We start from the raw sequence: 72,089 nt of genomic DNA, 5'->3' as shown, positions 1-72,089 counted from the left end.
TGATCAGAGTCTCAGGGACAGAAAGGGCTCCAAATTTTTAGAACCCTTACCTGTACTCTGTCTGCTGTGAGTTCTAATGCTTAAGTGGCCTACCTCTGGTCCTGGAACATTGGAAGTGAGGATAAAGGTGCCTTGCTAGCCCATCTGTGGTCTTCACCATATCATGAAGTGACACAAAGCAGTGCAAAGCCTCCCCACACAGCTGTAAGCATCATCGGAACTGGTGCAACTTGACACAAAGCCTCGCTGTACAGCTTCAGCTGAACTGATGCAGTGCATCACAACCTGACCCAGGACATTGCATCTCAGGACCTTGCACTTCATCAGGACCAATGGAGGATGATACAAAGATTCACAAAGCAACTCTCGCACACCGTGCATCAGTATTCAAGCTACTTTGTCCAAGAGCCTAAATTGGTCCCTGGTACTTTTTTTCAGGGACCTAAATCAGTCCCTGTATCTGACCTGCACTCCATCGTGGCCTGCCTGAACTTGTGACTTTGTCCTAGTTCTGCGTGACCAGATAACCACAGCTGTCACATTAAGCTTTTTAGCACTATTGTCACTAAAATCTTTAAAAGTGCATATTTCCAGTTCTACTGAGTAGGTTTTTGTCACTTCGGTCTTAAACAATTTATTAAATTGTACTCTATTTTTATAAGGTGGTGTGGGATTTTTCTTGTGGTATGTTTTCACTACATCACTGTGTGAAGTACTACATAAATAGTTCACACATTGCCTCTAAGTTAATCCTGACTGCTTTTGTGCCAAGCTACCAGGGAGTATGGTTACCCCACCCTCAAACAGTAACCTGATTTCCTACACCATCCAACTTTGTCCTTTCTCAAACTTGTAGAAAGGCATTCTTGAGGCTCAGTCTGAGCACATCTGTCTGAGTTAGGCATGTGTTGCATTCCTCAACAGAGAAAGAAATGTCTCCTCAGTTCTTCATTAGCCAGCTACAGATATTGTGTCTGAGCATAGCTAACGTATTAGAAGAACATTCAATGAGCTGCTGATTTCAACGATAGTAAGAATGAGTAGTATAGCATCAGGGAGTCAGAGCACCCAGAAATTCATCATCCTCATGGAGTTATTTTAGACAATAATTCTGAATGAAGCTGAGCTCAGACAGTGAATCCTGGCTGTGGATGAGCAACATTTGATTTGTCATGTCTCTGTCATGGTTCTAAGGAGAATTCCCGCTAATGTCATATTCTGGCTAACGTTTCCATGAGAAGGACAATATAGAAAGGAATAAATCCTAAAACAGCAAACAACTGGAGATTGAGCTGGCAGCTCTGGAAATCCAAGATGGCTTCCAGCTCAACTTCTCCTTTTAGCACACTAGTGTTTATTCTCTACTCGAGTCCGTTTGGAATATGAAGCGCATGCCGCTTAACGAAGGTGCACTTTACCTGTGAAACTTGAGGAAGAAGCTATAAATTCAGAAACCTCAGTTGAGATAGTTAGTTATGGTAGGATTTATCTGGGGCGTCGTTTAGCTCCTTCGGTATCTGTTAAAGAATATGTTTTGTTTCCGCTCAAGTCATTTTGCAAAGAGAGATTAGTGTCTCTCTCACAAGTCACTGTATGAGCCTTCTCATAACCGTCAGAGGATGGTACTCTTCTGACAGCTGAGATGGAGAATTTCTTGAGAGAGCAGTGTCTCAGTTTCCTTTCCCTTCAGGAATGCAAGCTACAATGTTAAGGTCGGAATAGGAGTTCTAAGAAAATTCAATTGACAAAGAGCATATGAATTCTCAGTCAAAAGTCATGAGTCCTAAAATTCTATTGTAAGTGAAAATGCTTAAGACATTGTGATATAGCTTGAGACAAAGGTATTGCATGAATGCTTAAACCTACTCATTTGTTCTTTCATGTGAAGAACATTCAATGAGCTGCTGATTTCAACGATAGTAAGAATGAGTAGTATAGCATCAGGGAGTCAGAGCACCCAGAAATTCATCATCCTCATAGAGTTATTCTAGACAATAATTCTGAATGAAGCTGAGCTCAGACAGTGAATCCTGGCTGTGGATGAGCAACATTTGATTTGTCATGTCTCTGTCATGGTTCTAAGGAGAATTCCCGCTAATGTCATATTCTGGCTAACGTTTCCATGAGAAGGACAATATAGAAAGTAATAAATCCTAAAACAGCAAACAACTGGAGATTGAGCTGGCAGCTCTGGAAATCCAAGATGGCTTCCAGCTCAACTTCTCCTTTTAGCACACTAGTGTTTATTCTCTACTCGAGTCCGTTTGGAATATGAAGCGCATGCCGCTTAACGAAGGCGCACTTTACCTGTGAAACTTGAGGAAGAAGCTATAAATTCAGAAACCTCAGTTGAGATAGTTAGTTATGGTAGGATTTATCTGGGGCGTCGTTTAGCTCCTTCGGTATCTGTTAAAGAATATGTTTTGTTTCCGCTCAAGTCATTTTGCAAAGAGAGATTAGTGTCTCTCTCACAAGTCACTGTATGAGCCTTCTCATAACCGTCAGAGGTTGGTACTCTTCTGACAGCTGAGATGGAGAATTTCTTGAGAGAGCAGTGTCTCAGTTTCCTTTCCCTTCAGGAATGCAAGCTACAATGTTAAGGTCGGAATAGGAGTTCTAAGAAAATTCAATTGACAAAGAGCATATGAATTCTCAGTCAAAAGTCATGAGTCCTAAAATTCTTTTGTAAGTGAAAATGTTTAAGACATTGTGATATAGCTTGAGACAAAGGTATTGCATGAATGCTTAAACCTACTCATTTGTTCTTTCATGTGAGTTTGTCTCCTACAAGGAAACTCTTCACTTACCTGTTGATGCTCTTGACTCAACAGCGAAGTCCTCCAGACACACAAGTACAAACCTAAAAGAAGGAAATAATTTACAGAATTCAGAAAATATTAATGTTAAGAAAATGATTGCTTAAAGAAAATAAGAATTAAGAAACAAGTCAAAACTACATTAACAGAAGAAGAGCAATAGCCTAAGGCAGTGGGGTATGTACAGTGATAGAAGAGGATAATAAGTGATAGAATGAGACATAGAGAAAGAATAGGATAACCATGTCTAACATTCTTTTGCAGTCGAAATACTAAGGAAGGAAGTTACCGAGCAAGAAGAAAAGAAACACTTCCTTTCAGACGAACCACTGAGTGGCAGTCTCTTCTCCTCCCCATCCCCTTTACCCCCTTTGAACATAGCTGCACCTTGATCACCAAACAAGTTCCTGGATGGGAATTGGGAACATATGTCCTTCTGCTCCTGTGCAATTGAGTAGAGACCTAACAGTCTCAGACGTTTGAGTTTGTCACATCTGAATCAGTCTTATTTTTACCTTCAGTCTCACTAACTAGCCGATTTCTGGGGTCTAGAACATTTTCTAGATCATTAAACACAATTTTTTCGAGCTACAAAATCTGGCTAGAAAATTGCAGGAGAATTGAGCAGAATTAAACAGTCCAGGCACACATGCCAACCCTCTTATGGCTCAGGGAAGCATCAATGAGATCTCGTCCTATCATGCTCCAGCCTACTCTTCCATAGAAATCGTCCTCTGCCCCCAAATATCACCCACTAACACACAGCTAGTCCCGCTCTCCCATTTACCACCTGCTGCAAAAGCAGGCAGTAAATGGAGGTGGTCAATGTGAATTAGAAATACACTATTATTCCTGCTGTAGTGGCCTCTGCATGTGGCGCTTTACCTGGTAATATTTGGTTTGCATGTTATTGCCTATTTAAGGGTGTAATAACATGTAATCATCAGAATTAGTTTCAGGATTGCTCAACAAAAATGTTATTTCTGGTCCAACAGTATCCCTATATTCAAACTAATTGGGGCCAATCTGTATTACTACCTCATTGTACAAGGTGCAAAGACTACTTCCTCGGCACTACCTTCACAATAAATAGAACATGAACACTGAATCCTGTAATGGCAGAAAATCTTTCTGGTGCTCACACTGAAGGAATGTTCTTTTACAGCCCCCACAGGAGGCTACTGGGGAAAAGTCTCCTCAAAATCTGAGGCCTTTTTTGTTAGTGACGATCAATGTGCTTAGTGCACTAACATCTTCACTCTTGAAAGTGAAAGCAGAAAGAGCCATTTTACTCCTCCCTTCCTTTTGCTTGGTGATCGGGGGTACAGCTCAGTCCCCAAACCACCAATCACAATTGGAGCAGTACCAATAAAAATGGGAGAATCTCTGCTTTCCAAAGGTGCATTCACCTACTGGATCTCTGTTGAAGGACTCAAGCGATAAGGCAAACACCAATTAGGGATCTACCCTGTGGACCACAAGGGAATTCATAAGGGGAAAGAGTACCCCCAGGCATGGTCAATTGTGCCTTCATCAAAAAATCCAACAGTTGTTCTGCTCTCATGGGGACATAATGGGTTTACCATCAATCTGCCTATTCCAGGTCATAGGAACCCCACAAGAAAACAGGGTTTGATGTTTAAAAAAACGATGAGGCCATGGCTTGTTCTGGCATTTGACCATATCTTGGGCTTACTTTCTGCCTCCCTGTGTGGCATATTTGGGGATTGCACACTATCTGTTTCCAGGGGGCAGAAAGTCCATTGAATACCACAGAAGGAACAAGTATTAAATGGAATGGGATGAGGGCTGGCCCATCCTGGCACCAGGCTTCTTTCTGATCACTGGACTCAAGCTCGACCTTCTTTCCCTTTGGGTTAGAAGATTGGAGATTTACCCTCAATGTGCCCTGCAAGTTGGAAAAATTATATCAGACACCAGTGAAAGGATTTAGAATAGGAATGTGGAGGTGCTGGCACTTCCTGGATTTGGGATGTCCACCTATCCCATGGCTTTCGATAGTCTTTCTGCTCCTTCGAGCTCAAATTCCAAATACTGCAGCAATTCCATTTGCAAATGAGAGGAAATATGGATTCCTTAGGGAGTAGTTTTGAACCCAACCTTTTTGCCTTCCCAGGGGTGGAACTAAAACTGCCACCTGCTTGGAAATATGACCCTAACCAAAAAAAGACAAAATAACATCATACTATTTTTTACACCAATCTACAGTGTCTAGTGGATTTTTTCCTCCCTAGTAATTGATAATCAGAAGTGATCTCTCCAGTCTGCTCCTAAGAGGGCAGTAAGACTGTATGGTGGGAAACGAGCTGCAGCAACGTACCAGAACTGCAAGTCCACACCCCATTCTGTTCCTCACATTTACCTCTGTGGTCTGATTTGCAATCTGCCCGGTCTGGATGAGTCAAATAGGGGGTTAACACTCCAATCTGACCACCCAGGTGATCAAGGATAAATACATTATGAAAAGGTATTGGGTGGGTTTGTCCGATTATAGCACTGTGTGCCCGAATCCCGTGTGCCTCAACCAGTTTTTTGGACCTGCTCAGAGGGAAGATATGGGTATTAACCACCAGACAATGAGACTTGCAAGGATAAATATTCACCAATGGATTGGTGCGCTGACAACACCAAAAGAATCCCAATTTCCTCTCTCTTGCCAAGTGGTAAGACTCCAGATGAGTTCTATGTTAGCCGGTATCCATGTACATCTAGCAAGCCTGGGCATTTGAGAAACTTAGAAACCCAAGATAATCTATGGTGGTTTACTAATATGGATCTCAATACATTTTCTTACCCTGAACCATGTGTGAATATCAAAAGTATGTTTAAAACACACAAATATCTCTTTGTTTCAATGGCACATGGATGCAGTATTCAGATTCTGGGGTTGGCCAGCACCCCGAGAAAGCTCCAAATACTGTGCATTTATGACATTTTTGAGGCCATGGGAATTTAAGGGTGGTGTCGCTTGCATGAATATTTGAAAAAGAAACCCTTGATGGATAGAATGCTGGACAATGCAAACATTCACCCCCAGTCACAAGGATGGGGGATAAATCCATAATTCTTTTGCTCATCATACCACCCAAGTTTGTACTCAGCCATATGCAAACCAGTCTTGACCCTTTTCCTTGTGGGAACAGTCCATCCCAAACTGCTAAGCCAGGTCCTCCTTGGACCTGAAACAAGCATCCTGGAATGAGTTTCAGGGCATCGCGCTTCATCAGCCAGGCTAGTTTGAAAGGATATTAGCACTTTTTTTTTCTTCCTGGAATGACATTTCAAAACTACACCTAAAATTACAATAACCTCTGCCTTTCATTGGTGATGGCTGTAGTAGTCAAATTCTGGGCTGGGGACAGCTACCACCCATGAAACCCTATCAATCCTGGCTTTTTCTGAAATCTAGAGGCAATAGATAATTCAAAATTCTGTTGCTTGTATGGATCCCTGCACATTTTGATAGCCAGAATGTCCTGCAAACATCAAAGTATTGGTAAGAATTGCAAGTTTACCCATACAGATCTAACAGAAATCTTGGTCATTTCTAGCCAATCACAAACATCTTGCTATGCTGCATTCCTACATGTTTCTGAGAAAAGAAATAGCTTATCTGTGGGTGTACCTAACATATGTGATAGAAATGAACCTAAGTTATAGCCATGTGACAACAACATTGGCACTACCTTGACTTAATTTGGTCCTCCTTTTGACCCTGTTGACAGGCCCATTTATTTTTAAATGGAGCAGTGTGGAGATGTGGGGTGGTAAGACTTTTGTGGTTAACCATCCGGTTCTTGAACTATCCTCAGAGAAATATGAACTAAATCTATTATTCAAATGGAGATGTCTGGATTGAATTAGAATCAGATCATATAAGCACAGGCTTATATAAAAAACCAACGGACAAAAATAATTCACTGTTGTTGAGTAGCTTTCATCTGCCATCTCTCATCAAGAACTTACCAGTCTCTCAGTTTTTGAGAACACAACGGATATCATTGGAAGTAAAGGTATGTCAGGAAACCTTACAAATTCAAAAAAGTAATTATATGGCTAGAGGATATCCAGAAGAATTGCTTGACAAACATTTAATAAAAGCATTGGAAACACCAAGAGAGAAATTATTACAAAAGACCCCTAAGAAAACAACCAATAGGGTAGTCTTTGTTTCCAAATTCTCAACCACATTCATGGAAATCAAAAACATCATACACAAACGTTGGGTACTTCTTGAGTCACAAATTGATTTCAAAGGTCTATTCTTAGATAAACCACTGTTCGTCTATTCGAGAGCACGGAATCTTAAAGAATTGCTATTGAGAAAAAAGACACAATCCATTATTGGGAAAAGTAGCACAAAAAAATCCTGGAACTGCACTCACCGCAACAACGTAATTCCTGGCAAAACATTGTTACACCCCAGGGCTGGTGAAAAAATCAGACTGACAGGGATCACAGATTGTTATTCCCAAAACGTAATATACTCAATCAAATGTCCGTGTGGACTCCTGCACATAGGAAAAACAGAGAGAAAAATTAAAGTACGCCTAACAGAACACAAAAGTAAAATTAGGACCAAAAACATCAATTCAAATTTGGTTGTACATTGGGAGGAGTACCGGCACAGTATCGCCCACTTAAAATTTCAAATAATCGAACAAGGTCCCGTTGTACAAGGCACTGACAATTCCAAAACATTACTACAAAGAGAGGCATTTTGGATAAAAAACTACATACGCTGACGCCCCATGAACTGAACGACAAATTCGAAATGGCTTGCTTTTTATAAAGACTGAATTATTTGCTTGCACACGTCATCCGTACCCCCACACATGCACATAAACATTTACACATTCGCAGATAACACCCAGTAGGTCACTCATATGTTTTATTATAAATTGTATTTTTCTTTGTATATATTGTGAATTTGTTTTGTCGATATGTTCACCAAATGGTGCTCACATAGTTTACTCATAGAGAGAATTATTGAATTTAACAATTTTTAAACTGTGTCTATATGGTGTGACAATCTCCCCACATCTACATTCTGATAGTCCACTTGATGATTGCATGATGGGCACTAATATCGAACGGTCACCTCGGTCACTTGGTCATTTTTCTTGTTCACAAATTTGGTTACACGATGGCAACATTCATTGTATTTATTTATTAATATTTATTTCGAATGAAGTGAGGATACATTGCATAATGTATGATATTTCGGATTCACAAGTATCCCGCCAAACAGTTTCTTTTATTTTCATCAATGACGCGCGCTTCCGATCACGTGATCTCCCGCGGTATCTGGAAGTATATACAAATAGCATACACTCTGAGTGTCAGGTCCCACCAGTTGTTTGGAGCGGCCTGACACGGATGATAGTAAAACGGTAAGCGCAGCTTGAAACTTGGCAGGCTCATTATTAAGAGGTTTGGAATACCATGGAATCAGCAAACACAGCTTTTTTTCCTTTGTTGCAGTGATTTTTTTTGTTTCTCTTCTTATAATAGCGGTTTAGAACATCGGCAGTTCATTTAAACAGATCACGCCGAAGGTGAGCATCCCTTTTAGAAATTTGATTTTAGCAATTCTTTTACTATACGGAGGTGACATTGGAACTGTTTTACTCATTTAGGACAATTTGTGAAACCATTGGAAGACGTGATTAGGAACATCGTTAATTCAGCTATGTGTTTAGGTTCAATGTAGATCTTTGAAATTAGATAAAGGGAATGATACCTACATTCCTCACTTTGTTTCTATAGTGAGAGTATCCTATTCGTCGCTGCAAGCAAAGGTGGCCTTGGAAGGTTTTTGGCTACTGACAGGTACGCAGAAAGCACAAACATCTGAGGCGACTGTTAGTTGCTTTGATGGAATGAATATTGAACACGTAATTTGCATCTCGTTCCTTTGCATTAGGTTTCTTGCAAGAGTGATTCGGTCCTGCTACTGCGAAAGCAGTAAGTGTGTTGGTTCACGGCATGACACTCATTCCTTGGGTATATCACGAAATGGTGCAGGGTGCATGATGACATCAAACAGGACAATTTATACCACTTCTTTTCTTGAAGTCATTCTTATATTGATTTGCACATCCATTGATGCGTTTCCCTTTCATCATTACAGGTTGGTCCCTGACGAAGGGACCTTGCGTCCCGAAATGCATTGGGCATTTTTTGTTTTTTGTTTTTTCATTAATTCCAATGTGTAATGTTTAATTGTTAATTATACACCAAATGTGAATTTACTGTACATGTCTAAACATTTGAATCATGTCATTTTGAAATGTGAAAATAATTTCAGTAAATATATAGCTGGCATAAAATTGTTATACAGGGTTGTATTTTGTGTATTTCACATCCAGTTGTGCACGTTAGAGTCCGAGTCACCCTAGGGGGCATGGCCACTTCATAGTAGTTACTTCATATGCTAGGCAGGCATATTTCTAACGTAGCACACTAATCGGTTCACTTGCAGTAGAACGTGTTACAATCGTAGTGTGCGCAATCCACCAACATTGAATACTGACTAGTAGACATTTGTTATTGTCTCTTAAATTTCTTCTATTTTTTTGGTTTTCAAATTTGAAGGAAGCCAGCGTGCAAGGTAGAACATAATTTGAAAAACTCCCTCTGAATCACATAATATGAATAGTAACTATCCCTAAACTCATATTATTGGACACATTTAAAAAATGTGCAGTTGTTTATCTTGCCCGTTTTTATTCATTAGATTTTACCTTATGAATTGGTGCGTGGCTGGTACACAATGAAAAATCCCTAACACCTGCAGCTCAGTTGATGGCTCTGGGAACTGTGTGTTTTAGGACAATCAACAAACACTGAAAGAGTCTGGCAAGCGTTTTAGTATGTTAGTTTGTAGATTAGCCGTTATGGTGAGAAATTGCAGATGAAAATATGATCACCTATTTCTATGTTTCCTACTTACTTTCATTATTATTTTATTTAAATTATGAGCTTCTTGGGAAAATCATAAGCGACCTACAAAAATCACTCATTCCTGAAGTCATCATGCTGTGAAAATTTCAGCAAGCATATCTTTACAGATTCATCCTTGAGTTTCACAGCTCTTTGCCCCACAAACTAAAAGTATGTTGAAACTGTAAAAATAGGAAAGATTGACAAAAACAGGGCTTAATTTGTAAAATAGTAAATGCCAGGGCCCTTGTCAGGAGGCCTCTGCAGCTTGCACCACCCATTGTCCCTGCCAGCTCTGCCAATGAGAGAACCAACACAACTATTGACCTTCACACTCCCACAAGTGTTACAATTCAGACTATTCCATGCCCACAGAGCTATAGGAATGACTTGGGAAGAAATTATTAGTGATTTGTATTTATATTTTTGTTAATATACAACTGTGACTCACTCCTATAAATGCCGGTGTTGACCAATAAGTGTCGGTGCCAAGTACTGGAAAGCACCAGCTCAAATTAAGCGCTGGACTACCATTCATAAAATTGAATAAACTGCTGAAAAGAAATTAATTTTTTACAACTCTGCCTGTCTCTTAGAACTGGGATCAGTGCAATCTTAACACAGCAAACCTTTTGTTGATGGCTTTATTCAAGAAAAAACACAAACCCTTCCTTGCAAAGCTCTTTTTCATTCCACAAAATATTTTAATACATTTTGGCCATCTTCTCCGTGCCATCCAGTTCAATCCACAATCTTTGTGTGCCTTTAGAGTCCCCAACTTGTGGGTAAAAGGCACACATTTAATAAATAGCTGCACTTTAGGGGCGGATGGCAGCACGAAAGGGGTTAAACAACAGCTAATATTGGAAAATGAAAGATTACTAAATTACAAAAGTCATTTGCAACGAAGTTATTCAACTGTAAGTTTAACAATGTCACTGAGCATACGAATCCCCTCTTTTTCTTCATAATATATTTTCACGGTTTTTTGCTGAGCAGACTATCTCATAGAAATCCATGTGTTGTGTGTAAAGCATTTCTTAACACGGGGAAGTACATTTTTCTCACCTTGAAAATACTGCCGGATCTCATCTCTGAAACATGTCCTTCCTCTTCGTAACCCCTGCAGGGAACATCGCATCATTTTGTCACCTTTGCTCTTGATCTCAATGAATACAGATATTTCTTTTGAACTATGCCAAGCATGACACCTCCTGCTGTTAGTTTCTCTCCTTCATCGCTCGACAACTGAAGAAATCCCCAGTGTATCATAAGATAAAAAAATTCCAACTGCTCGGCCAAAAAATCTACTCTTTCTGGGAAAATATTTGCCTAGTGTTCTGACACATTAAAAAGCATGAAAACAGTGGTAAAGCTGCGATGATGTTTCCATCAACATAAAAAAAAAATCAAAAGATGCTTTATCAATTAGAGGAATATCATTATGCGTGCAATGTTCCAGCCATACTGTTCAAGGACTAGCGAAACTATTTACTTTCCAGGGAATTAATTGATGGTTGGCTGGAATTTAGAAAGTAAGATTGCATGGAGTTGCAAGTAGTTACTCGTGTATTTATTTTAGAGCTGCAGTGTGTTCTATCAGTGAGAAAAACAAAAACAGCACCATAGCTACAAAAATATAATGCAGTTTTTCTCTCCCTCAGTGCTGGGGCACATTAGGGTACCATGGTCTAAAGCACACACCTTTGCACGACCATGCAGTGGTGTGTGAGTTCTGCCAAGCATCCGTTTTGTACTGGAAAAAAACCTTCCAGTACAAAACTATGGGTTAATACTGTTCCCAATTTATATGAGGGCTGCACAATGCAGCACACATGCACAATTTGGGAAAAAATGGAGAAGTTAAAACATTTCTCCTCTGCTAAGTCTGCTTCGGAGAGGAGTAGGTTTTGGCACACTCCCCTATCTCCAAGTGTTAGTATATAAAGATCTCAATCAAAACCAATGGCTGGTTGAATGGGAATGTGTGTACCACCCGTGGAATGCCCCTTGATGCAAGGTAGCGCATAGATCTACTTTGTCTTACTTTGCCAATTTTCCAAAGCAAATCCTTATTTGCAGTGGAAAGTAAATACCACCACAACTCTACAAAAGTTACCCAAGCCCCTCTCAAACATTAGTGAATCTGAGTCTAAGTGAACACAACTCAGGATCTAGTGCAGAAGCATAAGTATTCAGAAGAGGCAGGTAGGGAGAAGTGGGAGAGAGTATTATTGCCATAGCTATCTCAATGTACTTTGAAACTCTAGGCTTTTTACAGTCAATGCACCACTGTCCAGGCAGGGGACATAAGAAGTAAATAACTCCATGGCCAGTGTTTAATACTCTGTGATAGAACAAACCAATTGCCTATCTTGCATACCTAAACTTTATCACTGAACACCAAAGACGAGCTTTGAATTAAATATCTAAACATACACATATTGAGGCTCATTAGAATGGCAGTAACACAGAGATGGTACCGAATTCCACAACAATAGCTTAGGGAAGGAGAACTAGAATTTCACGCTGCATTCAGACTATGAAAAATTAGGACATTTCCGAATGCTGCTGTAATATCATACAGGCCAGTAATGTGGGAAAACTGCAGGTCCGGAGTATAAAAACAGAATCTTCGCCTCCTAAAATGAGCTGAAATGACCAGGTGAAATTCTAGGTAAAAATGGTAAGCAAACATGAATTTCCTACATGTCTATCTACACGTACATATAATCAATAGAATCGGGAGCATTTCAGGAGATGAACTGCTATCCAGCCCAATCATAAGAGGGCCTTTAACATAAACACTTTATGTGACATAAAGTGTGCACTGGAGTTGTTAATTTAAGGCATGTCTCTACCACAGTTTCGGGGTGCTTGGTGTCTTAGACAGTTAAAGACCTTGTTCAGTGCTACTTTATCGTCTTAAACAATGGTAAATAGTTGCTTGTCACTGGTATTTTAAAAGGCATTTGGCCGAAAATATAGCAGCATTTGTTGACACATTTAAATATAAGCAACAAAGCATGGCATAATGCCCTAGACAAAGCAACATAATGTCACAATTAAAACACACCATGGCATATAGTAATCAAAACAGGACACAGCACAACAATCGCTGCACAACACGACAAAACGGCATTTCAATAATGCAGCGAAAAAACATCAGCATAAAAAACAGCAGGATTCCTCAACACCACAAGAAAATTCTACACAGTAAATTTGTACAAACTTTTGTTTCACATATTACCATCTCCCTGTTCCTCTAATGGGAAGGCGTTTGGAACAAGCATTGCTTTAACTTGCCACCAAGAACATAAAACAGTGCCAATAAAAAGTTTATTGTGTTCAAGCCCACATATCTTGTGTGATGATCTTTGTGGTCTCCCATACATAAAGTGTTCTGTGCCCCAGTTAGGCCCATGTAGCGAAGCAGCTAATTTCTTACATTGTCTTATTTTTCACAATAACATTTCTGCCATGACCTTTTGCACTTATTTGCATGCACAACAATGTTGAATTATTTTCTCTTAAACTACTTTGTTTACACATATAGCTTCACACAACATTATCACGATGCCTCAAATAATAATGTACAAGGCCCTTCTACGCACCAGGTACATATGTCGTTCTATCTTCATCCACGGGGCAACTGGTCTATCTGCATATCCATAACTTTGCAAATCTATACGCACATCACAAGGCTTCTGTCTATTATAAATAAAAGAGCATCCCATAAGATATGCAGAGCAGGCACTTCAGCTGACACTGAGGGTCCCTGTATACTTCACTACACAGCAGTCTGACATCTACATGAAGGGGTGTCCAGTTCATGACCAAGATGGGCTCCTACATTCTCTCCCACCAGGTAGTGGGTTTGGATCATCCCTTTGGGGGATTCTTGGATTCACACCTACACACACTCTAGGTACACTCAGAGTAGAGTTTTACATAGTAGGAGTAAGCCCGATTACTGCCTTGTTTATATGCCTGCATACATACATTGTTTTAGCACCATGCTAGAATTGTATCGACTATTTATGCTTTTGGTGCTTGTGATAACTTTCATCTGCTTCTTTTCAACTAATTATTGCAGCACATGTAATCTATACAAGAATAACATTGGTTCAAAAAATATATTCATAACGCCCCTCTGTGTATTCTCTGTATATTTCTCTGAACACAAGAAAGCACAAGTGACTGAGTGAAAGGTTCTGATCTGTTTCCACGGTCCCTGAGGGGTCAGGGTTTCAGGTTCAGTGGTTGCCAGAAACCTTTTGCTACCTGGTAAGGTTAGGGGGGCTTATGGTGGCACTGTGAGCTAGCTGGTCTCTAGGCCAACATATCCTGCGAGGGTGCCCGGAATCAGTTTAGACACCTCACCCAAAGTTTATGCTGTCCAATAAACACACAGGTTCTATGGCTTAGTGGGAACTGCACGGCATGGCACCGCTAACATTGGTTGGGTTCTCATTTATCCGTCTATCTGAGTAGTTCAGTCATGATTTCCTCAGAGACACCTGCTTACGTCCAAACCGGAGACATCTGTTGTGCGAAGGGAAGTCTGCCTCAGCTGAGTAGGTATACCCTATGTATTGACTGAAGGTTATTCAAGCTTGTAGGATACAAATGTTCCTATATTGTGCTAACCCTATCTCCATAAAATGAATGTAATTAATTCATTTTTCTTTTTAACAAATGACCTAACAAGGTGAGGACATTGAAGAGCAATCAGTTTCTCTAAATATTACAGAAAATTGCAGACATGCAGTTACTATAGCATTTTTACATTACAGCCTCCCGGCAATGGTTGGGGATGTAAACTTTGTGGTCGAGGCACAATAGGCATTCGGAATAGAGATATTCTAATCTTGGGTAAATTCCTGGCTGCAGATGCATGTACACAATTGTTTTACACTTACATTGCAAATAAAACTCCAGAGGAATACTTTCCAGATCTGGACATAGAAATTCTGTTAACTTACCAAGAACACATTAATTGGTTAAAGGCACCATGCCCCATACCGCTGAAATTGTTAGACTTGTCCGCTCAGTAAAGAAGGAGCAACTTGGCCAGTCCTAGCTGCATATACACCACGTCCTAATCGTTCTAATTTTGATGCAGCAGAAATAACAACACTATACGAAGACTTAATAAAGATTTACAGAAATCTCACTCAGTACATAATGCAAACACTTACAGCTAACCCTGAGTGGACTGTTGAAGCTGCACAATCACAATTAGCAACCATGGGTATAAGCCCCCAAACGCTAAACGCCATAATCGGAAAGATTCCTACCAGTTGGGTGCAAATTCTGTTCTGGATAGCACAAAAAACAAGTTAGCTGGAGGCAGAATATCTCCATACAGGCCTGCAGGAAAAAAAATGAATTTTAACAATTTTCTTGCCAGTGTGGATGGCTCCCCTGGTGGAAGATTGTGCCTCTTGGGGTAAAGTCATTGATTCAGTTTACACCAGAACTCATGGTCCCCTTCAGTAGCAGTTTCACCTGAAGTACTGAAACAATTACAGAATGAGTACGGGGCAGCGCCTTCCCTGGACTTAGTGATTAAACAAATGGGCAATTTTGCTGCGCTATCAGCCATTATGTTAAGTAACATAGAGAGGGAAGCAGCAGTATTGGCGATAGACCAATGCCTAAGGGAGTTCAGGAGGCACAACAGGAGCAGGAATTGCCTAACATTATTGAAAAAACTTATGCTACACTAGGTAGAGATTATTTGGGATCCAGACCTGTGAAACTACAGGTCAAGAGTAATTCTGAAAAGGTAACTCTAAGCAAGCACCTGATTCTCACAAGAAGAAATGGGACAATAACCCAAAAAAATTATGAAACAAGGCACAATCACGGGGTGGGTCTCTTCAACAGGAAACCACTGACAAGAAATGTAATTTAAGAAACTGTGATAACATTAGAGATTCTGACAGATATCAGGATACTGAAACATGTTCCGTTTATTCCATTCAGGATTCATCTGATACACTTTCGGAGAGAGGTGGATGGTCATAGCACAGATCAAAAGAGCGTGTGAAGCCAAAAAGCGAAACACATCACACTTCAGGCTACATCCTTAAAAAAAAGGACAAACCATAGACTCCTAAACTTCAATTCAAAAAGAAGAAGGTAGCTGGGATCAAAAAAAGACGTGCCCAGGCTACTGAGGACTCTGCTTCTGAACAGTGAATGGGCAGTGACGATGCTGCACAGCATGGCAGAAGTCATGATAGCTTGTCAGAACCTGATGGATTTTCTGGTAGTTGAAGCGCTGATTGAGCATATTGCAGTGGAAACACCTGATACCAGGGTAAATGTCCCACATCATTCATATGAAATAACTCTCCAAATGAAGGGGGACATCCCAGAAACATTAAGGCTCTATTTTGGGAGAACCTACCTATAGTTATGATATTCTTTTGGTTGAAAAGGATTGGCCATTTAAGATCGTAATTGAGTGCCCATTGGGAGAAACAGTAATTTTACCTGCTTTTTCTGACCTTGTTCCAGAATCAGTTAAACAGTCATACACACAGGAGGGGGCGTTAGCGCTAGCTCCTGTACTGTATTGAAATCATGTTGGGTGGGATGATGCGTAACCTCATCATGAAATCCCAGTAAATAATCTCCTCAACCCCAGAGATAGTACCCAATAAAACTTGAAGCAAAAAAACAAGTTAGGGAAATCCTAGAACAACTTGAATACTAGGCTGTAATAGAAAATTGCACCTCATCAATGAATAATCCCTTGTTTCCTGTAATGAAACCTGGCAATTCATATCTTCTAATTTTAGACTACAGACACATGAACACTTCCACATGCACATTTGTAGTACAAAATACACACATTGCCATACTAATGAATTACATTGTGCAGAAAAAATACAAAACAATACTAGATATCTCAAATGGTTTTTGTTGCCAAAATGTAGCACCTGGAGGCAGATATTTGACAGCATTTTCAGCGTTAGGTTCCCAGCGTCAATTTTGCAAGGGTCACAGAGTAACCTCGAAGTTTTGATTAGGAGACATTGTCCTTTGTAAATGATATTTATAAGATGAACGATGAGTTAATGGAACACTTGGCAAGAGTAAACCACATAAATCTTGGGTTCGCTCATCTGGGTTACAAGTCTAATTTCCAAAAATCAAAAATTGCAAACTCAATGTCCTGTTCCTGCGATACGAGTTGTAAAGGGAAGGCACAAGCCTGGCAGTACATTTTAAAGAAAAATGCTCACTGCTCCAACCTCCACCAACTCTGAACAGACCACAATCCATTTCAGGATTCTTACATTTTGGCAGAACATACATTTTCAATTACGCAGAACAAGTTAAAGCGTTTTATGATTTAATCAGACCTGATTTTTTAATCAACCATTGGACAAAGCAACACACACATATTTTATGCTCCCTACAAGCTTACATGATAGCTTGATAGCTTCCAAACATTTGCACACATGTGTAATCACACCTAACCTTGTGATTTGCATAGTCGCTGGACCCGCCGGGTACACCTATATCACTTTTAGTGAGGGTGATACAATATCTATTGCATACAGATCAGATTTGAACACAAACGCTGAAATGCGTTTTTACACCCACTGAAAAAAATTCTCATAGCGGTACAGGCTGTTGTAGTGAGAGATAGAGCACTGGCTTAGGGTAAGCGAATAAGTGGGTGCCAGAATGCATTTGGAGATTCCAAGGGTTGCACAATCAAGCACAATTTGCTTTGAGAACAGGTGTCAAACATGATAGAATTCTTGCCATGGGTTCATGTTATCCACAAATTGAATCATCAATGTGTTGCAATTCACGTTGAAGGGAATTCCATGGCTGATGAAGCTGCTAAGGCAACAGTCCACACTGCTGCTGTTGCTACAATCACTCATTCAATCACAACATTAGACAGAGACATCAAGGTGGCCATCAGTGCTGCTCGCAACAACACCCACCTGCCGAAAGTCTTTCCACGCAAGGACTCCTACAAGTTAGGTGCATAATACATTCTGTAAACTCAGATTCCAGGAGTGGGGGATAGAGTAATACCAAACACTAAATGCAGATAGGGATTAATACTAGTTACACACGAGGGTATGGGTTCAGCACACACAGGGGTTACTGCTACAGTCTCTTTACTGAAGCAGCGCTTTTGATGGCCAAGTCAAACAAAATAGACAATGGACTTTGACTTCAAATGTGACATCTGTCAACAGATGAAAGGCTCAACCTTAGCAGGACCACCTCAAACACCTGTATTGATCTTAGACAAGCTTCTAGCAATTGTTCATTTCGATCACTAAGGTCCCTTACACTCAGATGGGGCTTACAAGTACATCTTGGTGGCAGTGGATTCATGCTCCAGATTCCTGTGGGTTTGGCCGCAGTGCTTGGTTGACGCTGGAACTGTTCTGAAGGATTTGCAAGTCTACATCTGGACATACGCAATTGGCACACTACATTCCGAACAAGACCCAGTGTTTAGCTCTCGGGCCTACAAAGAAGCTATGGGAAGTTTGTGTGTGCCCTTGCAGTACTCCTCCCCCTTACACTCCAAGGGGAATTCAGTACTTGAGGGGAAAAAATATGACTTAAAGCAGTACTTGGGTGGCAGTTGGGTCAGTCACCTATATGGGGTGGAGGGAACACTCAATAACATGCCAAGACAATTCCTGGGGGGACGTACTCCTTACGAACTCCTGTTTAGTGTGAGAATGTGTGTACCAGTCCTCATTAATGTCAGCACAGTGGTGGCAGAAACACCATTATACATCAATGAATGTTTGGCTGTTTTACAAGAACACAATGAATTTTGGGGCACACAAAGCAACATCCAAGTAAAACGCACCACCACTGGAGAAGTGAAGGTCGTACTAGCAAGAACTGCCTGGGCATTGAAGATTGGGGAACTGATCAGTGAAAACATTGTGGACATAAAAGAATTTAGGACCTCTAACACAGCGCCTGTATCTGGCATGGCTGTTGAAGGTAACAGAGCTGTATTTCTTTCACCTCTTCCTGGTCGCAGACAAAAGGTTTGTCTCCACTGATCTGACCAAACCACAGTATGTGGGCACTTGGGTAGCCACCGCACTCCTTTCACTACTATTCAGGAAGTTCAGATGGAACCTTTAATAACTACAGAAGATTCCCCCCTCCAAAGAGAAGCTGTAAACAACAATGAAGTGTTACTTCTTTCTTTTGAAACAACTACAACTGTACAGTCATGGAGTCCAAAAATCTAGTTTAAAAAAATTGATGCCTATGTCAGTTTGCAACAGATCGAGTCATCTCCCAGTTCTACAAAACCTGCTGAGCTCTCAAAAATAGATGAGACTGTCTCTGGCTACTGCGTGCATTACACCGATTTCTCATGGGATTCAAGTGAGCCTGAGCTACCACCCCACCTCTCCCTTTCAAGATACGAGTGTATTCTGTCAATCTTTGGCTGAAAAAGACATACTTTGTTGTTATTTGGATGCATCTCTTGACTACAATTGGATTTCTTTTCCTGGTCCTCTGGATTGTTTTGGTAACTATAATTTTCCTACTTCTGAATGGACACTATCTCTCAGAACGGTCTGCAGTACAACTTATGAACTTGGTTCTGAAACCACCTGCATCATCGCACAGCAAACTAAAGGATCTGTCCCTGGTGAATATTTTGGCAGTTACATTTCAGGAAGTAATAGTTTGGGACAAGGTATCGGAGGATGTGTATGGTCCTATTGAACTTTTCCAAATACCATATTTGTTAATGTCCTTAAGTGATATTATCATCTCTAGTATTTTCTCTTAACATAATACAGCAAGATATGTCTATTTTACAATATGGACAATCACAACTATGGTCAATTGTATCATTAAGCTGGACGTTGTAAACAGTACATTTTGGCCATGTTATATGGCGCTATATCAACAGCACATGTCTGTTTCTGCATATAATCTAATGGAAAGACACCTTAACATCTTTTAGATGCTTTTTGGAGTTCTTCCATCATTCATACATTCCGTTTTTTAGGAGTCTCCCACTTGTCCTGCTACTTGTAGCGGGAATCCTGTTTTGAATTTGTCTGCTCCACAATGGACATCCTAGTTCAACCCAGAATGGAGACAGCACTGCTTGTGCTGTAATCCTGTGAACACATGATACACTGCTTCCGCACACCTTGGCTTTGAGAACTAAATGAGCACTGGTTCTTGTCCTTCATACCTGTTTGGCTTCACTGTCTCCAACCTGTATTCCACTGCCTGCTGTGCAGCCATGAATGAGTTTTGGATCTATGTCTTAGGTCACAATCGGTTGGGCTACTGGACATTGATGTACTGATGGACCCCTTTTAATGCCCATGGGTATTGTTATCCCCAGCAAATCCCATTGCTGATGAATGCATGCCTCAAACCACCCTGGGATACTTTGGCTCCTAGTGAAATCAACACCGGCTCTACGATATGCTTACAGGATGCATTCTCTCTATCGTCGGCTGCTGTGGGAACTGGATGGAATCACCTTTGTTCCATAAACCTGCTTTGAGGTGCACCACTGGAAACGTCATCTGCAGTTGTGGGCAACCTCAATTTTGCGTCTGCCACTCGAAACTCATAAACACTTGGCTTTTTTTCATGCGGTGGGAACCATTTGCCTGTTTTTGAACAAAACGAAACAAAACAGCATTTTTGCTTTATTTTTTAAGGCACCATGGCTTTCTGAGTGCTTTGGTTTACAAATAGTATGATGACTTCAAGGCTTTAATATGAATATTTTAAAGGGAAGCTTTAAAACCTTTTTAATTGTCTTCATTATGGCCTGCTGGCTATTCGATAGATTTTATATAATCTACCCTTAGTATGAGGAGTTTGTGTTTTAGGTGCCCGGGTTAGATCCATGTAGCGGAGTTGCTAATTTCTTACATTGTCCTATTTTTCATAATACCATTTCTGTTGTGACATTTTGCACATATAGGTGCGCACGACAATGTTTGATTCAATTCTCAGGAACTACTTTGTCTACACATCTGGCTTCACACAACATTATCAAGACGCCCTTCTAAGCACTATGTATTGTATTGTATGATAACCTAGGGATCACACTCACTGAAAAAATAGACTGGGGGACACAAATAAAGAAAGCTAGTTTAAAATCGACTCAGTCTATGGGGGCATTTTAAAGATATACAAAAATTGCACCCATAAAGTGATAGGTCCACCAGTAGAAATCTACAAAACGCAGGCCAGGGGAGCCTCACTATATGGGGCAGAGTTATGGGGCCATTGCTCATCTATTTCCCTATCCATGCCAGAGAACTCATTTCTTAGGCAACTGCTGGGCCTCCCTATGAGTACCCCATTAACACCACATAGAATAGATCTAGGGATTGGCCCCATAGCCGATGCAGTTTCCTCTAGACCTCTCCTATACTGGCGTCGCCTGTGGAGCACACCTGAGCTAGCTGACTACAAAGAGGAGTTGAAGGACATCATGACCCTCCTTGGAGCAGGGAAACTTCCCTGGCTAGCCTACATAAGGAACTCCTGTCAGGCAATAGGAAGGGAAAATGTGTGGACCACACCAGAAGAGACCTGTCCCACAATCTCCAGAAAGGCACTACTTGACTCCCACAGAGAACATAAAATGGTCCTATTATGCCAAGGGTCTAAATCAAGTAGCTTGACCTCCAGGTTTTTGGATATCAAGCAGCAATACAGGACCGAACCGGCTCATGATAATATCCAACCATTATTGGCAAATAAACTTTTTCTTCATTTCAGACATGCAGTGCTCCCACTTTGAGTATTTACTAACAAATGGCATGGAGAACTCAAACCTGATTGCCCAGGGTGCGACCAAGTAGAAGAAACCGAATCACATGTCCTTTTCTTTTGCCCCGCATATGGTAGGTCAAGGTCCAAGTGGGTGTTACAACTCTGTAGAAACTTGGGGATTAGACACTACACTGAGGCCCTCAGGCTCCTCAAGAATGAAACTGACACACTTATTGTGTTCGCCACTTATAGGTTTCTCTACTCGATGTGGTGCATTTGCAGAACAATTTTAAAGAAAACTATTGTGGGAAAACCCTAGTCTCCAGCACCCTCTATATACGCTGCTATGCTATGTTTGCACATATTTATCGTCTGATCACTGTCATCACAAATCTTCTCCCCCTGATTTGTGTTTCGTAAAAAAGAAAAAAAAAACTTCAATATTATTCTTCTTAATGTTTTTTTTTAACATTGTTATAACCATCTACTAGATAAGTCAAGAGCATATTAACATTGCTAGGAATTTTTTTATATAGTAATGAACAGGCTATTTGTTTTAATACATCATATTTTAACCCCCCCTGCACTTAAGGTAGAACACTTAACCCGTGATGATTACTGTCACATACCCAAGTTTAGCATTGAGTGTTGTTGTGAGAGAGCAGATCCAAGAACGAATTAGAAAACTCTCCACAAATCAGATTCACACCATTTTTTAATATAGCACCTATGTACTTAAACTACATAAACTGTACAATGACATATTTTAATACTCTTCTTATGATTTACAAAATGTACTGTATTGTCTTTTTTTCTCTGTGCTTTTATGACCTTATGGCCGAAATAAAGCTTTCTTGACTTGACTTGACTATGTACAAATGTTGTTCTATCTTCATCCACGGGGTGAGAGGGCTATCTACATATCCATAACATCTCTAATCTATACTATCAATGCAAGGCTGCGTTCTATTATAAATGTAAAAAATCCCAAAGATGAACAGAGGAGGTACTTCAGCTGACACGGAGGGTCCCTGCACACTGAGACTTCGCCACGCAGTGGTCTGACATGTCCTTGAGGGGATTTCCAGTTTGTGACCCAAACGGGCTCCTACATTCTCTCCCACCAGGTAATGGGGTTGGATCATCTCTTGGGGGGATTCTTGGCTTCACACTTACACACACTCTACTCACACTCAGAGAAGGATTTTGCATAGTAGGAGTATTCCTGATTAATGCCTTGTTTTAATGCCAGCTTACATACACTGTTTTAGCATTATGGTAGAAATGTATCTACTATTTACTCTGGTTCAACAAATATATTGAAAACGTCCCACTGTGTACTCTCTGTATATTTCTCTGAGCACAAGAAAGCACGAGTGACTGTGCAAAAGGTTCTGATCTGTTTCCAGGATCCTTGAGGGGTCAGGGTTGTCATGTTCAGTGGTTGCTAGAAACCATGTGCTCCCTGGTAAGGTTTGGGGGACTTATGGTGGCACTGTGAGCTAGCTGGTCTCTTTTCTGACATAACTTGCGGGGGTGCCTGGAATCAATCGAGGCACCTCGTCCAATGTTAATGTTGACCAACAATAGTGCAGGTCCTACGGATTAGTGGGAACTACATGACAAAAGTGCCACAGGGATGCAACAAACATGTGTACCCACTTTCTGGAAGGGGAAAGGGGATCCTGTGCCCCCCAGACATCCCTTGCAGACAGGTGTTCCCATTCATTGCACCCACCTGCAAGGTAATATCTGCCCACCTTGAAAGTACAGACTATATATAGGGCACTCTCCCATAGGCAAACCCTTTAAGACAAGGCAGTCTCTGTTGAGTACCTAAAACACATATTTGCTAGCTATACCTAGGCTGAAAGGCATTGCCTAAAGATGGACATGTGAAGCAGGTGCAATAAATACCAATATCACTAAAATACTGTTAGCATTGTAAGAAATAAATAGCAATTTAGCCCACACCATTTTTTTTTTTAAAAAGCTATATTTTTATGAATATAACACACTAAAGCTGAAAAACCTTTAAGAAATCAGTGATGTTACATCTTTACAAAAAGTAAAAATCCACCTAGAAAACAACTCTAAAAACAAGAAATGGCAGTAAATAATTAGGACAGTTTAGAGGATTATTAGAGTTTCACTTTGTAGTATATGCAATTGCTTTTCTTATCATAAACTCTGGGAAACAGACAAAAATAGTGAACAAATAACAGTGTTTTCTTGATGTCTTATCATGACCCGTGCAACCTTTAAGGTCAATACGTCAGCATTCATTTTGGAAATCCTTATCTATGAAGTAGATACTGGGGTAAAACAACTCTAGTAGATTCATCATTTTGATAATGGCTAATCTACTCAACAATGTTATTGATAGAGGGAATCATCTTTCTTTAAGTGTTCTAACATTAGATGTAATATCATCCGCATTCAACTGTAATGTACCCAAAATGGAGTTATATAATACAATTCAAAAATATTTAAGTTTAATTGTAAACTAAGCGGTTGAAATATTTCCCTGTGACCAGATCTAGTAAACACCAAAACTTCAGATTTCCTAGTGTTTAAATAGTAAATGAAACCCTTAGATAACTGATCTATTCTCTTAAAAAAGGAGGTAATATAGTCTCCAGTTTAGCAATGTATTACAAAATAGTATCAGCATATGTTGAAAGTTGTATCTCATTCTCTGCACATTAAAACCCTGAGTTAGAGGCAGAACTTGTTTTTTTATTCTAGAAAGTATTGTAAGGCTATAATCAATATTCAAATAATAAGGGGGTGTTAGACATTTAGGTTCGGCTTGGCAGAGTATAAACCCTGTCCAAGCAAAAGACACAATCCTAGTTAGGGTAAGTCAGATACACAAACTAAATTAAATAGTGCTCTCTTTTGTGTAGCTTTACACAGACCTTTCTGGCTTAACTTAAGAGGCAATGTATAAAGTATTTGTGCAGAACTTGAATTACAGTAACACCGTGAAAACACCACAAAAAGACTCTACACCAGTTTCAAAAATAGAGAATATTTATCTGAGTAAAACAAGACCACAGCAACAAAAAGCTAATCAATAGAAGTCTAGATAGGAATTTGTAAAATGTAAATCCAGAAAACTGTGCTTAGAAGTCAATAGCACTTACAGGTTACTTGTGGTTGCACTAGACTGGAGTGAATCCAAAGTTCCAGGCCAAACGCGATGGACGGCAGGACGGCTACAGGACCTATGCAGGACCTGCTGAAAAAGTACTTTTGGATGGAGCAAGCATCAGCGCTGAACACTCGATGCATCAGTTCCAATTCAAGCAGACGGGTTGATGTGGCATCGTCGAGTCTCACTGCGGTGTCTTCTGATCAGTGCTGCCTCGTCGTCGGGAACTCTGGTTGTCCCTGCGTCATCGTCAAGCTGCACAGTCAGGTCAATACGTCGTCGTCGAGCAGTACAGGTATGCCCTAGGGTCGGCACTGCGTCGGAGGGCTCTGCTCGGTTCTGATTAGCTCAGTGGTGATTATTTGTCCTTTTTTGGCAAAAAGAGCTGAAGAGCCAACTTCTGAGCTCCCGAACTGGAGAATGCAGCTCTGGTGAGGGTAAGAGCCACAGATGGCAGAGTCCAGTAGCACCAGCAGAGTTGCTAGAAGTCTTTTGTGACCCTGAAATTTTAGAAAACAGGGGGCAAGCCCTTGGAGAAACATGGGTTCAAAGGATGTAGAGAGCAGGTGCAGTCCCTCTCACTCCCAGACAAGAAGCAGCAGGCCAACACAGCAAAGCTGGGAAGCAAATTGGCAGTCCCTCCTATAGCACAGCAATCAACAGGCAGCAGGCCATCACAGCAAAGCAGTTATCAAACTGGCAGTCCCTCCTGGAACATACCAGGATAAACACCCTGCAATAACAGGACATTTAAAAACCAAATTGTACATGCCCTACATTTTAACTACATTGCACTCTGCCCATAGGGCTGCCCATGATCTACCTTAGGGTTTACTTATATGTAGTAAAATTTAACATTTGGTCCTAGCAAATAGGTTAACTTGCCAGGTCCAAATGGCAGTTTAGAAAGCAGACACAGGCTCTGCAGTGGCAGGCCTGAGCCATGTTTAAAGGGCTACTGAGGTGGGTGGCTCAATCAGTGCTGCAGACCCACTACTAGCATTTAATGTACAGGCCCTGGGCATATATCTGGTGCACTTTACTAGGGATGTATACATACATTAAATATGCTCATTGTGGATAAGCCAGTGTCAACATGCTTTGAGAACAGCGCATATGCACTTTAGCTCTGGTTAGCAGTGATAAGGGCCCAGCATCATACAGCCAACAAAAACTAATTCAGCAAAATGGGGAGGAGGAAGATAAAAAGTTTGAGGATTTATCTGCAGAAAGGACCATTTCCAACAGGGAAAAGGAAATACTACTGCCTCCTTCTCTGTTGAATATAGTGACTGAATTCTATTTACAAAATCAGGTTCCATTGGGGGAACTATAAAGTAATGCTATATGTTTCAGGATTTTGGCTAAATCTTTGAAAACATAATCATGTGCTCCTATATACTGCAATATTATTACCTTAAATGTACCTGCAGGACAAAGTGTTTAGCAATATATTGGATATGGATGTTGTTATCTATTTACTTGAAGTATGCTTTAATCTCAAATATGTTTGCTGAATGTAATAGCTCTAGGAGATATAGAAACCCTTTTATTAAGGGTAGTAAATTTGTACATTTCTGCAAATATAACCTCTTTTCCAGTATTGGCAGCTAGAAGCAGGATTCTGAGGAAATAATGAACTCAGTTTATAATTTATGAACAATATCGTCTCCTCAATATTCTCTTGTGCTTGCTCATGGAGAAGATCCTGCCACCTGCTTATTAGAAATGCTTTTCCTGAAAGTAAAACGTTTCTGTCACATTAGTAGATTCCATAGACTTGTACTAAGAGAAATCTATTTACACTCTCCTAAATTGTATTTGTTTTAGCAATATTTTGAGACCAACTCTTTTCCAGAGAGAGCACTGTTCAGGTGAAATACCAATTGTGTTTTGATTATTTGTTGTACTGCTTGATCTTTTGCATTAAATGTATGTTAGACCTGGCACCATTGGCGTGGGTCTCCCTTCCATGTTTCTGCTGTTGCCTCATGTGTTTTTGCTGGTTATAGATGCTTTGGGCACTGTACAAATGCTGTTCAGTGCCACAGTGCAAGTGCTTCCTATAGTAAATTAATGTATGGATTAGTGACTCCATGATTGGCTTGATTGGTTTACTTGTCAGACCCTAGTACAGTGCACAGCGTGTGCCCTGGGCCTGTAACCAATGCTGCTGGTGGGCTTGCAGCACTGATTGTGCCACCCACCGGAGGAGCTTGTAAAGTGTGTCTCAGGTCTGCCATTGCAGGGCCTGTGTGCAGTCTGGCACTGCCATGCTGACTGAGCAAGTGCACCCACTTGCCAGTCCCTTAACCTTCCTTTTTATCCATATTAGTCACCCCTATGGTAGGCCCAAGGACAGGGTGCATTGTAGGTAAAAGCTAGGACATGCCCTAACAGTGAATTACAGCCATTTTCGTTTTTCCCTATTGCAAGGCTACCTGTTCTCCATAGGCCAGAATGGGCAGTTTGTTTATTACATTTTATAATCCTAACTGACTCAGGGAACATGGTAGAAATTCGAGTTTAGTATGCCTGAACTCAGAATGATGAAATACATTTTTTCGTGAAGTTGGTTTTAACATTCTGTGTTTGAAAATGCCACTTTTAGAAAGTAGGCATTTTCTTGTCTAACCATCCAAACCTGCCTCTGCTAGGTTGTATATTCCTTGTCTGGAGTTTGAGTGTCAGGGCTGGGGGATTCCAGGAGACTGGGAGGGTCAGCCCAGTGGTGAATAGAGAGATCTGCATCTAGATGAGAGGGAGGAGTTGCACCTGGGATCTGAATAGGGCTGGGCCTTCCCTCCACAATGCTGGCTCCACCTCCTGTGGTGTTTCTGATGTCCCTGCCCTGCACTGTGAAAGGAAAGAAGGTGACATGTCAACAAAGTGCTTCAGGGCTGACTAGAACTGGTTTGGACTAGGCAAAGGCCTCTCTGCCTTCAGAGAACAAAGGGAAAAGGAGTATAAATATTGGGACCCAGACACAAGAACTCTAGATCAATTCTGGGAATCAAGACGAACCTTTGCTGAGGAGAAGAACCAGGAAGCTGAAGGAGGAGACTACCCCTGTGCTGTGTGTTTGGGGGTTGGCCTGCAGTGGTTGCTTCATTGCCAAAGAGAGGAGAAAAGGACTGAGTGTGCTTTCTATCAATTTGAAGAAGAATCTCCAAGGGCTTGAACTGGAGCTTGCCTCCTGCCTGAAGTCTCAGGGATACAAGACTTCACCAACCAGCTCCCCCCTGAATGCCCTTGCTGGGAACTGAAGTGCCTGCTGTTGTGCAGGGCCTTCTGAGAGACTGCGTGTCCCTGGGAGCTGGAAGTGCGATGCAACAACGAGAAGCGTGTCACCGTCGCAGCCGCTGTCATCACATCGCCGAGGAAGCGAGCCGCCGCTGCCATCATCGCATCGCCGAAGCGCAGCGCATAGCTGGAGAACCGGGTCGCTGCCACAGAGGTCATCGTCGCATCACCGGAGAAGCGTGTCGCAGGGCTTGTCGCGGCTCCATCGATCATCGAGTCGCCGCATGGCCGTCTGGCATGTCGCATCACACCGACGTTGTAGCATCGCAACCAAGGCGCCATTTTGTTGCATCGCACCGGAGAGCAGTAAGAAACCGATGCATCAACTCCCCACACAGTAAGGAAGCGAGCATCAACTCCCCTGCGCAGCAGTAAGGAACCGACGCGTCCACTCCCCTGCGTGTAAGGAACCGACGCATCACCTTCCCTGTAACCCTTTTGTTTTCTTTGCGCTATGCATCTAAGGTACATTGAGAGTAAAGTGTTGCATTTACAACTTGAGAGAACTGAGCTATTTTATAACATTTAAGAGACTATTTTTGAATACAGTATTGTGGATTTTTGTTGTCTGGTCTTGGGTTAAGTCTCTATAAAAATACCTATTTTTATAATACAACCCGTATGGTGTCCATTTGTAGTGTTGTCACTGTATTACTGTATGTGTTCACAAAGGCTTTACACACTGCCTCTGAGATAAGCCTGCCTGCTCATGCCAAACTACCAAGGGGGTGAGCAGGGGTTATTTTAGGAGTGTAGCCCCATACCCTGACTAGACGCAAGGGTCCCTATTTGTCACAGGTACCTACCTATGCCAACTAGAGACCCCCAAATCTAACAATGTAAGTTAGACTTGTTGCTTCCCAATGTGTTTTTAGCATATGCCACCTCAATGCTCATATATTCAGAGGTATATACTTGTTTGTATAACTCTGCCAACGTATTACTTGTAGCTGTATTTTTAAGTGTTGACATATCTGAATTGGAGATACTTTCAACATGAAATGGTTCCTTTTTTCATTTTAAGATATTTCACCAATAATGTACAGATTTTATCTGTTCCCAAGAATATGTGGCATTTGCTTTTGATAAAAAATCCAAACAGTTCAGCTAGGTTTCTATAAAAATCCATTTCCTCTTTAGCGATGATGTAATCCAAACAATCTTTTCTATTAGAAGTGTACTATTCATGTTTAATGTGGATGTTCAAACATCAAGAGTAAGACTCATGTTCTGGCTTCTTTTTCTTAAATAATAATAATCAACGATGAAACTTGTTGGCAAAGCTTTAAAAGATTCTCACATTATAGTTATCTATGTATCGTGTATTCTGTTAAGCTTAAAGAATTATTTGGCAAACTTCTCAACATTTCAGCAAACATCTCGTCTTATAACAAACAAATATTTACTCACCATCTCTTATGCCTCATATTACTAAACAAAATATATAGATTTACTATCACTGGCACTATTTGAAATCTAAATTATGTTAATCTCAGGATTAACCATACTTAATGAGGCCTACCTAAAATCATTTGACTGTGAATTGTGAACTGAAGAATTGAGATCTGTCAACAAATGTGTACATTATTTGGTTCCAGTACTCTCCAACAATAATTAATTAATTTATCATGGAGCCGAATCCTTATTTAAAAGTAATTGTCTCAAAAATAAAATATCAGCATCATTTGGTCTCTAATTATTTAGGACACCCATGGGTAACTCACATATCTTCGGGTCAGATATACAAGTCTATCCTCCAGATCTGCCTACTCTTTTATTATTTTAAAATTCAGAGATTTATGACAGAGAACCACAACTCCAAATATAATGCTAACAGTTGGTTTATGGTATAATCCTTCAATCCAAAACTTCTGTACTGTACATTACTCATCACCACACATACAAGTCTCTTGTAATAACATCATTTGACGCTTTCTTTTAGTTATTGCGTCAAAACTCTTTGATTAATTATTGTGTTATAAAGACCTCTTAACATTCCAAGCAATAAAACATATCATGCGTATGCATACACATCCAAGTTAACTTAAAGAAACTGCAGCAGAAGAAGTAGAGATTGTAAGTTTAGAACATTTGCACAGTAAAAACATGAAGTAAAATCTAAAAGTGTAAGGAGAGAAACAAGATAAACAGAAAAGTGGGAAGCATAAACAAGTTCAAGTGAAAACTGAGATAAAGTATGGTAAGAAGCCCAAACACCTCAATCACCAAGTCAAAATCCATTGAACAAACTGAAAAGAAGAAGCAGGGAGAAACTGAAACAACATGATAGTTCACACACCCTCTCAATTCAATTCAATTCAATTATTTCTTTATTTGGCCGTCCGAAGACAGGTCATAAAAGATACACATAATAACAAACATAATTAAGATCAAACTCATCACGAAAAATTAAAATCGCATTGTCCATTTTAAAATAAGTACGAACACAGACAAAGACAAAATTATTTGATTGCAACTAAAGTGACGGTGCAAATAGGCTAGATCCGATAATAGCAGCAATTATTATCCAATAGCATTAGATGTTAAAATCAGTCATATAATTGAGATGGCAACAGCAGTAAACGCTTTAGCAGCAATACAAATAAAATATATACAGAAATTAGTAAAGTGCATTGATTATTAAAACAGCATGCTCCTTCTCTTTGGTAAAGTGCACTTCAGAAAACTAGCAACAGCAAAACAAACATCACGATCATTGAGTTGCTGGAGGAAAAACAGAGCCGTTTTACACTTTGAAAATTTGTGCCTGCGCAACAGTGGTATTAAAAATGTCCTAGTAAATGGAAGATAAACACACTCTCAAGTTATATAATGCCAACATTGATATGCAATAACGAATTGGAAGAGATTAAAAATAAAAGAATAAAACAAATAATTTACATCAAGAACTCTGGACCCTGTGCAAATAATTGTAAAAACATATATATAACAGGTAAATGATGGTAAGAATAATTGACAATTCATAAATCTACATACAAAGATTTATTTAAACAGCAAAAATACAAACCATACCATCCAACTTCCAAGCAAAAATATACCGACAGCACATATTGAGAAAAGGTGCTCCCTAAAAATATGGAAAAGTAAAAAAGAAATTCTGGGAACATTAAACAAATATTGTTTAAAACATAACAAATGCAGTTGAGGCAGAAGTAGTATTAATCTAAATACAAATCTACAAACACGTGTTAGATTAGAGTACATTCTGAAACATCAGTTCTATAAACGTCTGCTTCTTTCTTTCTTCTGTAAATTAATATATTCTTTCAGCTTAAATGGAGCTTAAAACATGAACAATGTGCTTGTATATGTCGCTTAAACAAACATGTATCTGTCAATTTCAGTCATACATTGATCAAAAACAGTGGACTTGAATCAAGAAAATCATTTCATCTAGCTGCAGTCACATTAGAGACATCCTATGAGAAAACAACATAGTTCTCGGACAACAACTTTTTTTTTTATTTCGGACAACAATTTCTGCTTCCTTTTTTTAGCCTCTGAAAAAACTGTAATAATGTGAATGCAGACGAATAAGAAAAATGATTCCTCTAGGTCTAGGACCTTTGTTAGATATATCACTCCTCTGGACAATCATGTGTGACCTTTGGATGTTGAAGTTAGGAAGTTCTGATGTGCCATGTAATTTGTAATTGATACATTTCAAGTAAACAATTATACCTTGTCCCAGAATACCTTCCTGATTTCTATATAACCTAAGGTTGTTTCTGCTGTTTTCAAAAATCTTCTGTCTGGCACTTGAATGTTTCTATATTAGTCTCTTTAACTCATCTTATGGTCGCCATCCCATCTAACACATCACTAATGCTCTTCTTCACCCTCATTGCTGTTTTGTCCAGAAAAGACAATTTTCCATTTTTTCTTTGCAGACTGGTCACAAGCAAAAGGAACAGTTGATGGACGGAATGCTAACCAATGCAAACATTTATCTCCAGTCACAAAGATCTGGGTTTAATTCATCGTTCGTTTTCTCACCACAGCACCCTAGTTTGGACCCAGCCATATGCAAATCAGTTTTTACCCTGTTCCTCATGGGAACTGTCCAGCCCGAACTGCCAAGCCTAGTCCTTCCTGGACTGGATACTAGCATAGTGGGACTAGTTTCAGGGCATCACACCTCATCAGCCATGCTAGCTTGAATCCAGTGGCCCAGTGAACACGGGACCCATATCTGGGCATACCCTTCCTTTTGTTATATTCACAAGACATGTTTTTAAAGTTTTAATTTCAACTAACAGATCCTCCAAGGATAATGGTGAAGGTGACTTAGGTGGAGAAATGAAATCTTATTTTTCTGCCTCTTCCTAGAGTTAAATGAAGTAACGTTATGGCATGCTGCACCTGAAGCCATTGATCCACATGACTTGGTGATACTTATGCCCTGAGATCCGATTCAGAGGAAGATGCACCAAGATTTTTCATTTCAAGTGCACCAAAATCCTCTTTTTTATGGTAGCTAAAGCAAGAGACTTGCAACAGAAGGGCGATTTTTTAGAAACAGATTTAGCCTTCCGATATGACACAGCAAAGAACCACATCACCAATAGACCGTTGTTTCAACTCTTTAAAAATTTGACCCTTTTTGCTGGCTCAATCATAACCAAAAAATCAAGTTTTTTATGGAAAACAGGATTGCTTTTCAAACAGAGGCACTTAGAACGGGCCTTCGATGGAATAAAACTTTCCATAAAGAACTTCCATCAGCAGCTGCAGTCATCAAGCAGATTCTTCTACTCAAACCATTACCTCCTTGCAAGTCTTCCTAGCCACCAGAGTTATAAAGTGATCTTCAACTCCGCACCAGAACCCTCCAAAGAAAAATCAGCATCCCATGCCTCCCATCCCTCCCCAACATGGCCGACCCCCATCACCCTAGACCCAGTATAAGGGGAGGGTTGGCCCACGCCACTTCCATTTTTTTTTGTTCTGCGCTGGCTCTCCAAGTGCGTGTTTCAGGTAAGTGCAAGGTCCTGCTCTAGCAAGACCCTTGACCCTGGAAAGGAGGCCCTGCCCGAGCGGGCTCATTTCTTGGGGTGTCCACCCCACACTTTGTGGCTTTATGTCCTGCTCAAGTGGGCTTTGGGGCATGAGGCTCTGCTGCTGTTGAGGCCGTACAACTGGTGGGCATTAGGGCTCAGCGGTTAAGCCCTGCACTGTGAGCATACCTTTGTTTTGCTCCCATCTTGGCTCCTGCTGGGATGCGAGTATGCAGTAGCTTGTCTTCTCTCAGCGATTCAGCCCTGCACTGCAGGCTGACCTTTGTTTTGCTTGCATCTCGGCTCCTGCTGAGAAGCGAGCGTGCGGCGGCTTGTCTGCCTGCATCCTGGTAGGTTCCTTCTGAGCAGGGCAGCAGAAGGCACAGCTCACACCTCCCTCGCAGTCCGACATTGACAGTGGTGGCCGACTGCTGCTCTACCTACATGGGACACAAGAGGTTCGATCTCGCATCTTTTGTCCTATTGTTACAGTAGGGCTCCCAGAGGTCTTTACGACCTCCGGTCTTCCTGCCTATCCTGTCTCCATGGGGGCCGTGCCTCACATGGCTGGCTTCCCACTTGATTGGGTTGCCTGGCAAAGTGTGCAGTCGGCTAGTTTTTGCTTCTCCGCTTTTCTTCATGAGATAGTGGAGTATATTAAGTGCACAGTGTAGTCCTCTTTCAGGCTGCCTGGTAGCTCTTGAGTGGGTCTTTTCCTTGCAGTTTTTTCTGTTGTGTGTCCCAGCAATGGAGCCAGTTGAGGATACTCCAGTGGTGGAAGGGCCCAGCTCTCAGCCTACAGCTGATTTCCTGTCTCTTCAGACTATCCAGTCCATGTTTCAGGCTGTGGTGGTAGCAGCGTTTAAGGAGTGCAATGGCCCCTTTTCCCCCAAATGACAGGGCCTGGATCCTCCCCCTGCATTGAGGGTGAGGGTGAGGAGAAGGATCGCAGGGGAAGATATGTGCAGGGCCAGGAATTGGAAGAGGTCCCACAGCACATCAAGGACAACATGGCCTTTTTGGTTTCCGCAGTTGAGGAGCTATCAGAGGACTTCTTCAAACAGTATCAGAGGGAGGAGACCCAGTCCTTACGCTTACATCCCTCAGTCAAAAGGGAGATCGAGTATGAGTGGCAGGAGGCGGACAAGCAGGCTTTCCAACGTTACCTCTCTAAGCTCTACGCCATTTAGGATTTCACCAAGGATTTTCCATCTTTTGTGAAGGTTGATTCACAGATGGCAAGTCTGGCATCCCATGGTTTCATCATTTGGAGGATGCCTCTCCCTCGGATCTTGTTAATTAGAGAGTAGAGCCGGCAGTTAAGCATTCCTTTGTGGCTGCCAACTTCTCCATTAGAGCTTCCGCCTATTTGTCTTATACTGTCTAGTCTCTGTTGAAGGACTTGCAATCTCTGGCAGAGCTGTTGGAGCAGGGGGCGATGACCTGCCTACTCTAGCGGCCTTGGAGCAACAGACAAGTCTTTTATCAGATATCTCCTTCCATACCTTGGGAACCGAGGCCATGGATGGGGGTGCAGCTATTCAGGCCCATAGTCAGGTGAGGGTGTGTAATTGGAAGGCAGAGGCTGCCCAGAAGGCCCTCCTTATGAAGATCCCTTTTTGAGGGACCAAACTGTATGGTTCCTTCCTGGAGGGTATGGTGAAAAAATCAGCTGAGGACAGGAAGCTGTTGGCACCGGTCCGTCCGTCTAGAGGCTGCTTGTTTGGTCCCAAGAGGGATTTTGCTCCTTCTTCAACACCTAGGGGGGCATAACCTTTTGCGGACAGAGTCGCGGCTGGGGCACCCCATTCTCCAACAAATCCCCAGTCTCAGCAAGCTGAATCTACCCCCAAGTCAAAATCCTAGGCTATCCTCAGGTGCTGGCTGTCAGGGCTCCAGTAGGGGGGTGAACTGTTGACTTTCGCCAAGGCCTGGAAGGCTCAGTTTTGGATCAGTGGGTTTTGCAGATTGTGCAAGAAGGATACTTTATTGTTTTTTACTCCCTCCCTCTCGACGCTTTCATCTTCACTCCCTTGCCTTCAGCCACGCAAAAGGGGGGGGGGGGCACTGTTGGCAGACATTCAAGATCTTCTCCACAAAGAGGTCATTCGTCCCGTTCCGGCTTGTCAAAGGGGTCTTGGGGTTTACTCCATCCTGTTTCTAGTGAGAAAGGTTTCTGGGGACTTCCGTCCAGTGTTGGATTTGAAGAGGGTGAATTCCTTTATCCCTCATGCTAAATTTAGCATGCTCTCTTTGCAGGAAATCCTTCCATTGCTGATTCAGGGGGAAGCAGTGGCTCCTTTTAATCTCCTGGATGCCTACCTCCATGTGCCCGTCCACCCTTCTTCTCAGCATTTGCTCCAGTTTTGAGTGGGAGACAAGCACTCCCAATACCAGGTACCCCCCTTTGATTTGTCTTCTGCCCCAAGGGTTTTCACGAAGGTGTTTGCCCCCTTGGTTGGGATACTGCACAGGGAAGGGATTCGGGTATTCACGTACCTTGATGACTGGCTGTTCTCTGCCTCTTCTTTCTCTAAGGGAACTCTTCACGTCCAGAGGGTCTCTGAGGTCCTGGACCGTCATGGGTTCCTGATCAACCACAAGAAATCCCATAAGGAGCCTACCCAGGACCTGCTATTCATTGTGGGTCACCTGGTATAATGTTCTTGCCTGCAGAATGGAGGGCAACCTTGTGGAGGCATCTGGGTTGACTCCTGGCCTTGGATTGTGCCCCTGTCCATCAGTGGTTGAGGATGCAGGGATCGATGTCAGCGACTATCAATGTGCTGCCCAGGGTGCGTATCCATCTGTACCTATTGGTGAACCATCTCTTGTCCAGGTGGGCTCCTTGTTCCATGGATTACGATCTACCGGCAGTTGTGTCTCTGCAGATTCGGTCCAATCTGAGTTGGTGGAATCAAATCTCTCCAGGGGTCTCCCGTTTCTGGTGTCCCCTTCCCGGGTGGTTTTGACTGATGACAGCCTCCTGGGCTGGGGGGCAACATTGGATTACTACTCTGTGCTGGTTCGGTGGGATTGCCTGTAGTCAGGTTGCTCCTCCAACTTCCAGGAAATGAAGGCTGTCCGTCTGGCTTTTCTGAAGTTTGCCCCAGCCCTTCAGGGCATCATGTTCTTGTCCGGACGGACAATCGGGTGGTAATGGGCTACTTCAATCACCGAGGGGGTTGCACTGTTCACTCTCTTTAGCTCCTGGCACAGGAGATCCTTTCCTGGGCAGAGAGGGTGGTGTTGTCATTCAGAGTGATCTATCTCCCGGGGAAGGAGAGCTGCTTGATGGATCGCCTGAGCAGGGGCTTTCCTCACATGGCTTCCATCTCCCTGACGATGGCTGTGTTCTGTCTTTTGCAGACCCAGTTTGGGTACCCATAGGTGGATCTGTTTGCAGACAAATACAGTGCTCATCTGTCTCGCTTCTGTGCACTCATCCCATGTACGGGGGCATGGTGTCTGAATGCCTTGTTGTTCTGTTGGCCGGGCTCCCTGTTTTATGCCTTTCCTCCGATACCTTTGATTGCATGAGTTCTTTGCAAGATTCACCAGGGCAGGGCGTTTGGTCTGTTGGTGGTACCCGGCTGGGTTCTCCGCCCTTGGTTTTCTCTTCTGAGGGAGATGGATGTCCAGGAGTGCTGGGAGATTCCAGATCTTCCATACCCGTTGCGGGGCCCTCCACTTCCTGGGGGCTTCTGCATTGTCTTCATCTTGGCGCATGCAGGCTCAGTGGGCGGCCTTGCAGGCTTTCTGTAGTCCTTCATTGGATGGGTTGGATCCCATGGTGGCCTGGATGCTTCGGAGTTGATTTTTGCAATGTCCCAGGGTTATTTGCCTTCTGCCATCCTGGGATCTTCCATTGGTGTTGCTGGTCCTTCAGGAGGCTCCCTTTGAGCTCCTGGGGTGCGTTTCTACCCAAGGTCCCTTTGGTTGTCAACTGTTCCTGTGAGGTGGTGTTGCCTACTTTCCCTCCAGTCGTTGGATCTGTGGTGGATGTCCTGAGTGCTGTGTTGTTGCATTTGGAGTGGACTGCGTCTTTCTGCTGCTAGGACAACTTGTTTGTCACTTTTGGTCCTGTCCGGTCTGGTCATAAACCTTCCCTCTCCATCCTGTATAGGTGGATCAAGCAGGCTATCTTGTTGGCCTTTGCTACTCATGGTTTTGAGATGTCGGCCCAAGTGCAGGCTCAGTCTACCACTGGTCTGTCTGTTTACTGGGCCTCGTTCAAGTGGGTGTCTACTGAAGATATATGTCAGGACGCGACCTGGTCCTCCCCTCACATGTTCATGGACCACTACCGGGTGGCGTTAGGTGGTCCTTCTGCTGGCGGTTTTGATGAGGCGGTCCTAGGGGCTGGTTCTTTCAGCTCTTGATGTGCCCGCCTTCTGTGCTTCTTTTTTAAGTTTAAACAAAAAGACTTTATTTAAGAAAAAGGTAGGTGTCTAGTTACATATATCGCCTTCTGTGCTTCTTCTTGGTTGTTTTCTATTCGTTTTAGTATTTGGATTATTAAACTTGCTGTTTTGTATCATCCCGTTGTCTGTGGTTTCTGTTGAGTTTCCATGAAGTCGCTGGGCTTGGGTATGTGCTCACTTTGTAACTCTGATGGCGGGAAAGACTTACAAGAAAGTAATGCCCCGGTTACTTACTGGTAATCTTCATTACTCCGAGTATTGTCCTCCTAGCCACAGGAGTTCCCGTCCCTCCCTCCCTATTTTTCAATCAGCTTCATTGGTTCTCCGGGCTTGGTAGTTCCATAGGAAGAGGGGTTGGTCGACCCTCCCTTTATACTGGGACAAAGGTGACGGTGGTCAGCCATGTTGGGAGGGATGGGAGACATGGGATGCTGATTTTGCTTTGAAGGGTTCTGGTGTGGAGCTGTAGCTCACTTTGTAACTCATGTGGTGAGGAAGACAATACTCGGAGTAATGGAGATTACTGGTAAGTAACCAGGGAATTACTTGGAACACTGGCACTTCTGCACAAAAAGTAAAACACCAGTTCTTTCATCTGAGGTGATCTGTTTCATCATGAAGTGGAGAGGGACAGCCAAGCTGAAAGGAGGAGAAAATGTGTAAACTCCAAATTACCTTCATAGACGCAAAACAAAAGAACTGATAACATCTAATGCCTACTAAGCTGTTTTGCCTGCCATATGGAGAATTCAATTTTACTGCATTCTGTCAGCACCACTCCTCAATACGCAGGCCACAGGGGACAGAAGATAGGTACAATTTTCTAGGGTGTTAAACCCGTACCAATAGCATGGTAAAGCTTGAAAGTGGCAGACAATGTTCAATCTCTGTCACAGTGGCCGGTCCTCGGGATCTGCACATAGCTCTTAAAGGCCCACCTCCAGGCAACACCAATTAAATATGCCTTTGTAGGGCTGAGGATTAGAATGGCCAGGCGAAGGGTGAGAACAGCGGGAAGGAGATCTTTAAAGGAAAATGTTAATGTGCAAAACAGTCATAAACAAACTTGCAATGGTAAATCTCAAATGAAGAATTTCCATATTACTTTAAAGCCTTAAAGTTTTTTTATGTAGCCTTATGTTTGGCCAATTTATGAGAATGACTCACAGGCAGGATTTCATGCACGTATGCGTTTTCTTCAGTATTATATTTGTAGTGTTCTTTCACAGGTACACGATTTTGTGCCGAATGTTCTGCACTCACTCATGCACACGACAAAGCACTCTGATCCTTCTTTTGTTTGAAGGGGGAAAAGCGAAGTGAGCCCCGAGCCCAAGACAAACGCTCTTCAAAGTAAAGCAAAAAGCAAATGCCAGACAAAGGGACATATTATCAAGAACAGCGTTAAAAATGATCGCTGCTTTAGCGGCAGAAAACTGCCGCTAAAGCGGCGATAATGGGCTTGATAATATGCTCTGGAGAAATCCAATAGAAGCCCAGGTTCTGATGTGAACATGGGCTTCTATGGGAATTCTCTGCGGCATATTATCAAGCCCATTATTGCCGTTTTAGCAGCAGTTTTCTGCCGCTAAAGCAGCGATCATTTTATTCTTGATAATATGCCCCGAAAGAACGCACTAACTCACTGCCTAGAATTGTTGAAATAAATAAGAAATTGGATGTTGAATGAGGGCAGCGCTTCTCAAAAGAGTGCGGATAACAGAGGGCGTTCTCCACCTCACTGCTCAGAGCACGGCCGCTCTGTGGATACTGGAATTAGCAGGGAAGTCAGGCTGAGACACTGCAAACACTCGGGAAAGGAATGCGCGCTCCAGCGCTTTGCTAGGGGGATGTTTCCAGGCCACTTGAAGAACTGCTGACAACACGGGAAACAGGCAGATTTCCGGCTTCCGCAAAGGTGTCAGGTAAGTATAGGGTAAGTCTGCATGTAGGGGCATATTTACAAGGGCTTAATCTCTGCTTTTTCGGCTTAAAAAGCCAAAAAAGCGGAGATAAAACTATCACCCTATTTACAAGAGGGTGCTTACATGCCTAATCGCATGTTAGCACCCTTTTTCCCAACGCCTCCCTTTGCATCTCTAATGAGAAGCAAAGTGGGCGTCACTGGGATTCCCCCGGATGGACTACCTTGCAAATATTGCTGATGTTCACATCGCGATATTTACAAGGCAGCCCACAGGATTTTAGCACATGTTAGTGTTTGGAGAAAATCGCTGTTTCTCCATAAACTAACGTCTTCTAAAACTGCAGACTTACCTATCCCTGACATTGGGGTGGATTATGCTGATACGACCCTGTGGGTCGTATCAGCAAGATTATCGCCGTTTTGCAGGGAACATCGCTGGAAAACCTGCATGTTCCCTACAAAACGGCGATTTCCCCGCTATCTCTGGAATTTTTATCGCCCTGTAGTAACGCGTTGTTAATAACGTGTTACCAGGGCGAGAAATTACAGAGATAGACGGCGATAAATAACAAAGCGCTAAGCGCGCTTTGTGTTTATTTATCGCCGTCCATGTAGATATGCCCCGTAGTTAGGAATTTTAAAATAAGTAGGTACATTGAGGAACTAGGCCCTGAATATGAGTAGGGAGGAATTCCATGCATTTTGTGATACCGGAATTTCCGATAACTGATGCATGGAATTCCTGCAATTATGAAATAAACCCAACGAAATGGGAAATAACTGTGTGGGACCAGTTTTTCCAGTTAGTATTCCACGCAGAATTCCTGATTCAATGGGGTTTAATGCAGACGTTTCTCACCTGCTCTGAGCAGGTGGTAATTGCCTGCAAGATCCTCTGTGCAGGATGATAGGAGGTGGTTATCGAGAGGAAGGTGCCACCTAATAGGAAGAACTCACTCTCTGATGTGGATGGGGGTTAGACGGATGCTGGGAAATTGGTCTAGGCTGCAATACAGACCTCTCCTAAAGAAGTTTGTTCTGCAAGGATTTCCAGCTGGTAAAATTGGGTCTGTTGTTCCAGAAACACAAAAATAAGGTGCAGTAACGCTGGATCACCCATAAATGTGCATAGAACATTTCTACACGGAATTCCACTCTGCACAATTTCTGATCAAGTCCTTGATTGACAACGTACGGGTTCCAGTCAATATTAAGTTACTTAACAGTGACATACTATCCTTTGGATTCAATCCTCAATGTGGGAACAAGTGATCTTTCATTGTTGCAGTTAGAACCCTATGACCTAATTGCTCTTTCTTGGCCTTACTGCACTCTTCATTCTATCTTTCTCTAAATGTTGTTGATTTCTATTTCTGAAAGCTTTCGTAACATTGACAGTCTTGACAAATAAAAAAGTAAAGTTGCTATTGTACTTCGAGGAGTCTTTGCTTTTGTAAGACAGGGACTACTAAAGAGTGAGTGTAGCAATTAAATGTATTAGAGAAAAGAGAATAAAGCATACAAGTGTGTTACAATTAATTGGATTGAGGTTTTTTTCAGCCTTTCTTATTACACCGAAACTAACAATATTACCTCTCAATATTTTGCGTATCCGAAAATGTAATCCAATCTCATGTTTCTGCTGCTGCTGCAAATGATACAGGAGTTGAAATAAAGGCAGAGTGGTCGGTTGCTGCTTGTAGAACAAACATTGATAAGTGGCGCATGAGTTGTCGTTCTTTTGACCGTGGTCTCTTTCGATCATAAAAAAAGAGTAATTCCCAATCCGAGTCATCGGTGTATTTACTCAACAAGGCTTCGCTGCTACTTCCACATTTTGCGATCTTCAGCGTACGTCACTCGGCTGATTTGCTGCAGCTGTTGGCACAACACTCCTGACAGAGCTGCCTATTCAGTTTATCTTTCGGCTCCTTCTGCGGGGAATTAGGATTAACTCAGATGGTCGCATCACAAACCCTTTCAATCCCTTTGAAGAACCAAGATGGGATCGTAACTTTACTCAACGTGCAACTAAACCACGAAATAGTGAAAGGCGAAATCTTTCCCTTTTCGCAGGAACTGCCCGCTATTTTTTGGCCACCGAAATGTGATAATTTTTGTCACCTATGTTAGGGGCATATTATCAAGCCAGGCGATACAATTATCGCCGCTTTAGCGGCAGAAAACTGCCGCTAAAACGGCGATATGGTCTTGATAATATGCTCTATGGAATTCCAATTGAAGCTCAGGTTAGATGTCCTTCACATCTAACATGGGCTTCAATTGGAAATCCGTAGAGCATATTATCAAGCCCATTATCGCCGTTTTAGCGGCAGTTTTCTGCCGCTAAAGTGGCGATAATTTTATCGCCTGGCTTGATAATATGCCCCATAGGGGCATATCAACAACAACCGACGATAATTATCGCTGAGCGCACTTAGCGCTCGGATAATTATCGCCGGCTAGCGCCGATTTTTATCGCTGAGATAGCGTGCTATTAGCAACGCTTATCTCAATAGCGATAAAAATCCTGGTGCTAAGTGGCTAACGTGAGATTATCGCTGGAAACCCAGCGATAATCTCACGTTAGCTTGTTGATAGGGACAGACAAACTTAGCCATGATATCCTCCTTCCATAGGATATCATGGCTAAGTCAGAAAAATACCAGACGTAAAAAAGCAGCGTTAACCGCGGTTAGCGCTGCTTTTTTTGTCTCTAACAGGGTTAGCGATATTCTTGATAATAGGAGAAATGTCGCTTAGCGACATTTCTCCTATTATTTTACTCTGGAACGCCCCCTTTGCATCTCATTAGAGATGCAAGGGGAAGCGTAGAGTAAAAGGGTGCTAACATGCGAATTTGCATGTTAGCACCCTGTTGTTGATAGGGTGCTAGTTTTATGTCTGCTTTTTTGGCTTTTAAAGCCAAAAAAGCAGAGATAAAGCCCTTGTTGATATGCCCCTATGCCTCTGCGGAGTTTGACTCTGTGGAATTTCGTGGAGTTTGACTTTGCAGAATTCCGTGGAGTTACCAAAAAATGTTGCCAAATTATGAGGAGTTCCGTGAGCAGGCTGAGTATTAAAACTACTATCCGTGAAGTACTGCAGGCTCACTGGTAGCATTTATTTTGCAGGCCCTGGGTAGAGGGTATATGACTCTGCACGGGACTTTTAAGTAAATTAAATATGCTGATTAGCTATATGCCAATCAAACCATGTTTATGGGATGGAGCTGTTGCCAGTCGAAAGAAAAGACAACATGACTTCTGATGGCAATATAGTATGGAGTTTATAAAATGCGCTTGGAAGGTCAGTCATCTGCATGGAACTGGAATCTGAACTTTAGCTTATAATGTGACGGGCATTTTCTCTTATACCTTTGCAACCACAAAAACATCATATATTTGCAATTAAATCAAATGTTTGCTCTGGCCCAACATTTCCTTTTAACATTTCAGCAAAAGGCAATGCTTTCTGCAAAAACATCTAACCACACCTTTATGGAATGTGAGAGACTCATGTGCACATGTTATTGTTACATTTTCACACAACCACTGTACTACTGGCGTCCTTTACTTGTCTTGTGCTTTGAAGCCTAGCAATGCTTAACTCCTTACATGTCTACTGCTCTGCGAGGCCTAACCTCCCACTTATTCTGTGCCTTTGTTCTGCTTTTCTCCATATTTTGTCAGAGGCGTGTTCATGCAAGGTGGGTCTGTGACCTTCCATTTCTGCAGTGTTTAATTATATTTTCTATTCTCCTCTACAATTGAATTTATTCTTCTATACCTCCTTTGCTCCTCACTGTGCACAATTTAAAAACCTGCTGAAGCAGCTTTAGCAATCATAGTCCATTACTATTGGACTTGGTGGGGGCTCAAGCTTTCCATTGGGAAGCAGGTAAGAGCCTATTGAAAAGGGAAATTAAACCAATAGACCAAGCACGTAGAGTGAAGTGGGAGAACGTGCAACCAGAGTTTTTTTTAGACAAGCTGTATGCAGAAGGTGCTTAAGATATTGTACTCTGTCTTGACAACGGCTCACAGGATAGTTTGGTAATAGACGCTTACAGCAATCTAACTATGCTGATTGCTGACAACTGAATAGTTCAAGGCAGAGTAGGAGACTCCAAGGGGAAACAATGATTTGATGGTGAATGCTCAAAATCACACAAAACCCTTGTGACTGCTCTGAAACAGAAACTCTTGGATGACGAAAGGGTTAAGGCATGCAGGAGAGCATACAAAGCTGTAACTAAGCAAAGAAAATAGTTCATTGGGGAACAGGCGTGGGGTGACCTATGTCAAGTCAGTGTACTGACCAACAGCTCTAATCTTTGGGAAGTGGTCATCAGCCCTTTCTTTGCTGACTCTCAAAATTCAAGAGCGGACTGCACCATCAAAGCTGAAAAGTGGATCCAATACTTTGAAAGCATTTATAGGGGTGTTGACCAAGGGAAGTACAACATTTCATGGTAGTCTCATATTGATACTCTACTATTGTCTTTTAATGTGGAGGAGGTCTATAAAGCCGTCGTGGCAAAGCCGGGAGGAAAGTGCCTGGCGGGTACTGTCAGACCTTTATAAAAACCGACCCAGTGACATGGGCTAAGATTTTGACACAGGTTTTTAATGTGGCAGCCTCATGTGGCCCGCCCCCATTAAGGTCGGCAGCTGTCATCTTTCCCATTTTTAAAAAGGGAGCAAGGTATGATCTAGTTTGCTATCATCCAATTTCATTACTTTACTTAGCCGCAAAAATCATGGGAAAGGTGATACTGGATCGCTTAACTGTATGGCTGGATAATTTTAATGTAATCTCAGATTTACAATATGGGTTCCGGAAAGGCAGAGGAACCCTGGACCAATGTATTAATCTGCATATGGTCATTAGAAAATATACTATAACCAAAATGGACCCCTTTCACATGGCCTTTATGGACCTAACATCCACGTTTGATTGTGTCAATAGGTCTAAGATTTGGCCCTTGGTGTTAGACATGGGCATGGATGCTGACTTGGTGGCCTTTCTGCATAGGTCACATTGAAATGTGACAGCCTCAGCCAGATAAAATGAAAATGGTTCACTTTCAGCTTCTTGGAGGGTAAGCGAGGGGTCAGACAGGGAATGGTCCTTAAAAGCAAAGAACATATAAACATTTCAGTGGCAGCGATACAAAAAATAAGGAAAAGGATTTGATGACTTAATGAGAGGTTTCAAACCTTCTCCTCGTACATGGAAAATATTTTCAGGATCGACTAAATCCTACACTAAGCTAAGGAGAGGGGAAACCCTATTGAATCAAGAACGCAAGAAAGGTGACAGCATTGGAACCTCTGCATACATTCTATAGATAAGAAGCCATATATAGCATGAAGCCACACATTCAGAGATGACAAGAGAGGACTGTACCTCTCCAAGTCTTAAGGGAATCGGATCAAACATAAGGTGGGTTCACTAATTCAAATGCACAAAGGACATTTGAAAAATATGACCTCATACATATCACAGTATGGTTCCAGTTTCCAGAAAAGTCTCTGTGCCTTGAACTTTACTCCCAGATTCCAGTCTCCGCATCCAATGCTTCCTTGGTTCCTGGTGTTGTCTGCTAATACCAACTGGTGACACCCCCTTTGTTCTTGATTAAAATTATTTGACCTTGAAAGTTTTTCCTCACTTCATTATAAATGTAATGCGATTTCCACTAACTAATGAATTACCTTGGTCTGCACCTGCAGGGGAGAATAACATTCAGAAAAAAAGCATTCACATTAGTATTAAATGTCACAACTGTCAGCCAAGGCCCACAATAGTGCAAACTAAACAGTTTTATTTAAATGAAATGTAATTCTGCAATCTAAATATAATCCAATACATGAAAACTTCAATAACGGTATTAACTATAGTACACTGTTCTCTTGTATGCAACACAATAAACTATTACATCTATTGTTACAACAGCTAGTCACAATTTATAAATAAAGCATAAGACATTCATATGATTCATCCTCACTAATCTGTGGGGAATGCACAACATGCACTGCATTTTATTGCATCACCTAAAAATCTAAGTCCATAGAAAAATAAGTATCAGAAATCCAGATTATTTTGAAAAGGAAAAATGTTAACATGCACAAACATATCTCCTATCTCATTAGCATGATTGCCTCACACGAATACATAAGGCAAAATGTAAATGTATATATGTATATATATATTCACTTAAAAACCATAGGTTTCACACATGTTATAGTTAGCTGGACATTTCACTCGTAAAAAACCAATGAAATTCCCCCGTTATAGTTACTGCAGGCAACTATAACTCACGCGACCGCAATCCTCTGCTGATGACGTCAGATATTACATCACTGTATTTAGACACTTATTTACCCATGTCTTCTTCCATTAATCTTTAGCTATACATATATTACAAATATTTATTTTTTCAGAAAGACACATATGTCATCAGTGATGTAATATCTGACGTCATCAGCAGAGGATTGCGGTCGCGTGAGTTATAGTTGCCTGCAGTAACTATAATGGGGGAATTTCATTGGTTTTTTACGAGTGAAATGTCCAGCTAACTATAACATGTGTGAAACCTATGGTTTTTAAGTGAATTTGCAAGGTTTTTTAAATGCTAATTCTTAACTATAACGTGTGTGAAACCTATGGTTTTTTCAGTGAATTTGTACGGTTTTTTGAATGCTAAGTTATTTTTTTTTTTCAGGTTTTACACCGTGTGCGCACCACCGTGCACGCACCGTGCGCGCTCTGTGGCCACTCGGTGCGCTTCACGCACCGAGCGCCCACAGTTCGCAGTGCGCACAGGGTGCGCGCACCTCGCGATTTAAAAAAAAATAAAATTGTTTTTTCTCCCTTGGGGGTCCTTGTGTGACCCCCTGACCAAGGCTAGGGGGTCAGGAACTGTCCACTCTGCCCCCTTTTCACGTTCTCCACCTTTGTTTTTCACCCCCTCAGACTGCGAGAGACAAAATGGCGGCCGACACTTCCTGGTTTCCACCGATTCGAATGTTTACCGACATCTAACAACCAATCAGAATTGCGCTCGCGCACGGCAGGGTGCGCGCACAGTGCGCGCACGGTGCGCGCGTATAGATATTGATATGCTTTTAAATGCTATTTTCTCAGGAAATACTGAACAGATTTACAACAGACCTGCAAAAGGCACTTCCTTGACCTTATGGCTACCTCTCTGCCAAATTTCAATTAATTCTGTTCAGCCGTTCGGGCTGTAGCTGCGTCTAAAGGTCCTATGGAAAAATGCATGGGGAAAACGAGTTTTGGGACCCCCCTTTTTTCTCGGCCCCCACTTGACGAATCACCCCGAGACTTTCAGGGTAGGAGCTGAACGGAGCGCCCCATTAGTTTTGAAAATTACGCGAGGATTCGTCAACCGGCGCCAAAGTTATTCAAAATAGAATTTTGAGATTTCCTATGGAAACTAGGTTGTAACTATAACTATCTACTGGCGACCGCCAGTAGATTATATATATATATATATATATATATATATATATATATATATATATATATATATATATATATATATCTCAAAATAATACCCTTCCAGGCTTAGAGTGTCGCATAAATTATGCAAAAAAGAAGCAGAGAACTCTGGGTAGTTCTCAAGTTTAGGTGGAAAGCAGCTCCTGTATAGAGTACTCTCAACACCACAACGCTCTAAATTTTCTAACCTCAAATGTCTGCTTTTGTATCAAAGTCTTTAGGCGTAGGATAACCATTTCTACAGCAACGTTTTAAGCATGGGACTATCACAGTATGTATGGCCTAGGCAAATGTAAAAGAATGGAACTAAAATTACGCTAATACGATAGGATACAGAGTTTGCTAGCAAGTAATTTATTAGTGTAGTATTTATTGATGGACTATCCTACTTTAAAAGGGAACTGGTTAACAGGAGCCTTACTTCCCATTCCTTCACCTTAAGAACTTTCCAAGGCCCTACTCGGATCACCAGATCCAATGTCTTTCTTTTTTGGTTGTCTCACTCGTGACCTTAAAACAAACTAAATAATGATATTTTCATTGAAGGGTGATACAGTCATTAATGAGTACCCAAGATGGGCAACTGAAGATAACATCAAGAGCTTCCTGAGTGGGTCCACTGTTTAGGGCCTCATAAAGATTGTAAACATTTTGCAATTCTCTATTGGACTTTTCCTCTCGATGGATGTTCAAACCGTTGAGGATTAAAAGCCTATTCGTGCTTAGGTGCCAAGATGATGCTATCTGAAACAATGCAGATAAAAAGTTGAGTAGCATTCCTGGAGGCCTGTAAACAAGCCTGCATTTAAATGACAGGTGCAGAGACAATCTAACAGTTAAAGCCAGACGTTCCACCCCAGATATATAGAGGGTTTTGTTCAGTGAAACAGCCAGCTTATCTTTAGAGATACATGCAACTCCTCCTCACTTCTATTGTCTTTCTAAATGCATAATCTGGTAAATTGAGGGAATTGCTAAAGAGCTGTCTGGCTAAGGGGGCTTTTTTAGCCAGGTTTCAATCACAAATAAATAATCAAAATGTTGTTCCACAACTAATTTGTTTAGATCTGTGTGATATTTTATGGTGGATCTGGTTTTTAGCAATACACAATTCAGAAGAGCTACGTTTTTACCTTCCCTGCTGCTGTTCTTAATGCAATGTTGTTGTTCACACTAGCATCTGCTCCTTGTGTAATCATTGGATATTGTTGCAGAAAACAAAGTTTGTGCCAGACTTCTTCAAGCTCTCGATGTGGAATACAGAAGGTTGGAGCACAGCATAGATAACAAAACATATTTATGTTTTCCCCTGCCTCAAAACCGCCAGGGTCTCTGGCCCTAGTTCTTGTTTAGGTGCGAATGAGCTTTGACTGTCTTGCATTTGGCACTCCACTGTACCCGTCTGCAATGGGGATGCACTGGGGTTCTCATTATAGGGATTTGACGTGGGGCAACACAGCAAGTCAGCTTGCTGTGCTGCTCTACGCCAAAGTGAAAAGGCAGGAATGTACAGTATTTATGCAATACGGCACATTCCTGTCCTTTCCCGTGTGCTGGCACTGTTTCGACAGCCTTGCACCAATGCAGGCACCCTGGCACCAGGGTGCTTGTGTTGTTAGAAGGATTGCTTTTGTGCAAGGAGAGGTCCCTTCCTGCTCAGAAACATTCCTAAGAGGAGTTTTCATTTTTCTATGTGGGCTGCAGAATGCAGCTCACATAGAAAGAGGAAAGAATAATGAAAAGTAAAGTTATTACACCTCCTTGGACATCACTACAGGAGATGTAAGTATTTTCTGCTTCCCCACGTTTTATGTGGTTTTGTAAATCTGGGGAAGTTGCTAAATCAATGTGTGTTGCACGAGAACACCCACACAACGCCCATGGAATGCTTCTCAAACTCAGAGTAAGGCAATGCAGCAATTTGAGCTGCCTTGCCCTACTCCACATCTATGAGGCATTTCAAAGCCAAACCTAGTGGCTTTGTGCAACCTCATAGATATGATTCTGTAATCTACACCATCGGAGAGTCACAAAAATAGACTCTCCTATGGTGAAAGGGGCTTGTAAATATGCCCCTATGTCTGTACTTGATCCGTGTTTATATAATGCATCTGTTTGTCATTAATACTAATAATACTTCATATCAATGAATTACTGGCTTTAAAATATATCGTTCTCTCCCTCTCTCTCTCTCTCTCTCCATGATAGATATGCATTACACAAAGTATTACATTTAGGACATATAAAAGGAAAAATTCCCAAACTATTTTTGTTAAAATAAATACAATCTAATTATTAAAATGACATCAAACCGGTAAATACAGTTTCTAGGGTAAAAAGTTATAACATAAAAAAAATATTCCATAAGAAGCAATACTTACACAAAATTCAATGCATGCAAAAGAGATTTTGTTGACTGAGACTTACACACACACAAGGTGATGGAGTCCAAGGTCCTCAGAGGAGCAAGGAGAAGAGCTGCAGCCAAGCAGCGTGCCTCAGGGTCTCAAGCTTCATTTTCATGGTCCCACTTGAGCCCTGGAATTGACAGCAGAAGCTTAGAATTGTGCAAACAAGGAAACAGTGGCTCCTGTGGTCAGAACGTTGTTGTTAAGTCTCTGAAACATTTTATTTTTGGAAAAAAAATGTATTTATGACTACTAATTGATTAAACAACTTTGCATATATTGTTAATTATTCTTTACAAATAGCTCCTTTCAAAGTACTTTCCAAGTTGATTAATTAAAAGATCAATTTAAAAAGTACAATTTAAATAGTCAAAGATTACATTTTGATGATGCAACACAATAGATTGGAGAGTGGTTTGGACACACAAAATGATACACAAAATTAGAATATCAAACCTGGGGAGCTCATCAAAAACTTTTTCCTAGGTCATTAGACAAACTCTAGGACTTTCCCTGCTTTTTCTTTATGGTATGTACTATACTAACCATGGTGCAATTTGTTTTGGTATTATTGCTCAGCATTTTACCATACACAGTTAAATAGAGTGCTGAGTACATGTGCTTTTGCATAGAAATAAACCGTTTATTTTCCAGGTTGTATATCATTGCAAGAACATAGTTTTCAGTTTATTTTGTTACCAGGATCCAGGTGCACAAAAATCTGATCACAATTTGTGACAGTATGTTTGCGACTAGTGAAGAACCTTATGAACTTTCCTATGTACTAATTGTCAGGCTTGTTTCGAATGCAGCAGTGAGGCTTGCATCCATGTTGAAGGTGGAGCATTTCAGCTATAAAGCCGCACATAGCACCAGAGGAGGTTGCTTGCTGTTCAAGTTTAGAGCATTCAGTTCGCAACTTCCTATCACATTTTCCTCAGCATCACATCTCTCCTTGCTTATTCGGCGTGGCAGCGGTGTACGGAGTCCTTGGTGGCATTCGTCCAATTTCCTCTGCGGCTTCAGCTCAATTGGGGTCCGTATCAGAGAGTGTTCCACATTCAACCTGCAAAAGACAAAAGCAAGGAAAACATGAGAGAAACTTCATCTGTTGGGTACCACGCTGTGAGTGCGAACTTACAATACTTATCTTGCTTTCCAGATTTGTGATGAAAGGAGGATATGTCATTTGTATCATATTTCTTGAATGACTATATTATAAAAGACACAAAAGGACATTGAGCGAATGGTATTGGCAACATAAGGGAAGCTTTTATCTGGGTAAATACTTGGACAATAAAAAGGGAATACAGTATCCTATGAGCTAGGTCATCAGGTCATATTACACTGACGGCTCAATCATGATGTAATGCTTTAATTCTTATGTTTCTTAACATTCTTTGTATTTATGTTCCCATGAACCAATGTCCTCTTTATTAGTTATTTATGTTTGTGGCTGTATGACCTTTTGGTTACTTTCTATGAGACAGATCTACAATGCATGTTTGGGACCTTTGTGTGTCGGAGGTAGAATTGTGTCTGTTATATATTACAATTATATGCCAAGAATGTATAATTTATTGATGACACCAGCTAATTAATACCATTATATTCCACAAGAGAGCATGATGAATTCCAGAACTCTCCACTCCTGCTCTTAGAGGTTTCACCATTTTTCCTTACTACACTCTTCATAGACAGGAGAGGGGATTATCCAGGTAGATGAGTCAGATATCTAGGGTCATATAAAAGTTTTGCTTAAAACATGCAAATAGAATGTTATTATAATTCCATTCATTTATGTTCTATGTGCTGAATATGAAGAACAGTTAATGGATAGCAGACATACCTCAAGAAATTGCCAACTACAGAAGCAGTGCTGTTTTTCTATCTATTACCCTCTTCCCCAATGGACAGGAAAGACTTTGACTAGCTGTTGGGCCTTCTTGACTTTTGTGGGAGTTGGGACAGAACCTTGCTTTGTCCACTCAGTCCAGCAGAAATCCAGGTGAGATTCTGACAGATTGGCAAGACAACACCCAGTCTCTGCCCAAGTGAGATGGAGGAACGAGAGATTATCTTGGCTGACTTGGCCCATAGGATAGGCAACCTTCAGAAAGAGACAATTTCTCTAGCACAAAGAGTAGATGCATTACAGGAGGAAAGGGTGTACAAATAGCAGAGTAGTGGTAATCAGAGAGAAAAAGTCAGAGTCTTATAAAACCCTTGATGACGCAGAACCAATGCAGATAGGGAGCAATACGGGTCTCTTAAGCAACAAAGAAAAGCAAAGACGCCCAGATATATAAACCTAAAAGGAAATTTGTAGTGGAAAATCAGCAGAGACTTTTTTTCCAGGTCTAGAAGTCAATAGAGTCTACCGAACTTTGACACAGATGTATAATGTGTATCAACACTTCTGTGTTTCAGCTATATCAAAAGTGGGTGCTATTAGTACACACGTAGATAAGACTCAAAACATACCTCCTTGTTATCGTGAATTTGAGAATGTCTTTGATAAACAAAAGGCTGCTACTCTTCCTCCTCATAGGCCTTAAGATTGCCAGAGTGACTTGTAGCTGGATGCTTGAATTTCCTGTAGTCATATCTATGCTATGACAGAAAAAGAGAATCTCCATTTGCTAGAATATCTAGATGAAATTCTAGGAATAGGCCATCATGCTCACCAGAGTCTTCTCCTTTATTTTGTGTCCCAGAAAAAGGGGAACTACTAGCCTGTATTGATTATAGAGCTTTGAATGATGTGACAATAAATATTAGGTACCCTCTACCATTAATACCTAAACTATTAGATCAAGTTAAAGATGCTAAAATGTTTACAGAACTGGATTTATGAGGTGCCTACCATTTGGAGTGAGTCAGAGAGGGAGACAAATAGAAAACTGCCTTTCTGTGTAATACTTCAGCCGCATTCCAGTTTTTTATTAGTGAGGTCTTGAGGGAATACTTATAGCACACATATGTGATATCTTGATCTATTTTGCTACTCTAATTGACCATGAAAAGCATGTGAAAGCTATTTTACAAAACATACGGCAAAACAAAATGTTTGTCAAATTAGACAAATGTGAATTTCATGTTTCTAAAGTGTCGTTTTTGGGCTACATACTGTCAGCACAGTGAATTAAAATGAACCCCAAAAAGGTGTCTGCTATAATACAATGGATATCGCCTCAAACAGTGAAAGAAGTGCAGAGCTTTCTAGGTTTTACCAATTGTTATCATAGATTTATTGATCCTTTCTTCACTAAATTATTGCGTAAAGGCATCAAGTTCTTGTGGGTTCAGAAGCAGAACAAGCTTTTCAGCACCTAAAAGAGAAATTCACATGTGCTAATATTTTACATCTTGATCCCACTCAGCCATATATTGTTGAGGTGGATGCCTCCCAAGTAGTTGTGGGTGGGGTTCTGTTACAAAGAGATAAGACAAATGGGAAGATACATCCTGTCGCATGCTTTTCACATAAATTAAGTCCAGCTGAGGTGAACTGCTCTGTGGGTTAGAGAGCTGCTGACCATCAACAAGGCCTTTGCGGAATGGAGACATTATGTATTAGGGGCTCTGCACATAGTTACCATATTGATGGACCATAGAAATAAAAATATTTTGAAGGCTGCCAAGGCTCTGTCAATGCTGCAATTGTGCTGTACACACTTTTTTAATGGCTATGACTTTGTGATCCAATGCCAAACTGATTTGCAGCATGGCAAGGCTGCCACTTTATCCTGACTGGGGTATGAGGATAGTAAAAAGATTAAGGCTCCCCCTAAAATCATTCCTGCAGAAAGAATGCAGGGGGCTTTGTGTACTGAAAGAACTTTTGTTTCAAAGGTATCTATAGCACAAAAAACAAAGGAGGCTGACACTATTATTCAAGTCAAAGGAGGGCAAGAGATCAATGATTTGGTTTATATTCAAAGGGGGGTTTATTCGTTCCCATGGATTCACTCTAGCAACAAGCACTAGAATGGTGTCATACACAGTTAATAGGTGGTCGTGCGGGAGAAAAAAAGACTCTAGAATTGATCAATGGAAATTTGTGGTGGCTGTTTAAGTCCAATGACACAAATCAATTTGTAAAGAAAGGTGTTGTTTGCACCCAGAGTAAAAGTATACATCAAGCACCAAAGGGATTACTGACACTCTTGCCTACTCCACCTGTATGCTGCATACTGTTTCCTTGCATTTTGTGGTTGAATTACCTAAAACATAAAACAGCATGGGTTTCCCTCTGTTTTGATTTCAGATCTAGGTCCTCAGTTTACTTTTTAATTTTGGAAGGCCCTTTGTGACTTACTGAATATGGATGTTTGTCTGTCTTCTAGTCATCATCCTCAAATGAATGGACAGACAGGAGAGGATAAATCAATAAATGGTGCAATACCTGAGGTGTCAAGTATTACAAGGTACTGTTGTGTAGTTCCTACAAACCTATATGGGATCTGCATGTTTAGAAAACATAAGCTAAGGGATTGGTGACCAGAATGATTCCAGACACCCCAAAAGGATATGTTAATCTGTACACCAGCTAGCTCACAGATCCACTGTGAGCCCCTCTTACTGAGGAGCGAATAGTTTCTGGCAACTATCGAACATAAGAACCCTGACCCTTCAGGGATCATGGAAACAGTACGGTACTTTTCACTCAGTCACTTGTGGTTACTTTGCCTTAGAGAAATACACAGAATAAACCGTGGGGATGTTTCCAATAAGTATTTATTGAACTTGTGTCAGTCTAGTTTAAAATATGTGTGCTGCAACAACCATTAGACACAGACAGATATATATGGTTATGAGCACCAATAGAGTAAAGAAAAGGTAGAATTCTACTACCATAGTGCTAAAACAATGAATATATGCAGGCATATATATATATATATTCAGTGAAAAAAACATAGGTTTCACACACGTTATAGTTAGCTGGACATTTCACTCGTAAAAAACCAATGAAATTTTCCCGTTATAGTTAGTTAAGCTAACTATAACTCGCGCGCCCGCAATGCACTGCTGATGACGTCACATATTACATCACTCATGACATGGTCAGTGACATCACTCATGACATCACTGATGACATCTCAAATGACATCACTGATGACATCACTGATGACATCATCCAGTGAATGTGTGTTTTTCTGAAAATTAAATATGTTTTATATATGTATATCTCAAGGTCGATGGAAGAATAAATGGGTATATAAGTGTCTAAATGGATGATTTGTTTTTTTTAAATTGATTGTGTAACTGACTGTTTAAGTGTATCTTAGTGAATACATGGCTTAGTGAGTAATGTTTAAATATGTAAATATCTGTATCAGTCTCTCACTTTGTGTATAAGTGGCTGCATGGGTTGGTGAGTAGCTACATGAGTGTCTATATAGGTTATTAGTTGGTTTTTTGAGTATCACTGTCTATATGGTTCGGTGGGGGTATTACGTAGTGCATAGGTGCATGAATGAGTGACTCACTGTTTGTATGTGTTGAAGACAGCATATGTGCAGGACTGTATGGGTGGAAGAGTGTGTGTATGGGTGTGTTAGTGAGTGAATGGCTGTCTCAATAGTGTCTTTATGAGTAACTACATATGTTTTAAACTAGTATATGTGACTATTGGTGTATATAAGTGAGTATATGTGAGAGTGAGAGATTGAAAGAGTTCCTGTATGAATAAGTATGTGTTTCTATAAGTGATTGTTTAAAAGACTAATTATGTGTAAGTTTCTGTAGAAGTAAGTGTGGTGGTGTGTGTATAACTGTATATGCAAGTAAATGTATGTTTCTTTCTTTTTTTCATGAGTGACTATGTGTGTCAGTAACTCTGTGGATGAGTGGCATTGTGTAACAGGATGTATTGGTGTATGAGTACATATGATGTGTGAGTACACGAATGAGTGACTGTACAGGACTGTTGGTGAATGAGTGGATGTTTTTGTGGTTCTTAGAATTATTGAAGAGGTTGTTGTAATTGGTATTGGTATGTCCATTTTTTTTAAAATTTCAGTCTCTATTTTTGAATGTGTGTATCAAAGGTTATATTAGGTTGAGAGGAGGTCTGCCACTCTATCACATGGATGATGTCATCAGTGATGTCATCAGTGATGTCATTTGAGATGTCATCAGTGATGTCATGAGTGATGTCACTGACCATGTCATGAGTGATGTAATATGTGACGTCATCAGCAGTGCATTGCGGGCGCGCGAGTTATAGTTAGCTTAACTAACTATAACGGGAAAATTTCATTGGTTTTTTACGAGTGAAATGTCCAGCTAACTATAACGTGTGTGAAACCTATGGTTTTTTCACTGAATTTGCAAGGTTTTTTAAATGCTAATTCCTAACTATAACATGTGTGAAACCTATGGTTTTTTCAGTGAATTTGCAAGGTTTTTTAAATGCTAATCCCTAACTATAACATGTGTGAAACCTATGGTTTTTTCAGTGAATTTGCAAGGTTTTTTAAATGCTAATTTCTAACTATAACGTGTGTGAAACCCATGGTTTTTTCAGTGAATTTGTATGGTTTTTTAAATGCTAATTCTTACCTATAACATATGTGATTCCCATATTTTTTTTTCTTGATTTTGTATGATTTTTTTATTATAAATTCTTATCTTAAATGTGTTTTTTTTTTTAAAAAAAACAAGTTTTTTTTTAACTTTTTATTCTCTTAAAACACTATGTTTTTTTTAAAAAAAATATGCAATATAACAAGTTTTCTCTTTTTTTTTTACCAAACAGGTAAGATATATTAGTATAACATAGAAAATATTTTTCTTTTTCTTTTTTTAGTGCGCGTACGGTAAGCGTACGGTAAGCTTACGGTTTACGCAATGTTTGTAATTTTTCTACTCTTTTTGCGTATAGTTACGCAATTTGCGTAGCCGCGCGTACTGTGCGTGGGGCGCGTAGGCGTGCACGCTACACGCGCACGTTACGCGGAAGTGTTGTAGAGTGACTGTTTTGCGCATGCGCGCGAGCGCGTGTCTTTTTTACGCGCATGCGCACTTTTACCGTAAGCGCACCGTAAGCGCACCGTAAGCGTAACGTAAGCGTAACGTACGCGCACGGTGGGTCATGTGATCATGAAACACAACTTTTGATTGGTTGAAACTACTTTCAGTTCTAGAACTCTCCTACACCACACCCATTCCCCTCATTTCTGCTTGTGATCCCTTAGGAGAAGGAGCTGACTTGTCTTTGTGATACGATGGCAGAACAGCACTCTTCTGCTGAGAGTGAGGCTAGCAGCACCACCATCAGGCAGAGAAAGAGGAAACAGAAGGGCTCTTTCATATGGGAGTATTTCAGTTTTCCAGAGGGTGAGAAAAAAGTCAATGCTGCCTTGGTGACTTGCAAGCTGTGCCAGCGTGTACTTTCGCGAGGTAATCCCAACAAGAAGTATTCCTTTGGGAATCACACTATGTTGAGACACCTTGAGGATGTGCATCCTAGGACACATGCACGACATACTAGGGGCAACCCTTCAGTAAGTCGAGCAAGCACATCCACAGCAGCTCAGCCGAGTCCTTCTTCGGAAGCTCAGCAGAGCCCTTCATCTGTGGGGGCACAATCACCTTTTTCTGAACCTCTGGAAATGAACCCTCGGTTTGGTAGGGTTACTATGCGGTGTTCATTTTGCCATGATCTAATTGTTCACAGGGAGACCAGTGTTTCCCTCATTAACAACAGAATAGATCAGCACAAATGTCCAACCAGCTAATGTTCCCATACTTCCTTTCCTCTGTCCCTGCATGAACACAACGGCTCTTTTAAGAGCCAACCTTACCTCTCAACTTTTTTTTATTTTTTATTTAAAAATGTTTTTTTTTTTTTTTACCGTACGCGTACGGTAAGCGTATTTTTTTTTTATTTTTAAAAAAACACTAAAAATCAATTACCACATCTCAAGATCCTTGAGGAATTAATAACTAAATACTAAAAATCTTTTTGAGATAAAGTGGAAGAAAGAGACCTTCTAATTTCTCAGTTACCTGTCCCACCCAACAATTTAATTTTTAATTAAAATGTAATTGAAATTACTTGAAAAAATGGTTGGTTTTTTTTGAAAATTTTCTTTCACAATCTGAAAAAAAAGAAAAAAGTATTAATATTTAATAAATCAATATATTACACAGTACACGTATTTACATGTTTTTCCCCAAAAAAATTTTGCCTTTTTTTTGCTGTTTTCAGAATATATTGCATTTCACTATAAATTGTGAAAGCAATTGCATTCATCATTTAACAGCGGGCAAAAAAAAAATAACAATCTCAAAGATTGTATAAAAAAAGCCCAGAATCTCTTTTAACTTAAACATAACATTATAGAAATGCATAATATTCTAAAAAAATATCAACTAATATCAATACTTATTTCTTTAAAATACCGTCTGACATTTTTGTTTCAGAAGTATAATCACAAAAATATATCTCAAATAACTCCACAATACATCTGGTTTCATTTCCTTTAGGCCAAATAGTAATTTTAAAATTCTTTTTTGATTAAATTTCCAATGTTAATCCAATAAAATTCTAAAGTTTAAATTGTACAGATCTCACCGATTCTCTGTAACATTTTGGTTTCCGAAAGATTAATTAATAATTAAATAAGTCCACAATACAATTGTTTACCTTTCCTCATGGCCAAATAGTAATTTTAAAAATCTTTTTTGAATAAATTTCCAATGGCAATCCAATAACATTCCAAAATTTAAATTGTGCAGATGTTACCGATTTTGTCTAAATTTTTGGTTTTCCAAAGTTTCATTAAAAATTTAAAAAGTCCACATTACAATTGGTTACCTTTCCATTAGGCCAAATGATAATTTGAAAAATCATTTTTTTTGAAAATTCCAATGGTAATCCAATAAAATGGTAAAATTGTTTTGTACACATCTTGCCAAGTCTCTCTAAAATTTAGGTTTCAGGAAGATTAGATAGGAATTTGCTAAATCAAAAGGCAAACGTTGCTTGAAAATCAATTGGGAATCATTACACAGTGTCCAGCCTTTTTCACATTTAAGATAAACTGTGTAATGTCCAGAAGTAACAGTAGGTCCTTCATGGAAAATTATTGCAACTGTTACAAAAGTTTTTCCTGAAATTGATAATTGCTGTCCTGTAAACTTCTTTATTAAAGTATCCAATTTTGAACCATCAGCTTTACATCGTTGCATCATTAAAATTACATATTGTCCGTATTCCTTTAAAAGTAACGTTGAAAACATTTCAGATTGACACTCACTGCATTCCATGTTATGATTAGCATCTTTAACCCCTTCGGTGCTCATGACGGAACGGTTCCGTCATGAGCCACGGTTGAGCTGTGCTCATGACGGAACCGTTCCGTCATGACCACGCCCGCGCAAGAAACCGTCAGCACAGCGGCGGAATTTGCGCAGCATGGAAGGGGTTAACTAATTTAGCAAAAGTGACTGTTTTACTTTCTGGCAATGTTAAATAAATAAACCTTTCAGAATCAACATTAGAGCCACATGTATTGAAACAGTTTTCACAACTATGTTCCCATTTATAAGAGAGACCAAACAAATTTTCAATGGGAACCCCTTCTTCTTCCAGTACCTGAATAAAAAACATCAAGATTTCCTGTGCGTCTTGCTGTACATTTTGAGAAAACTGTGTTCGTCCTGAACATACATCTAAAAGTGTTCTAATTTCAGTAGCACTTTCTATTTGTGTTTTATCATTACTCAGCTTTTGAAAAAGGAGACTCAACTCAGAACAGAATCTTTTTGTCTGATTTACTATTATCTGCTCTTGCACACTTTCCAGATAAAATGCAACATTCAGCACTACATTAGCGTAGCAGTTGACACCAGAGCTATTTTCAAAATGACATCCTACAACCTCTTCTTCATTTTCCTTTTTCTTTTTGCTTGCAATTACATCACTCCTCTTTTTTTCCTCCTCTCTACATCTTCATTACAGATATTCTCATTTCTCCTTTTACGAGAAACTACACGTTTCTCCAACACAGGATACTGACCTAAATGAGGAGCATAGGTTCTTCTTAATCTATTATACTCCTTTACACAATTTGTATCAGCACTAACTTTTGAGTCATCAAAGACTATCATGAATAAACCAGATAATGTTTTCACTCGTGACAAAGCTACATAAGCCATACCTTCTTTGAACACAGTTGAACCAATGTTCACAAAAGCACAATCTACAGTCAATCCTTGAGACTTGTGAATAGTTACAGCATATGCTAGCGAAAACGGAAACTGCTTCCTACGTACATATAAGTCTTTCACAAGCATGAAACGAACTGAACAACGACAAATGTCTTTAACTTCTTCTATCTGATCAAATTTTATTTTTAAACATTCAATTCCATCTTTTTTCTGATAATAAATAAAACCCACAACTCTTCCCATAGCTCCATTAACTAAACCTTTTTCAACATCCAAATTTCTCCTTAAAAATACTCTACAGTCCATGCAAACATATAGATTTTTTTCTAATCCAGCTGTTTTGGAAATGTTCTTCTCTAGTTATGTTATGTTATGTTATGTTATACAGGTTTTTTGTATAGCGTGCGGCTACTCGAAAGAGTGTCCCGACGCTTTAACTAGCACGCTAATCGCAAAACACAACAGGGAAAATGAACAGAAACAGAAAAGAAGAGACCTGATAGGACCTGAAACTAAGAAGTGAAAAGCCAAGTTTTAAGCCCCTTCCTAAAGGCCAACAGGTTAAGGGTGCTGCGCAGGGACACAGGCAATTTATTCCACAGCTGAGGCGCTAAAAATTTAAAGGAGCGGCCACCGATGCGAGCTCTCTTCACACGGGGCACTACCGCAAAAAACAAGGCTTCAGACCTAAGCGATCTGGCAGGACGATAAAAGGACAGCCTTTTCTGAAGATATTTTGCTCCAGATGTGTGCAAGGCTTTGTGTGCCAGGGTGAGAGATTTAAAAACTATCCGCTTCCGGACAGGAAGCCATTGCAGAGCCTCTAAAAGGCCCGAGGCTCTGGCACGGCGAGATAGTCCAAAAATAGCACGTGCTGCCGAATTCTGAACAACCTGTAATCGTTGAAGCAGGTATTCTGGCAGGCCGAGATAGAGAACGTTGGAATAGTCTATTCTCGAGCCTATCATCGCCTGCACCGTGATCTTCCTATGTTCCTCCGATAACAAGGGGAGGAACTTGCGAAGCATCCGGAGTAAGCCAAAGCAGGTCCCTGTGAGACCGATTACCTGCGAGCGTAGTGTGAGGCCATTGTCGATCTTAATCCCAAGGTTTTTCGCTACCTGGGACGAACTTGCTGGTGGAAACATGTTCTCAGGCCACCACACTTTCCAATCCGGGTCCGAGCTGCACCCAAAGAAGAGGACCTCGGATTTATCAGAGTTGCACTTGAGGCTGTTATGATGGAACCACTGGAACACAGCCTCAAGACAACCCTGGATCCTACCTCCATCGAAGTCCGCACCCCTCTCACAGGTGAAGAGGAGCTGGGTGTCATCAGCATAAGAAATGATCTGGGCCCCGAAAGACTCCGCCAGGGCCGCCAGAGGGGTCATGAAGATATTAAATAGAGAATCCAATTTATTTTTCAGTGTGCCTGTTAATGTGATAGTAATTCTTCCATCCTCAATTTTGTCCACTGCTTCCAATTTCCTGATATCTTCCTTTTCCAATTTCAAAAGCTCCTCATTGAATATTGAGCATTCACGTAGAGTTGGCATTAAGCAGATGACACTTTTCTTTTCTGCAATGTTCTTGTATATCTTCTCTGCAACTATTTCTTCCTTTGGAAATAAATTATGTAGCAGCCGACTCTGTAATGCTTTTTTGCCAACTTCTGTGAGTAGTCCAATTCTGATATCTTTCAGAATACTTCCATATTCTTCATCGTTTGCTTGCCTCATATTAGTAGTAAGTTCCTTGTACTCAAAGAAGGACCAAATATTTGCATTACCGATGCTTCCCAATGACTTCTTTGTGTCTTCATGTGTCACAGTATTAAACACTGGTTGTCCTTTAACTGGAGTAAGTTGTAGAAGATCCCCAAAAACTATGACATGTTTTCCACCAAATAACACGTCATAGTCTGTCCTTAGAATTTGCTGCATTCTTAAATGCACAAAGGCAAGCATTAAGTTTGATACCATGCTCACCTCATCAATAATGAGAACTTGCATCTTCTTCAATACTCTTGAAACTTCCAAGCATGCTTCTCCAGTTAGCTTGTTGTATTGTATTTTGTTCTCATGCTCCACTGGTAACATTAGCAAACGATGTAAGGTGATTCCTTTTATGTTATAGGCTGCTAACCCAGTTGGAGCAGTAACCACACAAGACAAAGTAGAATCCGTTTTTTGCTGTAGGTAGCTTCTGATGACTTTTATTAAGAAACTTTTTCCAGTTCCAGCTTGTCCACTTACATACATCCTGATTGGATGAAATGATGTGCATGAGCACTCTTTTTTTTCATGTTGAAATCCGTGATCAATTTTGCTTCTGATCTCTTCATAAATTTGTTGCTGCTCTTCATTCAGTTGTCTTTCCAAATTTTGTAAGTCTATAAATTCTTCTTGAGCTTGATTCATAGCCGTTTCCACTTCATTCATGGCTATTGATGCTTCATTTTCAATGATTGGTTGTCCTAGGGGATCTTGACTGAGTGTTCCTGAACTTTGGCTGTCTTGAGAACTGTCTCTAGCTACTTCAGCTGCAATTGTAGTTTCCTGTTCAATTTCTTCATTTAACATTTGCAGATAAGTTGAGAATGTACTGCATTGTATGCTGTCTTTGCAAGCATTAAAAGAATCTTCATAGCTTTGAAATTCTCCCAGTAGTTCATCCTCTGTACGCCATGCTTTAAACAGCTGTAAAAGAGCCAAGTAGTAAAATTCCTTTTTGTCAGTAGTGTCGCAACTCAGCTTCCTGTGATTTATCAAACTTCCTTTTGTTTGCTTCACCAAACATCCTTCCTCACCAATGACTTTATATTTTCCATTGTTGATGTCTTCTGCGGCTTTCCGTGAATAAATGTAGTTCTGCAGCACTTCATAGAGACACATGTTCTCCAGATGATGACTTCTTTTTGGATAATATGTGTCCAACATGTTTGATTTCAAAATATCTGTACTTTCTGGGTCATTCTCGGCCAAATATTCAATTTCTCCAACAGATTTCAGTACCCGATTTCTCATTGCTGCAAGGCCTAAACTTGCCCAAATTATTCTTCTTGATTTCGAGTAGAGACTTGCAGAAGATAACCTATCTGAACATTCGTAGGATCCAATTTCTCGATGCGATAACATCTTTAAACTGAAACTGTACAGCTTCTTACTGACAGTCTTCTCGTAAGAAATCTCTTCCCACATTTCTTTCAATTCAGTTTTTTCAGATTTAGTAATGTAAGACGTTACATATCGAGCAACAGCAATGGAATTGTCAGCTACATACTGTATATCCATGTTAGCATTCCACATGGATAAAATGACTGGGTTGTAGTCATTTATATTTTTTGATTCTTCTTTTCTTTTTAGGTTGTAGGTATTCTTAGGTGATTTTCTTGTGATAGTATGTCTCACAGATGACATAAAACTGTTTACTCTTCCATTTGAAAGAACAGGTCTAGGAAATCCGAATCGACATTTAGTGTAGTATTTTTCTTTGCTCTTGTATTTCCGTCGACAGTATTTTCCACACCGATGACTTTGGAAACGTAAAACTTGCTCCTTTAACTTTTTCTCTTCTGTGCTTTTTGGTATAGCACATGTTGCATATTCTTCAATGTAAGATAACACTGCTTCATCAGTATCTGTTCCAAACTTTGGGGCATCCTTGATCCACAACAGCATATGAATATGAGGAGCACCTCTTGCCTGGTACTCTTTTCTCCAAAAGAAATCCACTACTTCTCCAAGAGGTGGATTTTTTTATTGCAGATGAAGGACATCATAGCCTCAAATCTATGATTGAAATATCTGCAAACATTAACCGGATCCAATGAGCACAGTTCTCCTGCTGTCTTGTATTCGATGTTTTTAATGTTTGAATTTGCCTCTCGTAGAAAATCCAGTAAATCATCCCAAGCGTACTCAGCACAGCTTAGGGTAAGGAACCATGTTGGTGTTCCTAAATTCCGTAACATGCATTTTAATTCACCATGGCGTCGGTACCAATATTCATTTGTCCCACGCTGACAAGCCATCAGATTGATCAGTTGTGTTTCCAAATGATCATCTCGGTGCTGCACTTTCTCCATAAAATCCTTAGCAGACACATTTTGTAAATGTACTCCACTTTTTAAAATGTGATTTACTGCATAAGACAGTGCAGACAAGTCGCTTTCAAATAAAAGATGGAACAAATAAGGAATACTTTGTCGAACTCTGGGATCTTCAGCATATAGTCTTGTAGTCCGATACTCAGAAGCTGGAATCTGTTCTGGACGTTCATCGTATCGTCCTCCTTTTCCTTTAGGAAACAGCTGGGGAAAACATCGAGCTTCCAAGCTCTCCTCCCATACACTCACGGGAGTTCCTTTTGCTTTCTTCATCTGAAACAGATCAATATTGTCTCCCATAACTTCTTTTGAATGAAGAGGATGTATGCTAAAATGTTCATAAATTTCTTCTTCCTTTGACTTGTCCACTTTTTCAATTTGTCCAGTTGGTGTTTCTGTGTCTTCTTGTAAATCTTCTTCTTCTTCTTCTATATAAATTGATTCATACCATTTGTTATTCCTTTTCAAATACAAATGTGCTCTTTGTACTTTCCGTACATCTACCAGCTCCTGCCAAATCTTCTTATTCTTTGTAGGTACACCATTAACCAGAATAATTAATGGTTCAGTTTCCAAAGTATCCGCATCAATAGTTTCCATATTTTTTTTAAAATCCAAGGGCAAATACACCACTCTACCTTTTAAACCTCTCAGTAAATCTGAAGGAGGTAATTTACCAGTTTTGGGCTCTATACGTACTATGGTCTAGAACGGATGAACACATTGAATAAGTATAGACTCATATGTATTTAATTCAGAAAGTTCAGCAGGAATAGCATCCAATTCTAAATTATTATGTACAGCTCTGGTCGGCATTCTATTTTCCTCTAACTTGTTGTAACAGTATTTACAAATACGCTGATCTTCACCCAATTCAAAACAATTTTCTAGAAATATATATGTGGCAAAATCCTTCCACTTATAATTATCTTCATTTTCACTCTTTCTGTAGAGATCAACATTCCTAGTTTGTTTTCTATAATGAGTTCTGCGGCAACAAATACAAGTAATATTTGGTCTTTCATTAGAGATTATTGCAAATTTTGTTATGTGATCATTAAATGTCTTACTTACAGAGGGTTCTACATTCTCTTCCACTTCTTCCTCATTTACTGTGTCCTTTTCTGCACTGTTTTGTTCAGGACCAAAGTAACAACACTGAATTTCATCAACAACCTTCTCTACATCTGATACCGATCCACGGAACAGAGCCCTATTCAATTCATCTAACTTTATTGCTGGACTTTTAGCAAAATACAACCGTCTCACAAACTTTCTCATTTCAGTATGATGAACAGCCAGCATCCTAAAATGATGGAAAACACTATTACACACTTTTCTAGATAGACAAGCCAGAGAATGACCCTGCAAACCAGTATTCTCTCTCACTCTGCATGGATCTAGACTTTGAAGCACCTTAATCTTCTGTTTTACACTTTTTTTACTATATTCTCTTAGAAACTCACGAAATTTATCAATAGATTCCTGACGCACAGTGCAAATACTACTACAATTCCAAGTGTACACTGGGGCTTTAGGACGTCTCCCCATAGCCTCATCCGCCATCACTTGTACCTCATCTCTTGGAACCATTATCTCCTTCTCCATTATGCAACCATTTTTCACTTCATAAGCACGACCTCTGGTGTCAACTGCATGCAGCAAACTATTACTTTGAAAATAGCTCTCTTCATTAAAAAAAGGTTCACTACTTGAACTATGCATCCATTTTCCTAAAAACACTTTACAAAAGTTTGTTCTGTTCACTACTCTTTTCCTTTTGCTTTGTGATTTCAGTACATTAACCATTTTATCTAATGTACGCATCCTATTCAAAATTAAAATGAATAGTTTCCTTTTTAATTCTAATGCCTTTGCTGCAATGGCTTCAATTTCTTTTTTTCTCTTGTAATATTTTGCCTTTTGCTTATATTTCTTCACATCCTTTATCAAATTGGACATAACTCTTCTCTGAAACATTTTTCTACTTATCTCTTTAAACGCTGTTTTTCTGTTTAAGTTAATCTTTATTGTTGCAGAAGGTATATTTGCATTAACTAAATTCTCAATTTTTTCCTGTTTTTTTCTATTGAAAACATTCTTTCCAGTACAGACATTTTGTACATTTTTCCTTTTTTTGAATATGTTCTTTAAAAAATCTTTTGTCTGCTTACCAGAAGATTTTTTCTTTTTCCCAACATGAGCATCTCCAACTAACTTAGGTCCTCCAGTTGTCTTCAAATATAGGTTTTTTTTGTGGTCTTTCTTTAGTCTGGATTTTGTAGGCATCTTAAATTTTGTTCACTGCTCTTCAGCAATACCTGAAAAAAAATAAAAAAAAATTCCTTTATTTTATTTAAATATATTACTACATTTTTTATGATCTTTAGAAATCTTAAAATACTATAAACCCCTTTCCTATAAATGAAAATCACAATAACACCTTCACAAATTAAATATCTAAAAATAATTTCTGTGTGCACACAAAGTCATGCTTTGAAATTAGGCAGAAAACAAAATTTCTTTGCCAATTGCAAAGCATACTTTCTACTACTTTTTAGGCAAGTGATAAGTACTTTTACAGACTGACACATTTTGAATCCACTTTTCAGATTCTTAAAAAAGCACATGTCCAAACTGCTTTTTCAGACCAGCACCATGTGTAACCTGGGTGACTGACTACACTCCAGCAAGGGCAACCAGCCTTAGTGATGCTGAATGTATTTGCATTACTGACTGAAACCTCAAACCCCACTCGGTTGTGAATACTGTGCATGATTCCACAGGATAAGCAGCTGGGTGTGTGCTAAGAGTCTGCTTCTGCACAAAAAAATGGCTCCCCCTTTCCATCTAATGCAAATGTAAAATCACCAGAACAATACGCAATAAATCTCTGCCTGTAATTCCTATTTGCACACAGAGTCATGTTTTCACATTAGTCACAAAACGAAATTTCTTTGCCATTTTGAAAGCACACTTACTACTCTTTTTTTTGGCAAGTGATAAACACTTTTACAGACTGACACATTTTGAATCCACTTTTCAGATTCTTAAAAAAGCACATGTCCAAACTGCTTTTTCAGACCAGCACCATGTGTAACCTGGTTGACTGACTACACTCCAGCAAGGGCAACCAGCCTTAGTGATGCTGAATGTATTTGCATTACTGACTGAAACCTCAAACCCCACTCGGTTGTGAATACTGTGCATGATTCCACAGGATAAGCAGCTGGGTGTGTGCTAAGAGTCTGCTTCTGCAGAAAAAAATGGCTCCCCCTTTCCATCTAATGCAAATGTAAAATCACCAGAGCAATACGCAATAAATCTCTGCCTGTAATTCCTATTTACACACAGAGTCATGTTTTCACATTAGTCACAAAACGAAATTTCTTTGCCATTTTGAAAGCACACTTACTACTCTTTTTTTTGGCAAAAGATAAGTACTTTTACAGACTGACACATTTTGAATCCACTTTTCAGATTCTTAAAAAAGCACATGTCCAAACTGCTTTTTCAGACCAGCACCATGTGTAACCTGGGTGACTGACTACACTCCAGCAAGGGCAACCAGCCTTAGTGATGCTGAATGTATTTGCATTACTGACTGAAACCTCAAACCCCACTCGGTTGTGAATACTGTGCATGATTCCACATGATAAACAGCTGGGTGTGTGCTAAGAGTCTGCTTCTGCACAAAAAAAATGGCTCCCCCTTTCCATCTAATGCAAATGTAAAATCTCCAGAGCAATACGCAATAAATCTCTGCCTGTAATTCCTATTTACACACAGAGTCATGTTTTCACATTAGTCACAAAACGAAATTTCTTTGCCATTTTGAAAGCACACTTACTACTCTTTTTTTTGGCAAGTGATAAACACTTTTACAGACTGACACATTTTGAATCCACTTTTCAGATTCTTAAAAAAGCACATGTCCAAACTGCTTTTTCAGACCAGCACCATGTGTAACCTGGGTGACTGACTACACTCCAGCAAGGGCAACCAGCCTTAGTGATGCTGAATGTATTTGCATTACTGACTGAAACCTCAAACCGCACTCGGTTGTGAATACTGTGCATGATTCCACAGGATAAGCAGCTGGGTGTGTGCTAAGAGTCTGCTTCTGCACAAAAAAATGGCTCCCCCTTTCCATCTAATGCAAATGTAAAATCACCAGAACAATACGCAATAAATCTCTGCCTGTAATTCCTATTTGCACACAGAGTCATATTTTCACATTAGTCACAAAACGAAATTTATTTGCCAATTTGAAAGCACACTTACTACTCTTTTTTTTGGCAAGTGATAAGTACTTTTACAGACTGACACATTTTGAATCCACTTTTCAGTTTCTTAAAAAAGCACATGTCCAAACTGCTTTTTCAGACCAGCACCATGTGTAACCTGGGTGACTGACTACACTCCAGCAAGGGCAACCAGCCTTAGTGATGCTGAATGTATTTGCATTACTGACTGAAACCTCAAACCCCACTCGGTTGTGAATACTGTGCATGATTCCACAGGATAAGCAGCTGGGTGTGTGCTAAGAGTCTGCTTCTACACAAAAAAAATGGCTCCCCCTTTCCATCTAATGCAAATGTGAAATCTCCAGAGCAATACGCAATAAATCTCTGCCTGTAATTCCTATTTGCACACAGAGTCATGTTTTCACATTAGTCACAAAACGAAATTTCTTTGCCAATTTGAAAGCACACTTACTTCTCTTTTTTTTTGCAAGTGATAAACACTTTTACAGACTAACACATTTTGAATCCACTTTTCAGATTCTGAAAACAGGACATGTCCAAACTGCTTTTTCAAACCAGCACCATGTGTAACCTGGGTGACTGCCTACACTCCAGCAAGGGCAACCAGCCTTACTGATGCTGTATGTATTTGCATTACTGAGTGCAACCTCAAACCCTTAAAGTATTCCTTATTTTTACCAGTACACCTTAATTTATCGTGAAAACATAGTCCATATTATTTTACATGTTCCTCACATTTAAATTTCTCCCAAAACAGAAAATAATAAACACAACTTCAACAAAAGGAATTCCAATTCTATTATTCATTTCTTAATTTACCATATACATCCCCTCTCAAACTCTAAACTCACCTTTAAAATTAGTTAGTTGTGAAAGAAATGTGGCACTCAAACAGCAGATTATCAGAGCCAGGATCTCTGTTCTTTACACCTCTCTCCTCTCAGCAGAACCAGATAATGGCAAACTTTCCCTCTCTTTTTCCACACATATACATGTTAATTTCAAATCTCAGTGCTTCCCCCTTTTTTTCAAATGTAATCACACATTTCTATTGGTTGAAAACCAACCCTTTTCCAAAAGTACCCTTCCCCCAACTTGACTTCTGCCTAGTACCCTTCCCCCTACTTGACTTCTGCCTGCTACCATAGCAACAGCTCATGGAACACTGCTGTGTGGAGTTAGGTCAGAAGTTCGCCACACAATGTTTCATTTCCAAAGAGCAGGAGTGCTTGACTTTTCAAACCTAACAGCAAATCCAAAGTACTGTTCTTTGGTAACACATTTTTCTGTACCAATACAAAACATGCTTCTATTAATTTACACATACAGCCTAGTTTTTATTCTAGAATGGTATGAAACAGTCAATCAGTTCTTTTTTTTATAAAAAAAATATGTATGCCTCCATTTCCAAACTGTCTTTCATTTCTTTTTACCATTCTACTGAATTACACCTCCTGAGTGCATCCAGTTCTCCTTTGAAGATGTTCACAGTGTGGATTGTAGGGCACAGCTATGTCTTCTGGAGTGAAAAGTATGCAGAGAAAACAGATATGGTGAGAGACCTTGCTTTGCCAAATGTAGACATTAAATGGATTGGTCAGAGAGGGTTAAAGTGGCACCAATTGATGCCATTGGTGAAATCCTTCATGCAAATCCAACACCCTGACCTCATAATAGTGCACTGTGGTGGCAATGACCTAGGCACTTTGACTGGGGTAGGTCTGGAAATGCTTATGAAGGACACCTTTGCACAACTGTTTTCACTTTTCCCTAAAACTGCCTTTGTGTTTTCTAACATATGCCAAAGGCAAAAATGGAACTGGTCCAATCATTTTTGTCCGCAGATTGACAAAGCAAGAAAGCACGTCAACAAATCTGTTTCTGCTTTCCTCCGTGACTATGGTATGGGTTCCATTTTCCACAACAACTTGCGTTACGACATGCAAGACATTTATAGAGGAGATGGTGTGCACTTCAATGATGAAGGGAACAGAGTCTTCCTCTTGAACCTTAGACTCTGCATCGGTACTTACTTGTAGGTACCACTAAAAAATCACTTCATAAACACAACGGCTCTTTTTAGAGCCCCCTAATATCTAAACACTTAAATCTGAATTTTATTTCTTTTTTTATTTATTTTTTCTACCGTACGCGTACAGTAAGCTCACCGTAAGCTTACCGTACGCGTACCCCGCGATTTTTTTTTAAAATTAATAAATGTTTTTTTTGTACATTTCTGTCCTTCTTTGACCCCCTTTCAAATGTTAGGGGGTCTGTAACTCTCCTCCTTGCCCCCTTTTCAAGTTATCACCCTTTTTTTTTCTGTGTGAAACACACAAAATGGCGGCCGCCGCTTCCTGGTTTCGACCGATTCGAATGTTTACTAAGATCTAACAGCCAATCAGAATCGCGCTCGCGCACGTCACCGTACGCGTACGGTAAGCTTACGGTAAGCGCACCGTAAGCGCACCGTAAGCTGCCACAGATATATATATTGATTTAAATGCTATTTTCTCAGGAACTACTGAACAGATTTACACCAGACCTACAAAAGGCACTTCCTTGACCTGCGGACTACCTCTCTGCCAAATTTCAAGTAATTCTGTTCAGCCGTTCGGGCTGTAGCTGTGTCTAAAGGTCCTATGGAAAAATGCATGGGGAAAACGCGTTTTGGGACCCCCCTTTTATCTCAGCCCCCGCTTGACGAATCCCCCCGAGACTTTCAGGGTAGGAGCGTAGCGTAGCGCCCCACCTATTTTGAAAAATTCGCGAGGATTCGTCAACCGGCGCCAAAGTTATTCAAAATAGAATGTTGCGGATTTCCTATGGAAACGTGGTCCTAACTATAACTACCTACTGGCGACCGCCAGTAGGTAATATACATAACAGTAATAATGCGTACTCCTACAATGCAAACTCTAACTAGGTGTACCTAAATGTACCTAGCATGTATGTAGGTGTATAGCCAAGAATCCCCTTAGGATAGAGCCAACCCCATTACCTAATATGGGAGAGCGAAGGACCCCGTATTGGTCTCAAGAAGGACACCCTGCGTGCTGGAGTGTCTGCGTGCAGGGAAATCAGCGTCTCGCATCAGTGTGTCAGAATGGAGGTCTTTCTCCTCTGGTTTGACCAGCAGAGACGTAGTGCTCAGGGGTTCTACCTAAAAGTGTACTGTGGCCATCTCGGGCAAAGATGTCAACAGAGGTGACCCTTATACAGAATTATTATGCAGAAGATGGTAATCCAGCTGTATTACTGTGAATCCTCATGCATAATACATGAGGCTAGTTTACGGAGAAAACCACAGGATAGTCATGTAGCGCAAAACTCATTATGTGGAACAATGGTAGGACAGATGTAGGTAAAAAGTAATGTAACTACCTAGGCCTATATTGGGGTACATTGGGGTTCCTAACAGTACTTCAGATTGGATTGATTACTTGTAGGAGGCTGAGTTCACATAGAATAATGCTGTGAATATTTCAACTAGCTTATTTTATTGTAATTATGCTTATAATCCTCAAATGTTAGCGATCAACCCCAAACCAATGTCATGTGTACCAGCAGTACAGTATTTGGCTGATCATTTATGAGTATGGCTCCCAGTTTTATGGTATTTTTTTTTTTTACATTTCCGTCTTTATTTATCCATATTTATTTTATGGCCATTTTATTGGTATTTATCCATATTTTTTTTGTGTTTTCACAATAAATGTAATCGTAAAATGGTATAATTCCACATTTATTTAACTCTTAGACGTGCACTCATACATGGATGCCTGTCGCATTTTAGAAAATTAAGCAGCCACATAACACTATACAACATAACATTACACCCACAGGTACATATTAGTGTTATTCTACAAATATATGTTAATATATGCCTGTATTTAAGGAAATCTGAATCTATTTTTTAACTCCCCATGCTGCCGATCTGCATAGCTTTTGCTTGGAATACATGAAAGACAGCATGGAGAGTCTTTAATAAAAAGCACAATTTTCAGTATTTTTCAGTTTTTAAATAAATACAGATGAAAAACACATTGTTTATGAGATATCCCAATACGTGCACAAGAAAACCTTAAAAAAGCCAAAAGAACATACAAGAAACAGGCTGACAAGTATCATCGACCCAGTCCAGAATTTCAGGAGGGAAAGAAGTGTGATTGTCCATACATAATATCTGTATAAA

The sequence above is a fragment of the Triturus cristatus genome, chromosome 3_1, assembly GCF_964204655.1.
Source record: "Triturus cristatus chromosome 3_1, aTriCri1.1, whole genome shotgun sequence".
In the NCBI taxonomy this organism is placed as follows: domain Eukaryota; kingdom Metazoa; phylum Chordata; class Amphibia; order Caudata; family Salamandridae; genus Triturus; species Triturus cristatus.
The sequence above is the reverse complement of the archived record's forward strand: the minus strand, read 5'-3'. Positions refer to the sequence as shown.